The sequence below is a fragment of the Pelobates fuscus genome, chromosome 9 (genome assembly GCF_036172605.1).
Source record: "Pelobates fuscus isolate aPelFus1 chromosome 9, aPelFus1.pri, whole genome shotgun sequence".
In the NCBI taxonomy this organism is placed as follows: Eukaryota; Metazoa; Chordata; class Amphibia; order Anura; family Pelobatidae; genus Pelobates; species Pelobates fuscus.
The window spans coordinates 50,770,963-50,843,051 of record NC_086325.1 but is presented as its reverse complement, the minus strand read 5'-3'; positions in this window follow the sequence as shown (position 1 = coordinate 50,843,051).

Sequence of the window (72,089 nt, the reverse complement as noted above, 5' to 3'; positions counted from 1 at the left end):
TCTTCCTCAATGTGCCTTTATCTGCACAAACCTGTCTGTGCTCTGAATCAGCCACAAATCTCTTAATAGTGCGATGATCATGCTTATGTTTTCGTGAAATATCTAATGTTTTCATACCTCGTCCAAGGCATTGAACTATTTCACTCTTTTCGGCAGCAGAGAGATCCTTTTTCTTCCCCATATTGCATGAAAATGGTGCTCTGCTTAATAACGTGGAACATCCTCCTTTAGTAATTTTTCCTTAAATTGGGCTCACCTGGCAATCTAATTATCACAAGTGTCCGAGATTGTTTTCAGTGATCAAAAGAGCCCTGAGACACAATGCCATCCATGAGTTAAACTGAAAAACAAAATATTTAATCTTTGTGACACTTAAATAGAATTTGCATAATAATTTGGAACAGGGTGTAGAGGTATTGCTTTAAACCCAAGAGATAAGGTATTAGGATGTTCGGTCCTTTTCTGGTAATTTTTTGTTTTTATTATTCTTCAATTTACTCATTGTTCTCAGTCATTGTTTTCAGTTTCTGTGTCATTTCTCTGTGAACACTGTAAATATGCTTTCTCATTTGGTACCCAGTACTGTAACGCGTAATGATTTATTAATTATTTCATGTGAATTTTTGTGAATACCAAGTGTGTTTTGTATTGTCTGCATCCAACTATGTGTTTTTGTAGGGCTTTGTGTATGTAGGCACCTGCTTGTGAGTTGTAGGACTTTTAGAATGTATCTGTAGGGGTCATATATATTCAGCAAATTCCCATACATAATATATTGGCTTATATGTCTTTAATAGCTGTATAAGTTGGAATTCTGATGCATGACAATATTATTATTATTTATATAGCGCCAACTTATTCTGCAGCACTTTACAATATTTGAAAGTGAAAAATTAAGCAATAAATGAGACAATTAAAAAAACAATAAGAACAATGGGTTGATAAGGACCCTGTTCAAACGTCTTTACAGTCTAGAGGCTGTGGGTATAAAAACACAATAGGAATTAATGCGTTGGATCAGGACCTTCACTCCCTATATGGATTATTCTCCCACACCTGAGCTATAGGAATAGGTAGGTACACTTAGTATATATTGGGGTTCAGTGATCCATATGTAAAATATCTGGGGATTTCGGGTATTGCTTTATGTCAATAACAGTATAGACGTGGTTATCTTTTTAGCTTATGATTGAGTAGTATGTTTCAGAGGAATAATATGCCGCTCTAGTTACTGAGTCAGAGCCCTGTTGCTCCATTTGATTTTATGCTTTGATAGCAAACTTGAGATGTTATGTTAGCAATATTTTGTCTTTTTTTCATAGTTCAGATGTAACTGTTGTTTCTTTATGATGTGGCTTGATGTTTGCTTACATTGTTATACACTGTATTTATTTCAGTATGTTCAGCTTATGTACATTTTGAGATTTCCTACAGTGTTTTATGCATTTACTCATTATACCTTTATCAGATCTGTCGTTCTATGCATTTTTTTATTATTCCTGCTATTGATTTTTTTGCCTATTGAGATTTTCACCAGTGTTTTAGTTTCTTAATATACCTTTATGTGAGTTGTTGCTTTATGTTTAGCCTGAGCATCATGTATTGATAAGTTATGTCTATGATTGATTTTTCCTGCCTGGGTTGGGTCTATTACATTTAGGCTCAAAAGAAAAAAGAAACAGTGGATCAGCACTGAGCAACAAACAAAAGACTAAAGGCAGCACACCTAAGGATACGGGGTACCTTCTCCCTCAAAATTTATACAACAACAAGAAAACAAAAAAGAAAGTTGTGCCAAATAGATAATGTATCATACAACGATAGATATAAATACACAGGACAAGATAAAAATCTAAAAATAGTCCTTAACAAATTGGAGTGCTACTTGCAAAACCTGTTCAATTGTCCAATTGATACAGTCAACACCACAATTCTTCAAATCCAGCAGCTCAACTTCACAGCAAGGTGAGGCCCAGATAACCCAGAAGTAAAGAAGAGGAAAAAATAGTGCTCTGTTCAGACTGAAAAAATAATACTATGCAGAAAATTACTCACATTATATAGAGCAGACATACTGCTCTGTGATATAAACATAGGTAGTATTATCCCTACCAAGGATTCTAAACCCAGTCCATTTACAAGGGAAAAGCACACTGCAACAGCATCCAGTTGGACCAGTATTGCAGGCGACTTCATAGCAAGCTATGGACCAAGAGTCAAAGATGATAACAAAAGACAATAGTGTTCTCTGTATGATATGAATCAGAAAGATAATAAAATAATATTACTCACACTTTTCTTGAGCAGACAGACTGCTCAATGATTCAGGCATACCTGGAACAATCCCCACCAAGGATTCTTTAATTCGGTCCTTCTAGGGAAGATGAACAGGATGCAACGTATACAGAAACAAATACATAAAATAAAATAAAATTAAAAGGTATATGGCACACTCAAATATAATAAAGAAGCCAAAATTTATTTATTGAATCAACAAGTAAAATGATAAAGTAATCCACAATGCATTTCGCCACACAACGCTTTATCAAGTGAACAAAGAAGAAACTTTATTTCTTGGGTCTATTACATATGTATATACCTTTCACTTTGTCATTACTTCGTATGGTGAATATATGTAACGTTGACGTTCCATTGATGGGAAATGGGTTTGTACATGTCTTTTCACATCTTTGAAAGTTTTTTTCTTTTCTTCACTTGTCTACGCGGAGGCACGAGTGTGTGGGATTAGTATAGTGTCTGTAACACAGGTTTCTATAATTATGTATCGCCCGGGCTCCGACCTCACTTTCAGCTAGTCTCTCTCTTACTTAAGGGTGTGTCTTGAGCTATTTAAACCTTATATTTTCATTCCTTCAATTGTCCTGGTGAAAGTCCGTTCGAGGAGTGAAATATTGACAAAACTTATGGTAATTAAATGAAAATTGTTTTGATTGATTGAACACAAGTCCACTGAGTGTTACTCGTCTTGATAAAGACCCCAGCAGGGTCGAAACGTCGATTTTTTTGCACATGTATTGTATTCTGTTTTGATACAGTAAATACTATTTTTCACTGAATAGAAGACCTAGAGTGCTCCCTTTATTTATTATTTTATATATATATATATATATATATATATATATATATATAGCTTTTCCACACACATTAGTTGCAGTGGGATCAGTATAGCTCCTGTTTACCTGTTTATATACACTTCATTGGAAGATACAGAGTGCTTCCTAGAAGAGGTTTTCAGAAGAGGCACAGAAATACCGTATAAAGGGGTCTAAAGATTGTGAACATACATTATTCCCACGTTTCCAACATTTTCCACTTATTTTGGCAATATTGCACTATTGTTTTAATCACTCTTTCTATTATTATATATAAAAAAATCATTACCCCGAGTCTGTATATAGAGGTAAGCATTTTGTCTATCTGCATGTGATTTTATTCATTTTGTCTATCTGCATGTGATTTTATTCATTTTTTCTATCTGCATGTGATTTTATTTAGCGCTGCACTTTACACTTTTCTGTTTTTATAGGTGGGGGTTTATCACCTAAACATTGAAGTCTCTGCTTGTGTTTTTTACATTTGAATTGTGATAAAGTAGGGGTGTCCACAGTGTGCTTCAGCTTCTATTTTTGTATTGGTTTATTTTACATCCTACATGAAGCACCATCATATTCACACATACTTTTCAACTTTTTTTAAGCCCTTAAGGACACATGACGTGTGTGACATGTAATGATTGCCTTTTATTTTAGAAGTTTGGTCCTTAAGGGGTTAAACAGAACTCAGCTTTATAAAATAAATCACTGTTTAGTAAATACACCCTTAATTAAAACATGCATGCATTTAATTATTATTATTATTATTATTATTATTATTTCCATTGGCAATATATCTTAAAAACAGTTTGCCAAAACTTCAGTTCTCTTGTCTGAAGCCTTTGCAAGCCCTACCCTTATGACCTTTTTTGTTTTGTCCAAATCGTTTTCCCGAATCGATCACACAAAGTTCATCTATACTGACAGAGCATGTCGATAAATTTCAGCTCTTCCTAACCAAGATTGTTTGTTTATTTTTGGACAAATCAATTTTTTATTATTTGCCGTGTACAAGTCTACCGTATAATATCAAACGCGAGTCAGGATCATTGCCTCTTCCAAAATGTAGCACATACCAGGTGTTTCGGCCTGTGAATACTGCTATCTAATCTGAGAATATTGGAAAACATCCAGTCCCAGTGCTGTTATTGTTTTATTGAGCATTTTATGGAGTGCAGGTTTCCTTATTGCTGCAGACAATGTCCGATCAAGACAGGCTGTGTTTGCAGGGGAACACTCCAGGAAATTCTCTTTACGTATTACTATTTATGAAGCACCAACATATTGTGCAGCACTGTGCTATTTAGGGGGAAATAGAGTATAGACAAACTACAGTATACCAAACTACAGTATAGACAAACCAAAACATTAGGAACAGTGGATCATGTCCATAGGATGAAGTCTAGCTTTTAGTAAAGTACTTTAAACTATTCATTTGTGATCTACACAGCACAAGATGCTGACTTTCAGTGTGTGTAGTGATCTGTTCTCCTTCCCCAATTTGACCTCCTTTTTCATCCAGATTAGGCTTCTGAGGCTTCTTTATGTACAAATGGGTTACAGCTTAAAAGGAACAGTTATGATTTTGGCCACCTGGCCTGCCATCCCTGGTTTTCTTCTTCAGGAGTAACTGATAATAAACCACAAGAAGCACAACACGATTACATCATTAGACGCACTCCCTATTCACAAAACTAAGTCAAGATCATGTGAGATTGCTTCAGCAGTACTCTGATGATTACCCTGAGTACTTGCCAGTGGGCTCCCAAAGAGCTTAGTATATTTGCAAATCAGGGCGGCCCAACCCCTTTTCAGATAGCCCACTCCCGGTGACTACATTCCGTCCCTGTCCACATCTCCCTGAGCATATATTTTTTTCCTTCTTCCCCACATTGCCTTTGGAAGCGCATCTGATTGTTGACTTTGACCAAAATGCACCCGACCAAACCACCAGGGATCCATCTCACGCTCCACTACACCACCAGCGATCATACCCCTCTCTCTGCCAGAGCTGTTCATGTTTGGCGTTGGGTGCTTCGAGGAGGAGGAATGAATGTAACATAACATTATATATCTCTATATATCTCTCTCAGTTGTTGGTCTGCTCAGAGCAACCCAGGAATAAACGAAGATTGTACTCGCTCCCAGGACTCAGACTCCTATTCTACTCAGACATGCAATATTCAAATAAAAATGGCCGTCGTGGCTGGAAGTGCCTAGAGCAGGCAACATTTGTCCTGTAGTGGCCATTCACTCAGGGTACAGTGGCAAATGCTGCACTCCACTAGGGTGTGAGAACCCAATAGAAATGCATTCATTAATGAAAATGGAATATTGAGTGTTCTGCCTTGATTAAATAATTACACACCCCCAACCCCTAACATCAAAAAGTGCGGGGAATTGGATATTTAGCACAGTTAAAGAAACATAGAATGTGACGGCAGATAGGAACCATTCGGCCCATCTAGTCTGTCCAATTTCTTAAATATTTTCATTATCCCCTGGCCTTATCTTAAGTTTAGGATAGTCTTGTGCCTATCACATGCAGCTGGAAGGCTATTCCATGCATCCACTACCCTCTCAGTAAAGTAGTACTGATATTATTATTATTAAACCTCTGCCCCTCTAATTTAAGACTATGTCCTCTTGTTGTGGTAGTTCTCCTTCTTTTAAATATAGTCTCCTTTACTGTGTTGATTCTCTTTATGTATTTAAATGTTTCTATCATATCCCCCCTGTCTCGTCTTTCCTCCAAGCTATACATGTTAAGTTCCTTTAACCTTTCCTTGTAAGTTTTATCCTCTCTCAGGAATCCACCCTCCTGATAGACAAAATGCTATACACAAAAAATACTGAGATACAGCCAACCAATAAAGGAAAAAAAAAACCCACATAGTTTAACTCAGTTTACTACCCAAACAGTGTTATACTGTGCAGTTTGTTTCTCTATAGGTTGGCTGTATCTAAGTATTTTTTGTGTATAACATTTTGATTAAATAATTGACTTATCTTCTGCTATTTGGTATGAGTATGCTACATTTTACAGGGCAGAACCTTTTCATGCACCACCCGACAGAACATCAAAGTGTCCACAAATATTTAGAATTCAGCACCCTAACGTATCTTCTACAGGGGAAAGAGGCTTACCTTTAAAAAAAGAATATGTATATTATAAACTCACAGACACTAAATACAAAACTAATGGGATGTGTGTCTCCATAGTTCTATAAAAGATGAGAAATACCCATACTGTGTGTGCATATGTGTGTATATAACCTTGAAAAATGATTCTGCTACCTGCTAAGTGTCTAGAGACCCCAGAACCGTTTCTGGAGATGTTATGAGCAGTTATGCCCCATTAGTATCACCTGAACTCTATTCATCTTGCCTCTGGTGTTTTTGCATAAAGTTTATCCCACTGATTTAATCTAAGAATCTCTCGGGACCTACAGAACGTGGCCCTCTATAATGTTTTCACAATCACTGCTCTACACTGAGCCGCTCAGCCTCCACGAAAGCCAATAAAACGTTTCCACACGAATAACTTTTTAAGTGAAGATAAAGAGACAAGGGCACAGAAGTTATTTTAGGTAAATTAGTACTATCCAGAATTTCTCAGCGATCTGTAAATAATACTTACCTGAAGCAGATGTACATAATTTAACGAAAGCCTCTACACTTGTCCACCCATCTGTTCAAGTTTGAGAGATGCTGATAACGAGCTGAATAAAATAATCTCCAACGTGATGTCACTATCAGTAGCTGTAATATTTAACTCCCAGCAGCCAAAATCATCTACGGAATTTCAAGGCAATATTGGACTTATATTCCATCTGGGTTTAATCATCAACCAGAAATTGTGAAAACCTGACAAAGGATTTAGAAAATCTAGGCTGAAGTAGCTGGACTTTAAAAAAAAAAAAATGTTTTTTAACCACTGTATTGTTACGGTTATTTTATAATGTATTACACTCTGCTGCTCTGCAGCCTATAATCAAAGAGGATTATTGAACTGCGTTCACGTCTTCTATTCTATAAACGCATAGAGGGACTTATTCACTAAATGGCAAACTGTAGTGAATTGGAAATAGATTTGCAAAATGTAGTTGATTTTTTTAAAACGTACCTAAATTAACAATTCTGCTTTGCACTGTCCCTGCTCATCTTGAGCTGTAGACGCGGCAGGTCAATTGTGGGAACGATAGGAACTCAATTATAGGCTGAAAGCATCAGCTGGCCACTCTCGGGCCAATGAACAAGTTCCTATCGTGCACAAAATTGGGATTCGGCTTCTAAAGATCTAAAAATCCAGAAGCAGTGCAGCATTAGGCAGGACCCGGGTAAAACACTGATAAAACTGTATCACATGCTATGGTGGGACGGCAGCAGGGGGCTTCTGGTACCATAACCAGTCCAGTACTTAGGGCTTTGGAGTGATTCTTTAATTCCCTTGAAATTGGCGCTGTTATAAAACATGAAAGAGGGGACACTCTCTGTAAGCTCTGCAAGCTGACGTACTTTAAGAGTTTGGAATGTTCATTTACTACAAACATGAAAAAGTATTGAGTCTAAGTTTTTTTTTTTTTTTATCTTTCCCTAGATGAAAAGTTGGTATACCTATGGCAGATATTGTTTAATCCAAACATTAAATGTTTTACAATTTTTTTTTTTTTTTTTTTTAAACTTGAATGGGAAAACAACTTAAACAAAGATATATTCCGAAAAGAGTTCACGAACTTCAAGGCAAATAAAAAAATTAAAATAAAGGATTGATTTCCAGTGTTTTTTACAATGATATTCTCATTTTAATGGCCGCTTGTATGCATGACAAGAACTGCTTTGTGGTCTTCTAGTTTTATGCAAATTCTTCCAAAAACAGAGCACTACACAAATGTTCCGATCCTCTTACTGAGCTGTAATTAAAAAGAAGGCATATGAAATGGTCTGCAACTTGTTGAACTTCTTAAGACAGCGGTAAGCTTTGTGTTTGTTTGTTTGTTTGTTTGTTGCCATTAATTAGGAGCCAATAAAGTATTTTGCAGAGAAGAACAATAACTTCATAAACAAAAAGCAGCTTGTGTATATTTCAATGTGAATATTATGTGCTTAAAGGGGTACTCTGGAAATTACACCATTGAATAAAACATAAGACATCACTTATAACTTTTTTTTAAAGGGACACTATAGTCACCAGAACAACTACAGCTTATTGAATTTGTTTGGGCTTTTTGCTGTAAACACTGTCTTTTCAGAGAAAATGCAGTGTTTACATTACAGCCTAGTGATAACTTCACTGGCCACTCCTCAGATGGCTGTTAGAGATCCTTCCTGGGTCATGGCTGCCTAAAATGCATCCAAACATTCAGTGTCTCCTCCCTCTGCATGCAGACACTGAACTTTCCTCATAGATATTAATTGATTCAATTCATCTCTATAAGGAGATGTTGATTGGCCAGGGCTGTGCTTGAATCATGCTTGCTCTGCCCCTGATCTGCCTCTTTGTCAGTCTCAGCCAATCATATGGGGAAGCATTGTGATTGGATTAGGCTACTACTTCTGATGATGTCAGCAGACTGCTTGTTTTTCTGAGTCTAACAGCATGCAGAGTTACAGCTTCAGGCTTGAATACAGTAAGATTTTTACGATATTTATGGAGGCATGAAGGGCCCAGGAGGGCTAGATGGTGGTGTTAACACTATAGGGTCAGGAATACATGTTTGTGTTCCTGACCCTATAGGGATCCTTTAACCTTTTTTCCATGTTAGCTGAATACATACCTAAATGTTAAAAGTGGGTTGTGCTTCTTAAATGTTATTTAAAAATCTTACCTTTAAAAAAAAAAAATGTAATTAGCATCACATCATGCATGAGAAACTGCAATAAATACCGTGCAGGGTTAAGTCTGCCTCTAGTGGCTGTCAAGCAGGCATTTCCTGCTTGCTAGGCAACTTTTGGTCACCTAACTGACATGGACATCCTCATGCTCTGCAGCATCTGTCAATTCCCCATATGAAAGCATTGCAGCATTCCTATGGGAACAGCCTAATGTGGTTGTGGCATTCGCATTAGGCCGACCCCCCCAGTCAGGTGACTTCAGAGGGATCAGTGTGCCGACCCAGCACCAAGAGAAATAGGTGCTGGAATCAGGTAAGTAAAGTAAGGGTTTGTTATCCTTTCCATTTCAGGGCGGCTGCGAGGGAGGGGTAGGGCGCGAGGGAGCTATATTGCTAGGAATACAACTTTTTATTCCAAGCACTATGGTATCCCTTTAATGTGGTGATTACCACGCATGCGCAGTAAGGCACTCAGTGCTTCTCTTTGGAGGAGTAGTTGATTGGCTGAGATCATCTGTCCAGATCATCTCAGCAGAAGAAGCAGACACTGCTGGATGAAAGGTAAGTATAAAGTTTTTTTGTATAACTTTCTATAATGGTACTCTTGGTTTTGCCGTAATTGCAAACATTTTTAAAATAAAGTAAAATAAAATAAAAAAAATAATATTATTGATACATTGTACAGTGTAGAACATGGTAATATGAATGTATTATTCTATCTTGTAATGTGAAAGGCAAAAAAAAAGATTATAAATGACAACTGTATTTGACTGTAAATTGCTCAATTCTATGGTAAAAAAAAAAGGTATTGTCAGCAAACAAACAAAAGCATATTGTACTGCTTGTCAAAGCTGTGAAAGGGATCGATTTAGTCATATGTCTCATGTGGAAAAACAAGTCTCTCCGCTTTAAAAGATCATTTTGTGGCATTCTCAAATTGTGATGTAATTCCAGTAAAATACAAGTTTAGCAGGCTAAGATTGCCACAAGGCATATGTATGTATATGTGTTTGTAGTATCAGTTAGTTAATTACACGTAGCTAAGATACTGTTATCACTGTACTGACCAGGTGCAGGAATGTAAGAACTGGAATTACGCGTCCCTCTCCTTTGTATCAGATGAGCCACGTGGTTAGACCGGATGGATGAGTTTAGACTCTATTTATTAAATAGGTTAAGGGTATGTGTGGGTGTAGTTAATTGTGGGAGGAGCTACAGTGCTATATAAGGAATGTACTCTATGTATTCAGTACTCAGACTTTGCTGTATTTTGGTGACGCTAGTCCCTCTGAGTCCCGATCGGTGATCCAATAAAGAATCTCTTCCTTCCTGAAGAAACCTGTGTCCATCTCTCTGTGCTTGGCTTCCGTCAGTTTCTCCGGTATCATTTGGTGCATTGGCCGGGAAGCTCATCGTTCAACGGTAGCTGAGAGGCAGAGGCGTGAGACGGTCTATCTTTGCCCACGTTCTCTACGGCTGCACCCCTGAACTTCTGCGTGGACCTCCCTTCGTCTCGGCGCCACTGGTCTGTTGTCCAGGAGATCATCGGCCTCTACGTGAGAAGTGCTGGGGTGTCCCCGTCGATGAGTGTGAACTCAGGTTCAGGAACGAGGAGGTAAGACAACTGCTGTTTTAGACGGCAGGACCCACTAGGGGTATACCGATTGTGCGGTAGGCCCAAAGGGGTTTTGAATCTGTGTATCTGCCCCCTCTGTCGGAGGGAAGGAGCGAAGGCGCACCGCTCGATCGAACGCTCTTTAGTCAGACCGTTTGATTTGGTTAGTCAGGCGGGGTCCTGGTGTAAATAGCCCTAGCCGGACACCGGTGTCTTGTCTAGACTAGCGTTCTAGGGTGTATATTACGTTCGCTAGGTCGGAGGGACCGGGAGACTAAGCGGCGCCTGTGTAAATTCGGTTCGCTAGTTCTCATCCTATCTGGGCTAAGTGGGAAGGCGTGTAAATTTGGAACCCACTAGACTTTTGATAGTGCGACTAAGAGGCGCCTGTGTAAATTCGGTTCTCTAGCTCGCTATATATGTGGTGATTGGGCAGTGTGGCTAACCAAAACGGGTGTATATAGTTTTAGGTAGTCCATTCAAGGTACTGGCCAATAGTTTAGTTGGGAATTGTAAATGTGTTAACGATTGTTTTAGTAAAGTGTATATCTTGTTAGATAGCGCGAGCTCAGCCGTCTAGCGAGAGTGTTAATAGTGTGTTGCTGTATTATAGTGCACGGTACCATAACCCTGTATATTTACTGACATTATATAATAAGTACTAATCATTGTCGTCCATTGCATGTTTAACACCATAACCACTAATAATTGTATTGTGACCTTAACTTGTGCTTTGACCTATGCTAACCGTACTGTAACCGCTATTTGTAAAAGACGATGTTACTGGGGTGTGTTATAGACGGGTAATTCGTATATAGAGAATTATAGCGTGGGTGACTGTATAGTTACGCCAAAGGGCATAATATTGATTATATAGTGACTGGTGTAACAGCTGTGTGTGTACGGGAATTCCCTGAGTGTTTATTGTTATTGTGTACGTTTCACTTGGTAACCGTACCACGTGGTGCTGTTGCCAGAGGAAACGGGTGTGACTGTTGAATAGTACGCGTGTATAGTATTCGTTGTCGACGACGTTCCATTGTTAAGTATGGGTGCGTCGCAGTCAACGATTCCGGATCCCTTAGGATGTATGGTTAAGAATTTTAAAAAGGGATTCAAAGTTTGTGATTTTGGGGTAAAGATGTCTCCTGTACGTTTGGTCACTTTGTGTACTAGGGAGTGGCCTACTTTGGTTGCGGCATGGCCGCCAGGTGGCAGTTTGGATCCAACTCTGGTACAGCGCTTACACGTGGCTGTATCGGGTAGGCCTGAACTTTACGGCCAGTTTCCTTATATTGACTGTTGGAGACAGGCCGTAAATGACTCGCCAAAATGGCTCCAGACATGCCACGAGGAGCAGTGTCGCCTCATGGTAGCTAGGACTTGCTCGTCCACTAGGACTGGTGTTAGGCCCATTTTGGACACGCCCCCTGAGTCCGAGATCCCTTTGCCGCCCCCTTACTTTCCGTTAAGAAGAAGTGACGCAAACGCAGGAAGTCCTGCACCCCTCCCCTCATTACCCTCATCCACTTCCGCTTCCTCCTCCAGTACAGGATCCACCCCCCCTCGTACTAAATCTCCCCTTCCGGAACCAGAATCCACCCCCATTAGAAACGAATATCCTGATTTGGCGCCACTTCAGACTTCCGGTCAAGCTTCATCTAGCTCGGCTCGAAGTGTTTTATTTACGACCTTTTCCCAAAACCGACCTCCCACATCCCCATACCCTATCTCTCCCCGACCGGAACCCATGACTGACGCCTCTCTACGTAGCCCCATCCAAACCCGACAGTTGACTGGTGCCCAACAATTAAAGCACTATCAGATGCCTCTTCGTCTGAATCCCGGGTCAGCTTATATCGATGCCGCAGGTCAAATGGCACACGCTGACCCAGTCTTCGTATATGTCCCATTTACCACTACCGACCTTTTAAACTGGAAGACCCATAATTCCTCGTATACTGAGAAACCACAAGCTATGACTGATCTGTTCACCTCAATAGTACAGACGCATAATCCGACATGGGCTGATTGCCAGCAGTTACTAATGACTTTATTTAACAATGAGGAAAGGACAAGAATAAATCAAGCAGCCATTAAAGCATTAGAGGATAGAGCCCGTGCTTTGAACCAAGCCAATCCAGCAGCATGGGCCGCGACACACTATCCCAACACCGATCCCGATTGGAACGTAAATGGTGCTGATATGGTTCAACTCAGAGCCTATAGAGACGCTATAATTGCTGGCATGAAAGCCGGAGGAAAGAAAGCCATTAACATGTCGAAGACAGTTGAGGTGATCCAGAAAAGCGATGAAGCGCCCAGTGTCTTTTATGACCGATTATTGGAGGCATACCGCTTGTACACCCCCTTTAATCCGGAAGACGCAGACAATTCCCGAATGGTGAACTCCGCCTTTGTCAGCCAAGCTTACGGAGATATTAAGCGCAAGCTACAAAAGTTAGAAGGGTTTGCAGGTATGTCCATCACCCAACTAATGGAGGTAGCAAATAAGGTCTATATGAACAGGGATACAGAAAGTAAGAAAGAGGAAGAGCGCAAGATGCGTAGAAAGGCTGATATGCTAGCGGTAGCAATCGCAGGCGTAGATAAACGGGGCCCAGATAGAGGCGATAGTAGATGGAATAGGGAGCCTTTGAGTAGGAATCAGTGCGCGTATTGCAAGGAAGAAGGGCATTGGAGGAACGAATGTCCGCAAAGAGAGCAGTACGAGAGAGACCAACCCAGGGCAGGCTACGGAAACTTTAGAGGTAGAGCGAGAGGTAGAGGAGGCCCCGGAGGGAGTAATGGTTATAGAGGGAGTAATGGGAACAGAGGAAGTGTTAGGGAAGACAGGTATATTCCAGCAGCGCAAAGGTCCCGCGATAGAGAAGGTAGGGACTTTGTAGGATTGGCTGACACTGTCATGGAGGACTATTGATACCGACCGGGCTCCATCCCCCTTGGTCGAGCGGAGCCTATGGTCGATGTATCAATAGGGGGAAAAAGGAGTGCGTTCATGATCGACACTGGTGCTGAACATTCAGTGGTGACTAATCTAGTTGCTCCTCCATCTGGAAGGACTATTACTGTGATAGGAGCAACTGGAAGAAGTGCTGAAAAACCGGTTCTTAAAAGTCGACTCTGTACATTGGGAGGCCACGTAGTAAAACACCAATTCCTTTATATGCCTGAATGTCCAGTCCAATTGCTGGGACGTGATATGCTATCAAAATTACAAGCGCAGATTACGTTCCTACCAAATGGAACAACATCCTTAAAGTTTAATGGACCTTCAGGTATTATGACTTTATCCGTACCAAAGGAAGAAGAGTGGCGACTTTATACAGTGTTGACTAGCCAAAACCCTAGGAGTGATGAGACATTGTTTAACATACCAGGAGTTTGGGCAGAGAACAACCCACCAGGACTGGCCCGCAATATTCCACCAATAAAAATTGAACTGAAACATGGGGTTTATCCAGTGAGCCTAAGACAATATCACATTCCGCAGAAGGCTAAGAAGAACATCCAATCCTATCTGGATAAGTTCATACGGTATGGTATCCTAAAATTCTGTACTTCCCCCTGGAACACCCCATTGCTGCCTGTTCAAAAGCCCGGTACAGATGAGTATCGACCTGTACAGGACTTAAGAGCAGTCAATGATGCGGTTGTTAGCATACATCCAGTTGTACCCAATCCATATAACCTGCTTGCTTTAATTCCGGGCGGGGCTACTTACTTCACAGTCTTAGATCTCAAAGATGCCTTCTTTTGCCTCCGAATTGCCGCAGAAAGCCAATGTATTTTCGCTTTCCAATGGGAGAACGCTGTAACGGGCTCAAAACGCCAAATGACTTGGACAAGACTGCCCCAAGGGTTTAAAAATTCACCTACCCTATTTGGTTCAGCTCTAAGTCAAGATCTACTGGATTTCGAGTCTATCCCGGGAGAATGTGTATTGTTACAATATGTAGATGACTTGTTGAAAGCAGCAGTTACAAAAGAAAAATGTCAGCAAGCAACGCACGATCTACTACATATTCTCTGGAAGGCAGGATACAAGGTGTCCAGGAAGAAGGCTCAGTTGTGTTTGCCAACTGTCAAGTATCTGGGATTCCATATCTCTGAAGGTCAAAGGATTATGGGGCCAGAGAGAAAAGAAGCTGTCTGCCAAATACCAATACCCAAGAATAGAAGACAAGTGCGAGAATTCTTGGGGGCAGCAGGCTTCTGTAGGATATGGATTCCCAGCTATGCGATACTGGCAAAACCTCTGTACGCAGCCATCAAAGGTACAGAGCACGACCCCTTCTTATGGACCCAAGAACAGCAAACGGCATTTGAAGATGTGAAGAAGGCTTTGATGAGTGCCCCAGCATTAGGTCTACCTGATCACACACGACCATTCTACTTATATGTACACGAGCAAAGAAGAATGGCTGTGGGAGTATTGACACAGTACTTGGGATCATGGCAAAGACCTGTTGCCTACATGTCTAAGCAACTGGATGCAGTGGCCAGCGGACTTCCACCTTGTCTAAGAGCCGTAGCTGCAGCCGCCCTGCTAGTAGCTGAAGCCGATAAACTCACTCTGGGTCAAGAACTTTATGTACGAGTCCCACATGCAGTACAGACGTTGTTGGATTACAAAGGAAATCATTGGTTTAGTAACAGCCGTATGACCAAGTATCAAGCAATGTTGTGTGAAAACCCAAGAGTGCATTTAGAGACTGTAAACACCTTAAATCCAGCTACCCTTTTGCCGCAACCTACTGAAAGTCAACATGATTGTTTGGAAGTAATGGATGAAGTATTTTCAAGTAGACCAGATCTTCGTGATTTTCCCATCCAGAACCCCGATGTTCAATATTACACCGACGGCAGTAGTTATGTGAAAGAAGGGATCCGCTATGCAGGATATGCAGTGACAACAATAGACAAGGTGATAGAAGCTCGGCCACTGGCGAAAGGAACATCAGCACAAAAGGCAGAATTAATAGCACTAACACGAGCGTTACAATTGGCTGAAGGTTTAAGAGTAAATATCTATACGGACTCTAAGTATGCGTTTTTAACCACTCATGCCCACGGAGCTTTGTATAAAGAAAGAGGACTACTGAATTCAGAAGGCAAAGAAATCAAGTACGCAGCTGAAATCCTACAACTATTGGAAGCAGTGTGGGAGCCGAAAGAAGTCGGTATCATACATTGTCGAGCGCATCTGAGAGGAGATGGTGATGTAACCAAGGGAAATCGGATGGCAGATAGTGCAGCTAAGCGTGCTGCTGAATCAGGAAGACAGGAGTATGTGGGGCATATAGCTGCTCTTATACCAACTCCACTGTCCCAATGGACTCCAGTTTATACAGCTCAAGAAGAGGAGTGGTTAAAGACTGAACCGGGAAAGTATTTGGAGAACAAGTGGTATCAGCTAGAAGATGGAAGAATAGTCATACCAGCATCACTAGCGGTAGAAATTGTCCAAAATTATCACAACGGGACACATTCTGGGAGAGACAGTACTGAAGAATCTCTCAGGAAACATTTCTACATACCAAGATTGTCCAACTTGACTCAGGCCATTGTACGCAGATGTGTAACGTGTGCTAAAAATAATGCAAGACAAGGACCAGTAAAGCCACCAGGAGTCCAGTTTATGGGGGGACTCCCCATGTCCGATCTACAAATAGACTTTACAGTGATGCCTAAATCGGGTGGACATCGTTACCTGTTGGTAATTGTGTGCACCTATTCAGGTTGGGTAGAAGCATGTCCTACTCGTACAGAGAAAGCAGGAGAAGTTGTAAGATTCCTGCTACGAGAAATAATACCCCGATATGGACTACCCTGTTCTATAGGATCGGACAATGGTCCAGCTTTTGTTCATCAGTGCCTACAACAACTGACTCATATGCTTGGTATAAAGTGGAGGCTTCATACTGCATATAGACCCCAGAGTTCTGGTAAGGTAGAGAGAATGAATAGAACTATAAAGAACCAGTTGGCTAAAATGTGTCAGGAAACCCAACTTAAGTGGAACGTTCTCTTACCCATAGCTTTATTGCGAATCCGCAGTACCCCTACCAGAAGGATGGGCCTCTCTCCTTTTGAAATCATGTATGGGCGACCACCTCCCGTACTTGGTAACTTAAGGGGGGACTTGAGTCAGTTGGGAGAAGGAATTACCCGGCAGCAGGTTGTAGAGTTGGGTAAGACTATGGAGGAGGTACAGAAATGGGTACAAGATAGATTACCTGTGAATATTTATCCCCCTGTTCATAGTTATCATCCAGGAGACCAAGTGTGGATTAAAGAGTGGAATAATGTACCGTTAGGGCCCAAGTGGAGAGGTCCTTATGTTGTTCTTTTGTCTACCCCTACAGCGATAAAAGTAGCCGAAGTAACTCCGTGGATACATCACTCCAGGGTTAAACCAGCAGCAGTCGATTCTTGGCAAATTACAGCAGATCCAGAGAATCCCTGCAAGATCCGGTTGAAACGCACTACTCAGTCGGAGTAACGAGGAATTATTGTGGATTACAAATTTTATTGTTACAGGTGTGAGTGAGAAGGCCATAATAAAGCCTGTCCGCTTACCAACACATAGTGTATAAGCCAGGAAAGTCTCGAAGGGACACCTGTGAAGACGAGCAGAACTCCATTCCCTGCAGCCCTCACATCCTGGAAGCTGAGGTTCCATCGCACGGACGAAGACTGAGGATGACGGCGAAAGATGTGCTTTTGATTGTGTTTATTTATATGTGTTTTTATATTCAGGAAGGTAGAGGTACCGACACTCCTAGCTGTGAGGTATGCATTAAGACTACGAGAACAGGTAACCATATTTCCCAAACCCTAATTTGGCATTCACAATACGAATGTAAAGGAGAGGTATCAAGATGTAGATACCTAAATATAGACTATAGTGTGTGCCATTTAGGAGTAGGAGAACCTAAGTGCTTCAGTCCAGAGTATCAACCTCGTACAATTTGGTTGACTCTCAGGAATGGAGATCCTCAGGGGACCCTAATTAATAAGACGGTGTTAGAATCCGTACATTCTTCGGGTGTTCTGCTATTTGATGCATGTAAGGCGATATCAAGTGGTAGAAAACCGTGGAATGTATGTGGGGATCTTAGATGGGAGAGGACGTATGGGTCTAATGATAAATATATTTGTCCCAGTAGTAAAAATAAATATGTGAGTCCTAGATGCCCAAATAAAGACTATAACTTTTGTCCATATTGGTCTTGTGTGGGGTGGGCGACTTGGGGACAGACAGTAGATAAAGACATGATAGTGACTAAGTTGCCGACTAGCCCTTATTGTAAGTCTATGGAATGCAACCCAGTCCATATACTTATTAATAACCCCGACAAGTTCCTAGATAAGTATGGAAATTTATTTGGGTTTCAGATATACGGGACGGGTTTAGATCCTGGGACATTATTGTTTATAGGAATAGAGACTGATACGGTATCCTCCCAGACTCATCAAGTATACCATTCCTTTTATGAAGAGATGAGTATAGATAATAAGATCCCCCATAACGCTAAAAACCTGTTCATTGACCTAGCTGAAAGTATTGCCGGTAGTCTTAATGTTACCAACTGCTATGTGTGTGGAGGTACTAACATGGGAGACCAATGGCCTTGGGAAGCAAAGGAGGTAATGTCCGGTTCTGAGGCAGTTGACCAACTAATATCTACACAAGCCGATTATCATTTGAGTGTTAGAGGTAAATCTGAGTGGAGATTAAAGACCTCCATCATAGGTTATGTTTGCATAGCAAGGAAAGGAATAATGTATAATACTTCTGTAGGAGAATTAACTTGTCTAGGGCAAAAAGCTTATGATGATGATACTAAAAATACAACTTGGTGGTCGGCTTCAAATGTCTCAGAACCATCTAACCCGTTTGCTAGATATGCCAGTTTAAAGGATGTGTGGTTTGATTTATCCATCACATCTACCTGGAGAGCCCCAGCAAATTTGTACTGGATCTGTGGTAAGAAAGCCTATTCGGAGTTGCCACAGGACTGGGAAGGGGCATGTGTGTTGGGTATGCTCAAACCATCCTTCTTCTTGTTACCGATTGAAACAGGTGAGACTTTAGGTGTTAAAGTGTATGATGTGAATCATAGGAAGAAAAGGGGACCCTTAGAGATAGGCACCTGGGAAGATAATGAATGGCCTCCCCAGCGTATCATAGATTATTATGGGCCAGCCACGTGGGCAGAAGATGGTACCTTTGGTTATAGAACCCCAATTTATATGCTCAACCGTATTATAAGATTACAGGCGGTGGTTGAGATTATTACTAATGAGACCTCACAAGCACTCAATCTTCTAGCGAAGCATAATACCAGGATGAGGACAGCAGTGTACCAAAATAGATTAGCCTTGGATTACCTTTTGGCAGTAGAGGGAGGTGTATGTGGGAAGTTTAACCTGAGCAATTGCTGTCTTCAAATAGATGACGAAGGGCAAGCAATAGCTGAGCTTACTAGCCATATGGTTAAACTAGTGCATGTGCCTACTCAGGTATGGAAAGGGTACAATCCAAGTAGTTGGTTTGGTAACTGGTATGAGTGGTTTGGAGGGCTTAAGGCAGTGGTAGGTGGAGTCCTACTGATTTTACTGTTGTGTCTACTCCTACCGTGTCTTATACCCTTAGTAGTCAGGTCTGTGCAAAGCCTGATAGGAAGTATAGCAGAGAGGAAGGCTGCTGCACAGATAATGGCGATATATAAGTATAAGGCTCTAGATCAAGGAGAACCAATGCAGGAAGATGAGTGTTAAAAGATTCACATCATAAGATAAGTCTGGTCTGGTTCATGGTAACCTGAGGTATATGCAAACCAAGGTTAAGTGATGCCTCAAGTAATTGTGAAATATCAGAGGCATCAAAGGGGGGAATGTGATGTAATTCCAGTAAAATACAAGTTTAGCAGGCTAAGATTGCCACAAGGCATATGTATGTATATGTGTTTGTAGTATCAGTTAGTTAATTACACGTAGCTAAGATACTGTTATCACTGTACTGACCAGGTGCAGGAATGTAAGAACTGGAATTACGCGTCCCTCTCCTTTGTATCAGATGAGCCACGTGGTTAGACCGGATGGATGAGTTTAGACTCTATTTATTAAATAGGTTAAGGGTATGTGTGGGTGTAGTTAATTGTGGGAGGAGCTACAGTGCTATATAAGGAATGTACTCTATGTATTCAGTACTCAGACTTTGCTGTATTTTGGTGACGCTAGTCCCTCTGAGTCCCGATCGGTGATCCAATAAAGAATCTCTTCCTTCCTGAAGAAACCTGTGTCCATCTCTCTGTGCTTGGCTTCCGTCAGTTTCTCCGGTATCAAAATATTTAAATAAAAGCTTGCAAGCACTAACAGAATGTCTGATACTGCAAATTGCATGGTCTGTCACCAGGCAACCACGATGAACAGGAAAATGTCATATACTGCGTTATAGGACATTTGTGATACTTTATTATAATGTTCTTTTTTTTTTTTTTTTTTTTGGCCATCTCCTTTAGTTAATGCAAAATAGTTTCCTAAGGTACCCATCAATTTTATTTCTTTAAGGAGAGATGCATGACTAACAGAATTATTCACTAGACAGTGAATTGTGAATTTACCAGGAAATTGCAGACTGTAGTCTTGAACAGATGAGCAAGACACATGTGCCTAAACTTTCATTCTTTATATAAATATTACTGAAGAGTGAATCATTTTTAAAGGAACACTCAAGCACCGAAGTCAACTCAGCCCACTTCAGTGGTAATGGTGCCTGTAGAGCTGACGCATTCTGCAATCTTGACCCCCTCCCCTTCAGCCAATGAGTTGGCCCTGCACTGCAGGGTTTAGCTCAAAAGAGTAAATTAAAGCTCATAGCAGGAGCTTCTAGTTCTCAGTACCGGCAGAAGAGAGGCATGAGCCGGCACCTGAAACATCCCAGGTAAAAGGTCAAGCCGTTGGCAAATAGTTTAACTACTTCAATTGGGGAGGTGTCAAGGCACTCCTCCAACCATAGCCACTACAGAGCTATATAGTGGTTAATGTGCTTGGAGTATTCCTTTAAAAGAGGTCACAGAATACTGAAGGATTCAATAGAGTGGAAAGGACAGGCTTTCAGTAAAAACACTTTTCCAAATCAGCTATTTTGGCCTACATGTTGAAATCTGATTATCAGGTTTGTGTTTACTAAGTAAACTGTACAGAAAGAATATAAGAAAGCAAGCAAAAGGCAATTGAGATGAATAAAAAAAAAAAAAAAAAAAGGAAGGTAGATTCAAAGAGAGCTTGTCCTCCGCAATGCTCTGCATAAGTGCCAGTATTGGAAACCACGGAGTCAGGAGCGTGGAGGCAGGGCTGACATGAGGGGTTCAGTGGTGTCACTGCTTTTACCCCATGCATGTGAAAAGGTGGAACATATATGCCAAGATGAAAGGTAGCCACGGAGGACTGACCGGCAGGATTTGGTCCAGAAGAGTTCTAGTGTTGGGCTTTCAATAACCCACATGCCAAGATCTTTGAAAAACAACACTTTTCATTTGTCCCCTTTAACTGGAAAAACCAGTCTTCCTAACCATTCTAATTTAGTCAGGACAATCCCACCATCCTGAGTTTGTTCACTTGTTTTCCCCTTTTGGGGGCACCAGGAAACTGTTCACAAACATCATAGCATACCTGCTATTTCTTTGGGTGGACCCATCCCCTATCTGGGTAGGTCTGACCCCTTGAGGCATTGCCAGTGACTCAAATCACATCGCTGGCCCGGCTCCATTTTACACCAGCATCCCCCCTTTATATTTAGAAATTTGGATATTTTGGCCTTAAATTTGAAATTCACTTCTAATTTACTCAAAAATTCACGACAGTTGTCACTTTAGCGACTAACCCTCACAGTCTCTTCTCACTTGTAGCTCATTTAGTGGATTTGTCTTCAACTCGGAAAAAATAGATTTCTAATCTGGTTTATGTTGCAACTGTGGAACTTGTTCAATGTTCGGGGATCGGGGCTGCAGGTTCATTTCCTGGCAGAACTGATAAAAATGAGTGTGATTAAAATCAGGGGTCAAGTCCTGGGTAAAAAAGTGCAGGAACTCACCCAAGATCCACTCCCCGCCCCCTCCCCCCCCAAAAAATGATACGCTTGTATGCAGGGGCTGAGGAAGGGCACGGGGCTGAGGAAGAGGGACAGGGGCTGAGGAAGAGGGACAGGGGCTGAGGAAGAGGGACAGGGGCTGGTGCTTGTATGCAGGGGCTGAGTAAGAGCACTGGGCTGAGTAAGGTGGACAGGGGCTGAGGAGGGGGACAGGGGCTAAGTGTCACGATCCCGGGGAACCCAACACGCTAACACACACACAGACACACACACAGAAAGTGTGCTGTACCGGTCCTTAGAGTGGCCGGGCTAAGCACACAAAGAATAGTCAGGAGACAAGCCGAGTAAGGGGAACCAGAAAACAGAATAACGAGAAACAAGCCGAGGTCAAAGGGTAGGAGAAAGTCACAAAGTCAGTATAACAAGCCAGAGGGTACGTAACCAGAAAGCACACGTTCACAATCGATACTATAAAGCAAAGACCACAACAGGGCACAGATAGACAGGAAAGGTAAGTATTTAAATCCTAGCCTGAATCCTGATTGGCTAACCACCAATCAGTATTAACAAACACACGTGGAGGATATCTATACCCCCCACTGTGTTTGTTGCACTGTAGCTTTAACGCCGGGTCACGTGAGTGACCCCGGCGCTTAGATAATAGTGCCGGCTCCCAGCGTGCAGCGTTAGACATGCTGCCGCTGGGAGGAGGAGAGGAGGACGCGAGCGGCGTGTCAGGAGGAGAGGACGCCGCTCGCTTAACGGTAAGGGGAGAGTGGCCCGCGGGCGGCGACGGACCGAGGGTGAGTGCTGCGAGAGGATTGCAGCCTCCCCTCACCGCTGCCCGCGGAGCCCTGACATAACCCCCCCCTCGAAGACCGCCCAGGGGGCGGGAAGCCGAAGGCTTCAAAGGAAACCGCGCATGAAAGGAGCGGATCAAGGAGGGGGCGTCCAAGTCAGCTTAGTGATAGGGGAAATAATGGATGAGAAGTTTTTAACAAACTTTCTATAATAATTGGCAAACCCTATAAATCGCTGTATTGCCTTAAGTCCTTGGGGAAGGGGCCAGGACAGTATAGCTTCCAATTTTGAAGGATCCATGCTGAATCCTTGTTCAGAAATAACATAACCCAGGAATTGTACAGAGGTTTGGTCGAATAAGCATTTCTCTAATTTACAATAAAGACCATTCTGCAACAACCTTTTAAGCACCATCCTAACATGAGTATGATGTGTCTTCAAATCTGGAGAATATACAAGTATGTCATCTAGGTAGACTACAGCACAGACATGCAGTAGATCTCTAAGGACATCGTTTATGAGGTCCTGAAAAACGGCAGGAGCATTACACAATCCAAAAGGCATGACCAGATACTCGTAATGCCCACTACGCGTATTGAACGCCGTTTTCCATTCATCATTCTCCTTAATACGAACAAGGTTATAAGCCCCCCTGAGGTCTAGTTTAGTAAAATATCTAGAACCTTTGACACGATCAAACAATTCGGTAATGAGGGGAATCGGATAGGCATTTTTAATCGTTATATTGTTTAGGGCTCTGTAGTCTATACACGGTCTCAAATCGCCCTCCTTTTTTGCCACAAAAAAGAAACCAGCACCAGCAGGAGAGGAGGACCTTCTAATAAAACCTTTACTTAAGGCCTCTCGTATGTACTCCTCCATTACCTGGTTCTCTTTTTCAGAAAGAGGGTATACCTTACCCCTAGGCGGCATAGTACCAGGTAAGAGGTTTATGGCACAATCATATTCACGGTGCGGGGGTAGTTTATCTGCCTCCCTTTTTTCAAACACCTTAGCTAGGTCTGCATACACAGGAGGAACATAAACAGAAAGTGGCTTGGCTGTGGGTACATTAAGCAAGCCAACAGGACAAACACGAGTCATACATTCCCTTTGACAAGATTTCCCCCAGGAGAGAATCTCCAAACAACCCCAATCAATCATCGGATTGTGTTTAACCAACCAGGGAAAGCCCAAAACGACAGAGGCTGTAGGGGAGTTGATTATTTGAAAGGACAATCTTTCCTTGTGCAAGGCACCCACAGACATAACCAGTTCTTTGGTCTCATGGGTCACCAGAGGTTTCTCCAGTGGTCTACCGTCTATGGCCTCCACAGCCAAGGGAGTAACCTTTCGGATCAGAGTCAAAGATGCGGTTTTAGCAAAACTCTCATCCATAAGATTGTCAGCAGCCCCTGAATCTATCAAGGCTTTGGTAATCACGGTAGTATTACCAACAAAAAGGGTAACCGTAATAAACGGTCTAGTAATGGGGACGTGAGGGGTAAACGACATAACACCCGAGGTCGACCCCTCTTTAGGCCTTGGGTGCTGCAGTTTTCCCCGCAATTCAGGGCAGGTTCTTAGAAGATGTCCCCTTTTCCCACAGTAAAGGCATAAGCCTTCCCTTCTTCGGTATGATTTTTCTACCTCAGTTAACCCAGTAACACCCAATTGCAAGGTTTCAGGGGGAGGTTGGCTAGAAGGGGGCAATGCCAGTAACGCAGTACTGGGTAAAGCAGGTAACATCTGTGTATAATTACGCCTCTGACTACGTCTCTCTCTAATACGGTTATCAATACGGATGATATAATCTATAAGATCATCCAGAAGGACAGGCAATTCCCTGGACGCTATTTCGTCCAGGATGTAAGCAGCCAAACCCTCCTGAAAGGCTGTAACGAGGGCATCATTATTCCAAACCACCTCAGCTGCTAGAGTGCGGAATTCGATAGTGTAATCCGCTACAGATCTGTTAACCTGTCGGACCCTAAGCAGAGCTTTGCCAGAAGAAGCAACCCTACCGGGTTGATCAAATGTGCGTTTGAATGCGGTCAAAAAGTCTGCAAAGGACATTGGGGAAGCATTCTCCCACATGGGATTAGCCCATGCTAAAGCTCTCCCTGACAAGTGGTTTATCAAAAAGGCAATTTTAGTTCTGTCAGTGGGATAGGAACGTGGATTCAGTACCAAATGGATGTCAATTTGATTGAGGAAACCACGACACAAAGCTGGGTCACCACTATAGCGCTGTGGCGGTGTCATATGGACTATATGAGCAGGAACGGGTACTGGAGTGGCAATGGGTTCGGACACAGCAGCAACCGCCTCCTGGACGGCAGGCTGCAGGTGTGCAGTACGAGCCAGTATGGTCTGCAAAGCTGGAGCAAACTGATCCATACGGTGGTCCAAGCCATCCATTCTAGCCTCCTGATTAACTAGGAGCTGTGGTATGTCAGCAGGTTCCATTATGGCCCTGTTGTAATGTCACGATCCCGGGGAACCCAACACGCTAACACACACACAGACACACACACAGAAAGTGTGCTGTACCGGTCCTTAGAGTGGCCGGGCTAAGCACACAAAGAATAGTCAGGAGACAAGCCGAGTAAGGGGAACCTGAAAACAGAATAACGAGAAACAAGCCGAGGTCAAAGGGTAGGAGAAAGTCACAAAGTCAGTATAACAAGCCAGAGGGTACGTAACCAGAAAGCACACGTTCACAATCGATACTATAAAGCAAAGACCACAACAGGGCACAGATAGACAGGAAAGGTAAGTATTTAAATCCTAGCCTGAATCCTGATTGGCTAACCACCAATCAGTATTAACAAACACACGTGGAGGATATCTATACCCCCCACTGTGTTTGTTGCACTGTAGCTTTAACGCCGGGTCACGTGAGTGACCCCGGCGCTTAGATAATAGTGCCGGCTCCCAGCGTGCAGCGTTAGACATGCTGCCGCTGGGAGGAGGAGAGGAGGACGCGAGCGGCGTGTCAGGAGGAGAGGACGCCGCTCGCTTAACGGTAAGGGGAGAGGGGACCGCGGGCGGCGACGGACCGAGGGTGAGTGCTGCGAGAGGATTGCAGCCTCCCCTCACCGCTGCCCGCGGAGCCCTGACACTAAGTAAGTTGACAGTGCTGTGGAAAAGGGACAGGAGCTTAGGAGGAGGGGGGGCATGGGTTGAGGAAGGGGCCATGGGCTGAGTAAGGTGGCAGGGCTGAGGAAGAGGGACAGGAGCTTAGGAGGAGGGGGGGGCATGGGCTGAGGAAGGGGGCATGGGCTGAGGAAGGGGGCATGGGCTGAGGAAGAGGACAGGGGCTGATGAAGGGAGCAGGGGCTGATGAAGGGAGCAGGGGCTGAGGAAGGGAGCTGGGGCTGAGGAAGGGAGCAGGGGCTGAGGAAGGGAGCAGGGGCTGAGGAAGGGAGCAGGGGCTGATGAAGGGAGCAGGGGCTGATGAAGGGAGCAGGGCCTGAGTAAGAAGACAGGGCTTGAGGAGGGGGGCAGGGACTGAGGAGGGAGACAGGCACTGAGTAAGGGGACAGGACTTGAGGAGGGAGACAGCACTGAGTAAGGGGACAGGACTTGAGGAGGGGGGCAGGGACTGAGGAGGGGGGCAGGGACTGGGGAAAGGGACTAAGGAGGGGGACAGGAACTGAGGAGGGGGACAGGGCCTTAAATAGGGAGACAGGGACTGAGGAGGGAGACAGGGACTGAGGAGGGGGACAGGGCCTTAAATAGGGAGACAGGGACTGAGGAGGGGGACAGGGACTGGGGAGGGGGACAGGGACTGGGGAGGGGGACAGGGACTCAGGAAAGGGATTAAAAACAAACAAAAAAACCTAAAGTGCCTTCCTTCCTCCCTGAGGCTTACCTTGGGCCAGGAGGGGTGGGACAGGATCTGGAACCTGCAGCCTGCAGTCAGTGGAGTAAGCCGGCCTCTCCTGATGATGTCATGAGGAGGGGGCGTGACTTCCTCTGCTCCCCAGCGGTCCTGTGAGAAGAGCAGAGAAAGTCACGCCCCCTCCTACTGACATCATCAGGAGAGGCCGGACGACTCCACTGACTGCAGGGGGAGAGGTGAGTTTAAAAATCCGAGTCCCCAGTCAGAGGCAGGGGATTCGGATTTGTGCTCCCCTTGCTCTGGCAGCCACTTGTGCCAGCCCTGGGTCCTGCAGGACTAGTAATGGGAACGGCGTTCCTGCTGTGGAAAAAGTGCAGGAACGCCGTTCCCACGCGTTCCTGCAGGACTCGAGCCCTGATTAAAATGTTTAATAGCACATACTCAAGCATTTAACCAGACTGGCAGCTGATTAATATAGGTTGCTGAGTGCTTTGAATCTCTTGGGTAGAAAAAAATGATTGAAATTGTCGCTAATTTCTCCAAGATGGGTTCTCCTTCTTATACTTACTTCTTATAAACCTTGTCCTCAATATCTCAAGAGTCGAAACTACATAAGGATATCAAATTGAGCAAAGTGCAGGCATGTTGAAGTGATTTTAGCGATTCTCACCTGCATAACGCATCCTACACTATAAAATCATCAGATACCGACCTTGACCATTCTGGGGAGATTTGACTCTGCAAGAGACAAGAAGACTATTCCATGACTGTTATACAGCTAGTAGCCACTAAACAGACACCAGAAGATCAGATTTGATTTAGTTGCCTGACTGAGGAATTTACATTTTAATTAGCCTATTATTGGAGTCTGTGGGTAGTGCATTATCTGGCTCACTGAAAATCCACTTGTTATAATAATTATCCAGCTGAAATAAATGTGCTTTAGGTAAAACAACACAAATGGAATTGTCATTAGCTACAGTTTTTTTTCTCATCTGAAAAATTATCTTGTTCGATCAGAGCCGTAAGCGAAAGTACGCATCTTACAGCCAGCAATGACAGAAAGCAGGTATTACTGGGGGTTTGGTTAACGAACAGGCCAATAATAACTTTTTTTTTTTTCTTAGTAGCTTGAAAAGGCTGTAGATTTAATTGCTTTTTTTTCATGTTGTCCTTGCCGTATGCTTAATTTATATTATTGTAGATCAAGTTTTGATTGGTTTGAACAAACAAAATATGTTAGGCTATAGAGAAAGAAAGCAAGTTCAAGAGTGACAAAAATACAGTGACGCTTTACTTGCAAATTCAGTATGTGAAATATTAGAACGGCTATAAAACCGACAACTACCAAACGTCTAAGTTTAATACGAAAGCCAAAGACCCAGGTGAGATGCACAAGGACTAAATATGAAAGTACGTGCATTTCCTTTGTCTCATTTTTGTTCTGTCTTTCTCACTGTTTTCATTTTTTCTTCATCCTATTTAATTCCTTTTATTTTCCATTTTCTATTTTCTTTTTCTATCCCTCATTCCTTTCTGTGTTTCTTTAAATAATATTGTTTACATTCCATCTCCTCTCTCTCTCTCCCATCCTTTTCAAACCTTCCTTTTCCCTTGTTTTTTTTCCCTTCCGCACTCCTTTTTTCAAATTTCCTTTCATCCTTTTTCTTTCCTTCTCCGTTCCTCCTTTAGTTTCTCTTTTTTTCCTGTTTGTCTACTCCCTTCTCATCCTTTCCTACTTGACTTCCTTTCTTACTAATGTTTTTTTGGCAAAATTTGACATTTGTACATATGTTCAGAGTAATACCAAACAATCTCAAATGTATATGGTTACACTGCTACAATATGCAATCCATGATATACTCAGCAAGTGAACTATAATTACTTAAAATATTTTCCTCATTTTAAAACTTACATTTTCTCACCTGAGGGGGCTCTGTGTTCTGCAAATAAACATGTCATTCATTGCACATGACAATTTTATGCTCCCAACGATTTAATGTCAAATTTAATAGTTATACTTCAAGGGATTTACAAAGTCAAAGTGGCAGGAAGGCAATATTGCATCCTGTTTGACTTATAAATCATGCTCAGTCAATCTAGAGAAACGTTCAATATATAATCAAATATGGCATCATTTGTCTACCTTTTATAAATACTGCAATGGCACTATATTTAGTAAACATAAAACACATCATAAGTTTTTTTTGTTTTTTTTCAAGTAGTAATAGCTGATACTGTTTCAATCAAATTTACTTGAATGTAACAGATATTCCTGGTGTGTTTCCTGGTGTGCTGCCTGCTCCTGTCTGGGGCCACAGAGCTGGGTGAGCGTCTATTAAGCCGCCCCCAGCACTGGGCTGATCCTCAAGGTGCCTGAAGGTGGGGGCGCCGAGAGGAGCCCTATCACAGGGGGGCCAGGAGGTAGCCATGCTGGTGTGTGAGTGTGTATCAGTGAGTGTGTGAGTGTTTGACTGTCTGTGTGTGTGTCAGTGAGTGTCTGCCTGTGTGTGTGTCTGTCAGTGAGTGAGTGTATGTATGTATGTCAGTGAGTAGTTGTGTGTGTGATTGTATGTCAGTGAGTGAGTGTATGTCTGTCAGTGAGTGTCTGTGTGTATGTGTGTGTGTCTGTCTGTCTGTCTGTCAAAAATGGATCTTTGCCTAGGGTGGCAGAAATCCTTGCACCGGCCCTGATGCTCAAGTAAAGCAGGTGCCAATAATAGGTCAGAGTCAGCGTGTATTTTGGTTTCATGCTGCCCTAGGCATGACTAAACCTTGGCACTCCCTAATCTAAATTTGCCCCACCCCTTCCTGTCAAGGCTGCACCTCTTCCTGATTAAGAACCCATCTCTTCCTCTTTTCCTACTCCTTTTAAAGGGATACTATAGTGCCAGAAAAGTAAAGCTGTTTTCCTGCCACTATAGTTCCATATAGTGCCCCCCTACCTTGTGCAACCCTGCCACCCACTCGGCACTGAAGGGGTTAAAACCCCTTCAGTTCCTTACCTGAGTCCAGCGCTAGTGTCCCCCGGTGCTGGGTCAGGCTCCTCCTCCGTGCTTGCATTAGGCTTCTCATAGGAAAGCATTGTATCAATTTGTAACCGCAGCTGGTGCCCTATTTACCCCTATAACGTCTTAAAGCATAGAACTTAGCAGGGCTAACCTTAAAGTCTGATGACGTAGCATAGCCTTGAAGATGTTATGCATTACTTGTTTTTGTATTAAGCTAAGACAAAGTGCCATAAGTTATAACTATGCAGCATATTATGCACTAAAAGTAGGTAAGAGGTTATTGATTAAAGAAACATGTATGAAAAACAATATGTTTAATTTCTAACACCTTGTCAGTTTGCAATATCTTAAAGACAAAGTACAGAGTTTAAAAAATACAACTTTGCATTTTAAACCTTGTAATATTTGCATTTTCTTATGGGGATTTAGCAGGGGCAGGATGTCCTCAATTACAGTGTGAGGACGTCAAGCATCAGTTAGGCGGCGTTTGGTTGCCTAACCACCCGCAAGTCCCTCAGGACTTCTGAGAAACAATAATTTCACTTGTAAGGGTTAAGGGGACTGGGACACTGCACCCAGACCACCTCAATGAGCTGAAGTGTCCTGGGTGCCTATAGTGTCCCTTTAAGCACACACTATGAGTCATACACTATGAGTCAGACACACACACATTCACTGACAGACACACACTGGCTGATACACACTGACAGTCACACCTTCACACACACTCAATGACAAACACACAGACGTTACTGACAGACACAGACTTACTGATCTGACACACAATGGCAGATGCACACTGACAGTCACACATACACTAATGTCATTGACAGACACAAACTCACTGATTTGACACACACACATTCACTGGCATACACTTACTCATTAACAGACACACACATCAACAGACATTCATTAACAGACACACTGATAGTCACACACACTCAATGACCAACCGACTCTCACGGATTTGACAAAAAATCACATACACATACACCTACACCCACATACACTCATACATACACTCATACACACACACACACACACCCATAAACACATTCATACACACACATACACTATCAGAGGCGGAGAGGGAGATCTAATCGCTCTGCTCTGCTCCCTCGCGCGCGATTTGCTGATGCTGCCGCAGCCGTAATATAACGTCATTCCAGCTCCCGGCATCAGTAGACAGCCATCGTGGCACGAGGGAGCAGGGCAGGGAGATAACAGGTCCCTCGCTGCCTCTGATGCAGCACTGACACACCCTCTATAACTGTACCTGTACTTGTAACTCTATTATTATATCTCCCTGACAATCCAATTATACACGTAAGGCACATTATAGGTGCTGAAAACATGTGTCCCTCTACAGGACAAGCGGCTGCCTAATCTACCTAATGGGAAATCCGACCCTGTGCTAATGGAAAAGTACTAGCCCAATCAACAAGAAGTAGAGAAGTGTCGGTCTGCAGAAGCTCAAGGACCCTCATTTCTTTGAATCCATTCGAAAACAGTTTAACACTGAATACAGGGATTGCACCAGGGGATTGGCATTGGGATTGACTTCAGCTGCCAAATTCACTGAAGCCAACCTGTACAATGACAGAAAAGTGAATGGGTCTCATCACATATCACATCTACTGTGACAGGATAAGCTGGCAACTCAAACACGCTATTTTCAAAATGGATGACCTGATTGCTTACAGAAAAACTCCAAATACCATTGAACTTATGGAAGTGCTTTTAGAGTGAAAAGCATGCCCCCTCTATCTATTTTATAAAAGTGTCAATTTCAAGAGAAATCAGCATTTTTATGAATTCCCTAAAATCCCCTCTCCTGGCTGTCAATCAGACAGCTGGGTGAGTTTTCTTCACTCAAGAAGAGCGCTTCTTCAGAGTGGAAGTGTGGGCCTCTCTTAGAGAAGCATTGTATCCGATGCTCCTGTATGAGTGACATTCTATTGATGGAATGTGGTGATTGTCACTTATGCTCTACGAGAAGCATTGACTGGGCTTTGGATCACTAGTGATGATCTCCGAGGGGCTTAGTGGAGGAACATTAAGAAAGCAGTCTTGCTGCTGATTTAGAGGTAAGTGTAAGGATACATACCCTTTTTCTGTGCCTGTCACCTCACTAAGTCGGCACCAAGCCATCTTCTCCCTTTTGGCTCCTCTGCCAGCGTTTTCGACACCGAATGTTGCCCCCTTTTTATGATGCAAAGTCCGTGCATCAATGTTATGATTTCAATGATGCGGAATTGCGCCTTCAATCTCTACTTCCATTTTGGACGTGTGGCTATCAAGTAGACCTAAATCTGTAAATACTTGAGTTTTACATATGCTCAGTGCCCTGTTGTGGTTTCTTTGTGATCCCATTAGTGTGTTCGTACATATCTGTGTTTTCCTGGTTATCTATTTTGACTTGTTCGGATCTCTGTACTCCTTTACCTGGCTTGGCTTTTTGTTAGTATGTTTGTTTGTTTTTTGATTCCCTGAACTTGGACTTTTTCTCCTTGATTTTGATATTTTGCATTAAGCCAGGCCACTCTAAGGTATGGTCATATACCTTTACTTCACTCTTGATAGTGTAGGTTTAAGCTCTGCGTGCAGGGTTGACATACTTGATAGTAAGTGACTTGCTAGTTTTTAGAGGAATATATGTAGGTCAGCATTAGAAATTAATATATTAATGTCTAATGTTGGAGTGTTACTTTAACAAATGCAAGCCTGCAGTGTTCTGTAAAAGTTAAATAAGCAGGACATTCCATGCTCGCATAGCATCTTTATTGACCAGACTGTGATAAGGACTATCTACAACACTTGGACACAAAGCTGTGTATATATGTTACAAAGTTCACTGCCGTTTTTATCCATTTAAATTCTATGGAATTTTTAGTATCCATTGTGTTTTGCTGAATGAATCCGTGTATTTCATTGTTCCTACACTGCTAGACAGGTGTCTGAACAATTCCATTTGCTGTTATCGACTTTTACCCATAAAGTGCAGTTTAATGAAGCCACACTGTGAAATTTCTCACACTATCTGGCAATCTAGACCTACCTTTCATAAAGCACAATGAGATGATTCATGTTAAACTGGGCAGTAAATGAATTCCAATAAAAAAAAAAAAAGTGTCTAGAACAAAAATGTTACGAATTGTTAAATTTATACGGCACTTGTAAAAATTTTTTTACAAAATCACGCTTTACTAGAACATATCAGCTGGGGTTTAAAAATATAGATCGTGAGCATTAAAATGATTTCAGATTTGGCAGGTCTTATTACATACGAGTGTCATATTCCAAGATATTATTTAAGCATTCATTAGCACTTCTTGCATTAAATATGGTGTTTTCTTCCATTTATTTGCATCGCAAATAAATAGCTGAATAGTATCATAATGAGTCACTGTAGTGTGTTATGTGAGCTTTGATATTAGAATGTGTTCATTCATCTTTATCTGCCAAACAGCACTTATTGGTCTTCAGTATAGGGACCAGGACCAGATAATTATTAATGGAAAAAAAGCATAAATAATGTAATGATATTCTTAAGCAAACTTCTTACCTCTAATTGTAATTGCTCTTCCCAATGTGCCATTATCAGGGTTCTACAGACCTACTTATGGTGAAAATATAGGGCGTACCTTGCTGTCATATAAATCTGATTGTAATTATAAGTCAGGGGTCCTCAAACTCCGGTCCCCCAGATGTTGCTGAACTACATCTCCCATGATTCTCTGGTTATCTATGTGGTTCAAAGAATCATGGGAGTTGTAGTTCAGCAACATCTGGGGGGGGGGGCGGAGTTTGAGGACCCCTGTTATAAGTCATCACTGAAATTAAAGGATCACTCCACATCCTTAAAGCACTTCAGCTTGCTGAAGTTCTTTATGAGTGGGGAGTATCCAATTTTCAGAAACACTTTATAAATGTTTTCGGTTTCTAAGAGAAATAGGCACTTTTAATACTAAATAATGAATCACACCCCTGGCCAAGGAGGATTGCTTGCTGCTTCCGTTAGTTTCTTCTGCATACCTCTTCTCAGACCTCAGATCAGCCTAGCATTCTTTCTAAACACTGTGCACAGTGTGTGTATTCGAGCAAGCGTGAGTGTGTGTTCCCTGTGAAGAGACTGAAATACTCTTCCGGGGAAGAGGGGAGAGCTTGCAAAGTCTGCAGTTCGTAAGTATCTCAGCCTTGGCAAGCCCTTTTAAGGTATGCCATCAATGAATACAAGCATGAAAAATGCATACATGTATTAATTGGGGGTGTATCTACTAAATAGTGATTTACATTATTTTTTTATGATTTGAAGTGTAGAGTGGCCCTTTAAGGATGGTCTTTCTCTTCCATAATAATATTAATAAAATCCATTTTAACCACTAATATAAGCATGTTTACCTTAACTCAGGCAATGCTTCAACACTGTTGGAATAAGCATACCTGGTTTATTCTATAAAGTACAGCTTTTTCCCTTCCACCATGATTCCAGACCAGTTCTGTTCACGCTATTTAGGGTTATACACTGAATTAAGTGCATTCCAAGAGAATTTAAAGTGAGTTTCAAATTTAAGGTCAGAATAAATTATCTAAGTCAGTTAAACTTCCAGTCCAGTTACTCTGGCCTTAATATTGAAATTTACTTTGAATTCTCACTTTACTGAGAAAAAAAAAGAAAAACAGAGTTTTCTTCAGGCCAATGTTTTGTGAATTCTACTTTTTTTTAGTGGTGGTCCATTTGTTTGTGTTCCTTAATGAGATAAGCTGTCATGTGTGGTTCATGACTGCCTGTATAAACACACTCCAGTTCGGTTATAGTTCCAGGAAAACCTTGCATACTCAAGTCTTCTTCTACGTCTATTAGCATTAAGCTGACCTTCACAGATTCTAAGTTTTAAATGAGAGATTAGTAAATAACCATGTATATGGTTTCATAATGTGAGAATTGTCCTGAATTAAAAGGGAATTTTCTAATTTAAGCTCAGAGTAGCCAAACTGGATTGAATTTCCGGCTGAAATATAAATGTATTTTGTATTTATCATTAAACTTTCAACAACAACAACAACAAAAAAAAACTTTTTCAATTAAAGTCAAATATTCATTCTTTTTCTTTGTACATTTTGTCATAAAATATTTTATACTAAAAATATAAATTCTTCAATGTCTGAAAATTGTCATATATATTTAACCCCTTAAGGACCAAACTTCTGGAATAAAAGGGAATCATGACGTGTCAGGCACGTCATGTGTCCTTAAGGGGTTAAAATGTTATTCACTAAAGTGAAAATTCAAAGTGAATTTAAAGGGACACTGTAGTCACCATAACAACTTTACCATAACTTTTAAGTGTCTGAGTTAGTGTCCACCTATCAATATAATTAATTGGCTCAAAAACTAAGTGGTTAGCTAAGTGTCCACCCACCAATAGGTGGTATTGTTCTGGACACGGGTGGGGACAGAGGGCTCAAGCGCCATCTTCCCTAGCATGCGGTTTACTCGGTGGAAAGGGGGGCTTGAGCGTCATTTTACACAGTCAGTGATATCAGGTCTTGTGGTCAGGTGCAAGGTTCTCTTATGAATAGAACATTTCATTAGTACAGTGTTCTCATGGCCTTGGCTCTGGCCTTGGTTATACTTTGTTGCATGTTACAGGAGATTCAATAATTCCGGAGTCAGCTATGTCTTTATAGAGAATACAGTCTCTGTTCATTGTATTAAATGTGCTGGGAAATTCTGTCATGTAATGTAGTCTCAAAATGGAGAAGTCAGGTAATGAGGACAAAATGGATGTTCTGTCACAGTGTGAGGTTAAAATGGAGTTAGTACAATAATTCAATACAAGTTCAATAAAGATTTTTTAATAATTCTACATCAGTCCCCCCTAGGAAATGTTAGATTCTAAGAGATAAACTTTATTTGTTAATACCAGAAGACGTGTTAGCCCAAAGGCACAGAAACCCCGTGGCCGCTAGCTAGGTGTTAATGCAAAGTGCAATTCTGTCCCTAACTCTGACCCTAATAGGCTAACCCATCGTCAGTATGGCTCTCGAACACTTCACTCCCATAGGTGGCCCATGGTGGCTTGCCCACCACTTCTCCACACGGGGCCTTTACCATTCACTGACAGATGCTGTCCCTAAGCTGGTCCCTTCCTAGAACTCTCGCACTTTTTCAACAAAAGGGATAGTTTGCAGCGGTAAACAGGGTGAGTTGAGATCTTGGAAATCTTGGTCATCAACTTATAGATGCGTGAAAGTGGGTGCCGCTTGGTCAACAGTCTTCATGAGGGATTTTCTCAGACAAGGGAGGACACAACAAAAGAGAAGAGCAAAGATAAAAAGAAAAATTAGTATTGCTATACCAATATGCATTAAAGCCCTTTGCCATCCTGTCATCCAACCAAACCATCTGTCCCAGGGATCTGTTATCCCAGAATTTCTTTTTAACTCTTCAGAGAGCTCATTCAATTTTTCTATGGCTAAGGTAACTTTACCATTAGGGCCTGTGTTTTCTGGGATGTAGGTACAACATGTCATGGTGTCGGGCAAAATTTTACATACTCCTCCTTTTTCGGCTAGAATCATATCTAAGGCCATTCTATTCTGGAAGGCCATTTGGGATGTGGCCTGCAACTGTTCGGCTAATCCCTGGAGGGCATCTCTGGTATAATTAACAAAGCGCTGTTGGTTATAATAAATGTAATTTATCCAATTTAAATTCGTGTTTGCGGTAACTATGGTAAAAAGTGATTCAAATCCTGCGGCAACTTCATCTCTTGCTTTAAATTCATTGGGCACCCCCCTAGGCACCCCAATGGCATCAATATAAATGTGAGGATCAAAACTTCCTTTTACTGGGGCTTCGCGCTTAACCTTAGCTGGGGTGTGTCTGGACTCATGGGTGTTGAGGTGTGTGTCAGAGATAATGTGTATGGGCATGATGGCTTTAGCCAAAGTACACTCCCCCCACCATTCTTTGTCCATTCTGGATCTTAGCTGTAGATCCCCACACAACCAGTAAATATCCCCTAATGATCTAGTATGAAACTGCAACAAGTTCATGGAGACATTTCTGTAGGTAGCACAATACCCCTTAGAGAAGTTACCCAAGAATCTACCAATTCCATCATAATTAGCATAACAAGTGTAATTACCTTTATATACTGTAATACCATCTGGGGGTTTGACATCCTTGGTTAGAAGAGGATACTCTACTGTCCATGCTTTACATATGGACCTGTTGAAATCGTAGTGATAGGCAAAAAGACTCAAAACACATTCTTCTATATCTACTGGCAGGGTTAAAGGCACGGTGCCCAGATGAGGCCGGGCACCGCCACACACATAGCATGCGGTCTTGTTATGCTTATTGGCATTATATTTCATCCATTCTAACCATAAATTAACATCATTAAAACCTGTTTCAGCGGCCATGGTATCTTCAAAGGTGGGGTTAGCAATGGCCATCATGTCTTGAAAAGTCTGGATGTGTGGTTTTAATGGATTAGGGACCATATGGGTGGCCCCTTGCCACTCAGAAGAGTTGCACATATCTTTGAGGTAGAAATGCCCTAACTTGTTATAGGAACCCTTTTTCCAATACATTCCCATTACATATTGGTCTGCATCTGTTGGACTTGGATGCTCAATATTGAGGATTCATTTCATTGGTGTACCCCCCCCCCCCCCCCCCCCCAGGCTTTCTCAAAGTCATTCTCTGGAGAAGGAATCTACCATGATCATCTACTTTAGATAAGGCACTTTTTGGTTTGTAACCCCAGGCGGGCCCGGCATTCCATCCCGCCGCCCCCCAATGGTCACAATTGTGCCCCCATTGTTTGTCAACTACACAAACATATGGGTCTTTTGCATGAGGGATATCTCTATAGATATTCTGAATTTGTGATGTAGGGAATGGGCATTCTACGATATCACAATAATCAAAGGTATAGGTAGCCACATGGGTACATGATGAATTATACCAGAAAGTGTACCCACTAACATCTTTGGTGATGGCTACCTGCTGGGCCTTAATTAGACTAATTAAGGAGATGATGTACCAGAGGTACATGGTTGAGCGGTATCTGCTTCCTCTGGGGCAGGAGACTTCTTGCAGTGGGAAGCGTGGATCCAATGTGGCCTGCCGGCCAATTTGACGGAGGTTGCGGTGATCAGGAGAACTTGGAATGGACCGTCAAATCTTGGTTCCAGGGTATTTTTCCGCACAAATTTCTTGACCAGAACCCAATCTCCGGGAAGCAGGTTGTGGGTACCTGTATCCAAATCGGGATCTGGAATTGAAGAGAAAACTTGGGCATGTATTTTGTTTAAGGCACTTGCAAGTTCAGTTACATAGTCTACTAAAACATCTGATTGAAGCTGTAACTGTTGCGGATAATAACAACCTAGTCTGGGTGCTGTCCCAAATAGAATCTCATATGGGGATAATGAGTGCTTCCCTCTAGGTGTGTGCCTAACGCTGAATAAGGCTATTGACAGGCTTTCTGGCCAGGGCATCTTTGTTTCTTGTGACATTTTTAACATTCTGGCTTTTAAGGTGCCGTTCATGCGCTCTACTTTACCACTACTTTGTGGGTGGTAAGGGGTGTGAAAGGCTAGGGTCACCCCCAGAGCAGTCCAAATTTCTTTAGTCACTGTTGCTGTAAAAGCTGGGCCCTGATCACTTTCAATGACTTCTGGAAGTCCAAATCTACATACAATATCTGTAAGTAGACGTCTTGCGGTTGTTTTTGCAGTGATATTGGCCACTGGGTAGGCTTCTGGCCAGCCTGAGAACATGTCCACTATTACTAGTGCATATTCATGAGACCCACTCTTGGGCATTTGTATGTGATCAATTTGAATTCTCTGCAATGGGTACATGGGTTTTGCCAGTTGTTTTGAAGGCACCTTAATTGGTTTTCCTGGATTGCATTTTGCGCAAATGACACAGGCCCTACAGAAGCTGTTGATCAATGTTGTGATTCCAGGTGCTTCATAATACTTCTGTATAAGGGCGGCCATTAGGTCTTTTGACAAATGTGCAGGTCCATGTGCCCATTGGACAACTGCTGGATATAAATTTTTTGGAAGGCAGAATTTAAAGTTGTTGTAGTATATCCCGTCCTTTAGGATAGCTCCTTTCTTCTTCCATTTCTGGATTTCTTCAGGTGTAATTGCAGCTTGCTGTTCTCGCAAAATTCTTAGATCCGTAGGAAGGGTTTGCAAGGTAAAAATAGGAACTTCTTCTTCTTGTCTGGACACTTCTTCATCCACTTCCTGCAAATCTCTGGCTGCTTGCTTAGCAGCCTGATCAGCCAAATGGTTGCCCTTTGCTTCATCTGTATCCAACTTCCCATGTGCCTTGACTTTCAAAACGGCCACTTCTTCAGGGAGTAGGAGGGCATCCATTAGCTCCTTGATTGCAGAGCTGTGTTTGACTGGTGTACCGGCAGTGGTGAGAAATCCTCTTGTCTTCCAAATGAGGCCGAAGTCATGTGCCACACCCAGAGCATATCTTGAATCTGTATAGATGTTGGCACGTTTTCCTTCGGAAATTTTGCATGCTGAAGTCAGGGCTTGTAATTCAGCTTCCTGCGCAGACATCGCAGGTGGTAAGGGTGATGACTTGATAACTTCATCTGTTGTGGTTACGGCATATCCTGTATGGTACTTTCCTTCTTCATCGGCATACCTTGAACCGTCCACAAACAGGGTAAAATCAGGATTTGGTAATGGATTCTCATGCACAGTTGGTAAGTGTATTGTTTCCATTTTCATCTGTTCAAAACAGTCATGAGGTGTTTCTGGGTCATAATCATTCACTATGACCAGATCTTGAAATTCTTTTTCCAGGAAATGGCGCGGCCATGCTTCAAGAAGATCAGTTGTTGGGTATTTGGCAATACCATTTTCCTGTAGCTGTGATTCATCCATGGTGGCCCATAATTTTGCCATGGGCCCAAGATCATTCCATGACCTTGTTTTTAACTTGGTAACGGGGACATGTGGGATAGCAATATCCCAATGACGGTACAGGTAATTGAGTTCTGGAGGTAGTTGGATCAGGACCATGCTATTGCCTTCAGAGTCACAATAGAAATCTTGAGCAGTGAGCTTCACCTCTATCCAGTGATAAAGCTCATCTTCATAGCAAGGTTCAGGAGTAATGTTTGGCTTGTACCACATGGTACAGAAGGCGTAATCCGGGCCTTCACAAAGAGGTGTATTTTCTTCATGGAATGTTAAATCTGGATGCATTCTCTTGATGCACCCGCAGAGAAGGTAGATGTAGGTTTCATCCATGATAAACCCATAGTAGATACCCCCCTCAGGGAGTGGAAGAAGAGTGGATGGATTAAGAACTTGACATCTTTGTATGGAAATGTTGTCAGGCAGAAGAAGATGACATTGTAGACGCAGGTGTCTGGCAGGAGACACGTGCTTGAGCTGGACTTGGTTGATAATGGCAGAGATGTCATGAGGGGCCAAAACAACCAGAGGGTGGCCGAGGACCAGGTCTGCTGTTCTTTCAATAAGTTCTCTTGCAGCAAAAACAGCCCTAAGGCAGGAAGGAGTCCCTCTGGCCACAATATCCAGCTGGCAGGAAAAATATCCAATAGGCCTTTGGCGGCCTCTTAAATCATTAGTTTGGGTAAGAACTCCTGTAGCATGGCCTTGTCTTTCAGAGACAAACAATTTGAAGGGTTTAGTATAGTCTGGTAGGCCCAAAGCAGGAGCAGAAGCAATGGCACGTTTTAGAGAGTTGAAATTATCCAGGGCTTCATTGGTCAGGCAGAATGGGTCTGACTTGAGTGCATCATAGAGAGGTTGCATAAGCAGAGAGGCTTCTGGGATCCATGCTCTGCAGTAGGAAATGAGGCCTAAAAAGGCATGAAGAGATTTTGAAGTCCTTGGAGGTGGGATATCCAGTACTGCTCTTACTCGGTCCCGAGTGAGATGTCTGGTACCTTGAGATAGGCAATGACCAAGGAAAATTACTGAGGGTTGACAGAACTGCAGCTTGTGGAGTGAAGCTTTGCATCCTTGTTCTGCTAAATAGCAAAGGAGACTAATTGAACAGTCTTCAGTTGTGGGTATATCATCTCCACAGAGCAGTAAATCATCCACATACTGGAGCAAGACAACTTCTGGGTGTTCAGCTTGCCATGGGTCAAGGATGGAGCACATGGCTCTTGCAAATTGACTTGGAGAATTTTGTGCCCCTTGGGGCATGACAGTCCAGGTATACTGTTGCATCTCATGGGTGAAAGCAAACAGGTATTGACAGGTTGCATCCAGTGGAACACTGAAGAAGGCATTAGCCAGATCAATAACTGTGAAATACTTTGCAGATGGTGGGACTCCAGAGAGCAGAGTGTGAGGGTTTGGTACAAGAGGGGTGTCCAGGACAGTTGCTTCATTGACAGCACGGAGATCCTGAACCATCCTGTACTTTTCTGGCTCACCTTTTGGAGTTTTCTTCTTCACAGGAAATAATGGAGTATTACATTCTGATTTACATTTCACTAGAGCACCCTTCTCCAAGAGTGCTTTGATTTGAATTGAAATGGCTGCAGCCTGTGCTGGTTTTAAAGGATATTGTGGTTTTCTTGGTAACTTAGCTCCTGGAATAAGCTTTACCACCACAGGTGGGACATTTAGGTGACCTATATCCTCTGGGCCTGAGGACCATAATTTAGCAGGCACCTTTGCTTTTAACACATCTGGAAAGTTGGACCTCTGTTCTGCTGCTACCCCACGGGGTTCTTCTAAATGCAGCATCAGAGGTAGGGAGCACAAGGCTGAGGTGTCTGATTCAGATAGAGGTGTAGACATTTCTACTTGTCCATCTGGAGTGAAGGTGATAGATGCCTGCAGGCGTGAGAGGACATCAGCGCCTAACAGGTTAATTGGGCATGTGGAGGATACCACAAAACGAGCAAGCAGGCTAGTGCCAACTCGTAGTGGAGTTGTTAAAGGACTGTGTCTTGGTTGGCCATCCACTCCAACACAAGAGACATCAATGTTTGACAGAAAAGATGGGTCTGGCAGGTCTTGCTCTCGTAGAACACTTCGGGCTGCACCTGTGTCAACAAGAAATGTGGTAGGTTGACCCTCAATGGGTAAAGTCACTGTGGCAAGTGGCCCCCCCTTATCCCCTGTAGACACTGCCATGACAGGGGTCAATGACACAGGCTTGCCAATTTCCTAATCATCAGGTTCCTCAACTATTGGAACCGTTGTTGTGGCCTTGGGGCCTGGGGCAGGCTTGGACATCTTTTTGGGCTCCCTCTTAGGTTCTGGGCAATCATTTTTAAAATGTCCTTTAGCCTTGCAATTAAAGCAATATCCATCCTCTGGTTTGGTGCCTTTGGGAACAGGGGTAGTGCGGGACACCATGAGAGGAGCTGAACTGGGCCTTCTGGGGGTCTGGGCAGATTCCAGACCTCTAGCAACCAAGAGTAAAGTATCCAGAGGAACAACCTTATATTCAGGGCGTGCAGCAATGATTCCCTTGCGTATGGAGTCTTTAACACCTTGGACAAATGCACCAGACAGCATTTGTGAATGAATCTTATCAGTAAGATCAAATCCCAAATCTGTAAACATTTGATACAGTCTTGCATGAAACCTTTCCACTTATTCTCCTTTATCCTGTATAACATCAGTGAGGCCAGCAGCCTGATCTGCAAGTTTGTCCTTAGCCCAGTCTTTCAATTGGTTGCAAAAAGTTACTCCGGAGGGGTAATCAACATCACTTACAAGCAGATCTGTACTGAGGTGGCGGGCCATGCTGGGCCAGTATGCATCCCCGGCTTTAATAGCACAAATACTTAGTAAATCACGCCATGCTGCGGAATAAGTCTTTTGAATTTGAACTATCCCTCGGTAAAAAGGCATAGGCTGCTTTTCTGGGTCAGGGAGTGATTTCATTAAAGCACTAGCTTGGGTGGGATTAAAGGCAACATATTTAGGTGGGGCCCGTTCTCCCCGACCCTTATGTCCAAAAGGATCATCGATGGAGCGGTGGGCCGGGGCTCCCGCAGCCTCCGATGAGTCCTGGGATACCCTGTCATCCTCTTCCTCTTCTATTTCTACGATTTGGGCCCTTCTGTGTGAGGGGACCGCTTGAGGTGACAGAACCGGGGGATGGGAGGGAGTCCCAGCTGCGGGGGTGGCTAGTGGGTCATGGTCTTGGGATAAGTAGTCCCCGGGAAGCACCGGCATCAGGGGTGCTGAATGACTGGGGGCCGCCATATTGGAGGCGTGAAAGGAAGCTGCATTGGGGTTAAGGGAAGAAGTGGCGGCCATGTTGGATGTGGGCACATCCGGGGCAAACTGTGCCGGACTGGGCATGACCGGAACCTGGGGAGTAGCTTGGGGAAGGGGGTATGGGTAATTTGGATAGGGCAGGGACATGGGGTATGGGAAGGGGTATGGCCAAGCCATCTGGGTGGGGACCGGGGCGGAACCTGGGGAGGGCAGGAGAGTTGGGTAGGGATTTGGGAAGGGGGTGGGAACTTGGGCCGTGGTAGGGGCGGGTAAGGGAGAGGACGGAGAGGAATTAGTAGACGTGGGTGTAGAAGGAGGAGCCAGAGCAGGTGTAGTAGGATTGGCAGCAGCAAGGGAGGAGGGGTTAATTAGTTGGGCGGATGCAGATGGGAGGGTAGGAATGTTAACGGAGGGAGAGTGTAGAGAAGAAATGGCAGATAAAATATTGGGATTAGGTACAGAAGGTAGTGTGGGGATGGATGAGGATGATGGGAATGTTAGAGACGGGGAAGGGGAAAAGAAAGATGCATCAGAATTCAGGACCGGGCAGACAGGGGAGGTGACGGGATGGGCATCGGGAGGATTGGGAGTGGGGAACATAGTCAGCTGGCTATCACCTATTGCTGACTGAACCTTGGGGATAGACATACCCTGGGCGCCATTTTGGGGCGCTGGCTGAGGGAATACCCCAGCAACACAGTTATTATGATACACAAACAATTTCACACCCTTGTGATTTATTTCTTCCTCAACCCAACCTTCCTGCTGAATAGCCTTCGCTACTCTGTACCACGCTTCAGCAGTCTTTAATAAATCGTTATCTGTAAGCTTGCCTTTCTTCTCTGTCAGTAATCTACGCCAGCTTTCTGGCTGCAATCTACCACATGAAGGCACAGCAATTTTACACACTTTAGCAATTCTTTCAACACCTTTAACCATCTCCTCTCCCTCTCTGTCTTCAACTAAATCACATGCGAGCCAGCCCTTACTGGGCCTACTCAATTCCTGCCCCATATTCCCCTTTCCCTTATACAGGCGTCCCAGATACAGGGAAAGGAAAGAAAAAATGAAACAGAACGTCTACAATGCTCGACTGCCACTCAAGAAGGGTGGGTCCCCCTCAAGTGCGTCTTCCCAAAACGTAGACAAGTCACTGAATCCGCCTACCCGAGGTGGTAGACACGGATTGGAGCGGGTTGAGAAGTGTGTGACCAATCACTTCTCTGTTAAGAGAAATAGGAGTGGATAGAGTAATAACTCAGGAAGTGTAGGAAAGGTAAAAAGTAAGGAGAAATTTTAGAGACAGACACAGGAGTTTGAATGACTCCTAATTAGACAAACAAACAATAATACAATTGAAATACAGTGCATGCATCACAGTTCAAATGAAATCAACAGTAATTCCTTTCCTTTACTCGCGTGACCGTAGTCACCTCCCTCAATCTCGTAGTGTCTCCGCTCGGAGAACGACTTCCTCAAGTCTCACTACCAGCGGCCAAGGATAACAGCTAACACCGGTCCGAAATCCATATGCCTCCCTCGTTACAGCAGTCCACTAAGAGTGGCCACCTCTATCCTCACCCTCGTAGTGCCCCTATGAACCCACTCATAAGTCTCACTACCCCGTGGTGATGGAGACAGCAATGCCTGCCCGAATCCACGCACCACAAATAACAATTGGAATGACTCCAGCTCAGCGCTCAAAGCTGGAGGGTACCACCTCTCTGCAAGCAGAGCTATGTGCACAATGAGGCTAGCTAGGCTATCAAAGTGACACCAGAAGGATCCCCAGAAAACTATGAGTCTACACAATCTCCACAGATCCAACACCCCTCTTTTTCCATACAGCCACAGCCACGAGGCTCCTAAAAGAGGTAAACAGGCAAAGAAGACCCCCAGGAAAACTTCCACAGGTCCACCCCCCTTTTTCCCTACAGCCACAGCCACGTGTCTCCTAAAAGGAGTAAACAGGCAACAGAAGACCCAGGCAAATCCCCTCAGGTCCACCCCCCTTTATCCCAAAAGGGGTAAAAAGACAAACACTCAAACAGAAGACCCAGGCAAAACCCCTCAGGTCCACCCCCCTTTATCCCAAAAGGGGTAAAAGACAAACACTCAAACAGAGGACCCCAGGCAAAACCCCCGCAGGTCCACCCCCCTTTATCCCAAAAGGGGTAAACAGACAAACAGGCAAACAGAGGCACTTAAACTAAAATAGGCCAATACAAACACACAATACAAATACAAACACACCCAGGCAACAGATAGACTAAATGCAGGTTAAAGAGTGAGTAACGAGACCCCGGGCAAGATATTACCTGTCTTTGATGTCCTCCCGGGAAGCAGTCACAGACACGTGGACGGGTCAATCAAAGGAGCCGGAACATACCGGTGGCTCTGCAGAAGTCTCTACCGTGTACCTGGAGGTGATCAATCTCCTTTCCTTCCCCCCGGATTCCTCCGTCCAACAGCGTCTTCCTTAGGACGGCTCACCGGCCAGACATAGCCCGGGGCCCCACGTTGGGCGCCAAATTTGTTATAGTGTAATTTAGAAATAAACAAAGATGTTTAAATGTCTATCTGTTCCTGTCCAAATTAGAGAAAATTAAATTGCGTATATACGCTGAAGTAATTCAGACTGACACACGGAGTTCAGGTTAAAATAACTTCGAGGAAATTTATTGGCAAGTGGAGCAAGAGCGGGCTCGCAGGCCCTTTTAAGAGGCATTTTGCGTCTGTCAGGGACCAGGAACCAGACAGAGACAGAAGTAGATGCAAACACACCTTTATTAATAAATAACAAATAAATAACAAAAGCAAAGTCCAGGAATCAAGCAGGGGTCAGTCACCAGAGCGGGTAGTCAGACAAGCCAGGATCAGGAGCACGGAGAGCAGCGGAGTCAGGAACAAGGCCGGAGTCAGGAACCAGGAGCAAACAGGAAACACAGGAACAAGGAGACTTCTGGGGAACAGGAAACCACGCAAGGGCAAGGAGGTTCTGGGCTTAGCTGCTTAAATAGGCAGAACTGATTAGCAGCAGGGTTGATTACTACTCACAGGTGAGTAACCGTGGCAACAAGCAGAAGCAGCTCATAGTAATTGCAGCTGAAAACTAAATCACTGAAACAGAAAGGGTTGCTGTTTAAAACAGCAAAGAAACCCTGACAGCGTCATCATTGATGATCAAGATATCAGTAAATAAACATCATTAATTGGATTAATTGTTAAGTGTCTGAGTTAGTGTCCACCTATCAATATAATTAATTGGCTCAAAAACTAAGTGGTTAGCTAAGTGTCCACCCACCAATAGGTGGTATTGTTCTGGACACGGGTGGGGACAGAGGGCTCAAGCGCCATCTTCCCTAGCATGAGGTTTACTCGGTGGAAAGGGGGGCTTGAGCGTCATTTTACACAGTCAGTGATATCAGGTCTTGTGGTCAGGTGCAAGGTTCTCTTATGAATAGAACATTTCATTAGTACAGTGTTCTCATGGCCTTGGCTCTGGCCTTGGTTATACTTTGTTGCATGTTACAGGAGATTCAATAATTCCGGAGTCAGCTATGTCTTTATAGAGAATACAGTCTCTGTTCATTGTATTAAATGTGCTGGGAAATTCTGTCATGTAATGTAGTCTCAAAATGGAGAAGTCAGGTAATGAGGACAAAATGGAGGTTCTGTCACAGTGTGAGGTTAAAATGGAGTTAGTACAATAATTCAATACAAGTTCAATAAAGATTTTTTAATAATTCTACATCAGGGTCATGCAGGCTTTTTCAGTCACAGCCAGGGGAGGTGTGGCTAGGGCTGCCTCAGCAGAAGAAAAAGTGATTTAACTCCTAAATGGCAGAGAATTGGGCAGTGAGACGGCAGGGGGCATGATCTATACACCAAAACTGCTAAATTCAGCTAAAGTTGTGGTGCTTAAAGTCAAAGTTCCTCTTTAAAGGGACACTAAATGCAATGCTCCTTAACATGTTTTAATTGTTGATGATCTACAAGAAGGAAGGTGACTGTGGTGAGCCCAGCCCAACCTGGGATATGAGGTAAGTAAATCTTCATTTTTAAGCCTTGCAGGGCGCCAATAATCCAACTAGGGAGAAGAACGTTATAGCATTAGGAATACATATTTATCTTCCTAATGCTATAGTGTTCTTTAAAGGCCATAATAGTCGAAATGAAAGTATAGCTGACATATATTATTACAATCGTTACAGTTTGGCTATTTTGAGGTTACATTTAAAATTCATTTTGAATTCTCACTTTGGTAATATGTTTGTGATTTGCATGAGCCCACTCTATCTGTTTATTTAACAGAAGGATATTAGGAAGATATTGGGATTCTTGCAGGAAGAAAAAAAAAACAGATGGTTTTCTACACTATCCAAGTCTGTATTAGGAACGAATGAGTCACAGCCCAAGATTAGGATAGATGACTGCACCAAGAACAACCTCACAGGTGCCAGACTAAATTTAAATGAAAATAATTTCTTTACGCCCACCTAAGGCTATTAAGAAATGAGCATATGTAAAGGATGCATATTTCATTTTGCATGAAAGGAAAATGGTTTTCTTGTTAGAATGCATTGAACTTTCTACTAAGAGGTTAATGTTGCATAATTTGCATTGAATAAGCTTTTTAGGTAACGCCAGCATTTTATTCAGAAAACTGTGAGCAATTAGCTGCTGTAATTTTATCTTAATTGTTCATTTGTATGGGATATTATATAAAGCGGTGAAAAAAATAAATAAAAGTTAGCCAGGTGTAAAAGTAGAAAGTGAAGACAGGAGTGATTGTGAGTTATTCAATCACACAGGTTCCACTGATGTTGTGCGATGCTTAGTACTTTCCAATGGTGCAATGACACATGGTATTTTTTTTTTTCTTTTCAAACATTCCGTTGGTACACCTAATGAAAGGGTGTTAGCAGCCATCCTTCTCTCCACTTGTCCTGCTTGGTCTTACCTGTCTCTGAGTGTGAAGTGCAGGGATAGGCAACCTTAAGCACTCCAGATGTTGTGGACTACATCCCCCATAATGCTCTTACATCCATAATGCTGGCAAAGCATCGTGGGAGGTGTAGTCCAAAACATCTGGAGTGCCGAAGGTTGACTATGCCTGGGTAGTGCATACTTGATTGATTTATGTTAAAACATGGCTTGTGTTCCTGATTGTTCTGTTATACTCCTGACCCATCTCATTTTTGATCATCGTTAGCCTGCCCACTGAGGGCAGGACTTAAAGGGAGCACGGTTTTCAGTACTCTCTGCAGGGTCCTGGTGCTCTGAACATAGCGTGGGCATGTGTAATGATGCGCTCATGCAATGATTGCTGGGAACAGTTTCCTAGTGTCCCAGACGTGGGACATCAGGCAACTAAGTCGGGATGGTGGGACAGGATGCAAAAATCTGGACTGTCCTTTCAAATTAGGTACTGTTGGTAGGCATGATATTTTGTAATAGTTGTTATGGTTCCACGCCGTCCTCCCAGTGTATGTATTTAAGATTTTACAACTAACCTGGGATTCCATTAGCTCTTGCTATCCGCAAATGAATCAAACATTGTGGGGGACGTGTCTCCAGGCTCGGGGCGATCTGATCGCTTCTAGTGGCAAAGTGACTTACTCGTGAGCGGGGCGCAGTGCACAGCAAGCCGCGACCTGTCAGGCAGCAGAGCAGCCCAGCCGCATACTAACACAAGCGGGGCCATCATTGTTGAGACCCCAGCCAAGCTGTAATGCTGGAAGTGGGGACAACGGTGCTGATGGTGTCTGGTGCGGTGCTTGTGGTACTCGGTAAGCACTAGGAAGCAGCGATTGGCAGAGGCACCCAGTCGGTCTGTCACAGATGTAATCGCAAGGATTCCTTTTTTTACAGTGAAAGAAGATTTTCTGATGGCATTGAGATCTACTGAGTTTCCAAATTAATTCCGTCACATAAAAATTTGTCAAGATTTTTCCCCTTACACGATGCAAAAAAGGAGAGAATTTGGGCAACTCGCCTCTGAATTACTTCAGAGAAATATATGCTACCGATGGGGGTTCCCGGTTTTGTTTCGTTTGGATGGACGCAATTATACCATAGTTTCCCCAGAAGAAGGAATGGATAAAATTCAAACATTGCCACAAGATAAAACTACAGCTTTACAACGATCGCCTATGACGACACCTCACCGTCCGAACAAGTTCAGACATCTGGAGATGATACCTCAACATACTACTAATGATCCTGACTTCTGAATTCTGTCTGCGGTTTTTGGCTTCCAATAAGAAATTTCGTATGTTGCTTGTTTTGCTGCCGGCTCCTGGTTCCTGATTCCTGCATTTCGTTGTGGATGTGGGCTGTGGATGGTGTGACCCATGGAATGCCGATTCTTCATACGAGTTTTCATATGGCTCCTGGCTCCTGGTTCCTGTTAATGCTGAAAGTTTAAGTGACTGGCTTGCTTTTTATATGAACATTAAAACTCTTAAGCCTCATGTTTATTTTTCACTTTTTTATCTTTATCTTCTTTTTTTATAATTTTTTTTTAAATGTTTTTACTATTCATCTACAATTCATCTCTTTTTAAACAGGGTGAGATTCCATCTACTCTAGCAAAAAAACTATCCTCTTCAGTTTCATTCCACGTTCAGATCTAAATTTAGAGGCGTCTCCGTATTTTTTCACATGTGTGTGGCTTGCCGCACCGACGAGGTGGTTACTAGGTACATGATCTGGAAGGGTACGCTTAATGTGTTTTACACTTTGGCAAATGTTTACTTCCCTAACACCGGACAGCTTAAATTTTTGAGGAAAATAACTAAAAAAATTTCAGACAATGTCAGAGGTAGACTGATCATAGGAGGGGATATGAATTTTGTATTAGATTGTGATCAAGATATTGTCAGAGAAAGCAACCAAATAACTTTAGAGAAAAACTAGCTGACTCTTATTCAAAATTTCTTTCTTCACAGGGCTTATTCGATTGCTGGCGCATTCAACATGAAGGAGAGAAGGACTATACATATTACTCAACTAGGTATAATATGTATTAATGTTTTGACTAGTTCTTAATGGGTGAACAGGAAATTTCTTGTGTTTTAAGATCTGAAATAAAGGATGTGACATGGTCAGATCATGCCCCAGTGATTATACATATTGACGAGTCCCTCAAGTCGAATTCATAAAGGCTACGGAGACTGAGTGATTATTTAGTCACAAACTTGGAAAACAAATCATTAGCTAAGGAGGCATTGCAACAACTGTAAGGAATTTAAATGTGAGAATTTTAGTTGTATTGGTATTGACATAGTCACCCCCCATTGGAGAGGAGGCGACATTGAAAAGCGACTAGCCATGAAGGAGACCGAATGGATTTTTAAATTAAAGATTTCAATTCCAGAAATTCCAGACGGTCTCAATGCAGATTTGGATATTCTGGTTTTTATGGATTGATTCCATTGAAATATCTAGAGTCTTAGCTATTCTAATATTTTTATGATTTCATGGGATTTGTTTTTTATATACATCTTTTCATATATATCCTAAATACTTTCCAGCATATCAATTCGATATTCCTGTTATTCTGATTATTTTTGTCTGATGAATGAATTTGTTATTCTGAGATGAATTTGTCATTTTTTAATGGATTAGTTATGTGAAAATATTTTATTGATTGAGACTGTCATCTTAACTATTGAAAATCTGGTCTTTGTAAACCTTAATCATTAAAAACGTTATTTTTGTAATATATTTTGCTATTTTTTATGTTTAATCCACCAATCTATGTTTTACATGCATTAGGGCATTTTTATACAATTATATGAATATTCTTATAAGCATTTACTTAGAATTATTTGGTATACATAGTTACATAGCTGAAAAGAGACTTGCGTCCATCAAGTTCAGCCTTCCTCACATATGTTTTTTGCTGTTGATCCAAAAGAAGGCAAAAAAAAAACAGTTTGAAGCACTTCCAATTTTGCAACAAGCTAGGAAAAAAATCCTTCTTGACCCCAGAATGGCAGTCAGATTTATCCTTGGATCAAGCAGTTATTACCCTACATTGAAAGATTATACCCTTGAATATTCTGTTTTTGCAAGTATGCATCTAGTAGCTGTTTGAACATCTGTATGGACTCTGATAAAACCACTTCTTCAGGCAGAGAATTCCACATCCTGATTGTTCTTATAGTAAAAAAACCTTTCCTTTGCCTTAGACGAAATCTTCTTTCTTCTAGTCTAAACGCATGACCTCGTGTCCTATGTAAAGTCCGGTTTGTGAATAGATTTCCACACAATGGTTTGTATTGGCCTCGAATATATTTGTATAATGTTATCATATCCCCTCTCAGGCGACGTTTTTCTAAACTAAATAGGTTTAAATTTGTTAACATTTCTTCATAGCTGATATGTTCCATTCCTTTTATTAATTGTGTAGCCCGCCTCTGCACTTTTTCTAGTGCCATAATATCCTTCTTTAGAACAGGTGCCCAAAATTGCACAGCATATTCAATGTGTGGTCTTACCAGTGATTTATAAAGAGGCAAAATGATATTCTCGTCCCGAGAATGAATGCCCTTTTTCATGCATGACAATACCCTACTGGCCTTGGCCACTGCTGATTGACATTGCACATTGTTGCATAGTTTGTCTATAACAATTCCCAAGTCCTTTTCGTGTGTTGTTATCCCCAATTCGCTTCAATTAAGGGTATACGTTGCTTGTGTATTCTTTAGGCCGAAGTGCATAACTTTGCATTTTTCAACATTAAATTTCATCTGCCATTTGAGTGCCCAGTCCTCCAGTCTATCTAAATCCCTCTGCAGCAAAGTAATATCTTGCTCACATTGTATTATTTTACAAAGTTTTGTGTCATCTGCAAACACTGAAACATGACTTTCAATGCTGTCTTCAAGATCATTTATAAACATGTTAAATAGAAGGGGTCCCAGAACAGACCCCTGAGGGACACCACTTGCCACCTCTGTCCAGCTTGAAAATTTACCATTAACGACAACTCTTTGTACTCTTTGTACTCTTTGTACGTTTTTAAGCCAATGTTCTACCCAAGAACAAGCATTTTCATCTAGACCGATTTCCTTGAGTTTGAACACTAATCTTCTGTGTGGAACTGTATCAAATGCCTTGGCAAAGTCCAAATAGATCACATCCACTGCAACACCCTATCTATACTTCTACTTACTTCTTCGTAGAATGCAATCAAGTTAGTTTGACACGACCTGTGCTTCATAAAACCGTGCTGATTTTTGCTGATAACCATGTTCTTTTCAAGGAATTCTTGAATATAATCCCTTAATAACCTTTCAAATATTTCACCTGCCACAGAAGTTAAGCTCACAGGTCTATAATTTCCAGGCAAGGATTTTGAACCCTTTTTGAATATAGGAACCACATCTGCCTTCCTCCAATCCTCCGGAACACTTCCTGAAAGAAAAAAATCTTGAAAGATTAAAAACAGAGGTTCACTTATTTCTACACTTAGTTCCTTAAGTACAGTGGATGGATACCATCAGGCCCTGGAGCTTTGTTTATATTAACTTTCTTTAGTTGCTGCAGCACCTTGTCTTGAGTTAACCAATTACAATTATTATGCACGTTTTTAGTAGCAATCATTTGCACATCTATTGCCATGGGTTCTTCCTTAATATATACAGAGGAGAAATAGTTATTTAAAATTTCTGCCTTTTCCTGGTCTTCATTGACTAACACCCCGTTTCCGTTTTTAGTGTACCTACACTTTCATTTTTTTTAGAATTTATGTACTTAAAAAATGCTTTAGGGTTGGTTTTGCTCTCTTTAGCTATCATTTTTTCATTTTGAAGTTTAGCAAGTCTAATTGCCTTTTTGCACATATTATTTGCTTCCTTATATCTTTTATAAGATGCATCTGATTTGTCCGATTTAAATGCTTTAAATGCACTTTTCTTATTTTTAATCTCTTGTTTTACTTTTCTAGTAAGCCACATTGGTTTTAATTTGTTTCTTTTATATTTATTTCCTAATGGTACATACTGAGAAATGTACCTTTCTAATATTTGTTGGAAGATGATCCATTTATCCTCAGAGTTCTCTTCACTAAAGAGTTTATGCCAGTCAATATATTGTAAAGCTTCCCTTAACTTATTGAAATTAGCCTTTTTAAAATTATATGTTTTAGTATACCCCATGTGCTTTTGTTTTTATGAGTTTATATACACTAAATGGATTGGTGGATTTCATGTTTTAAGGCATGTGGCCACAGACCGGCTCTTAATGTATAAAACCCGAGTCCCGTCCAATGTGCCGATATAAATAAAGTTGGTTTGCGTTCCAGAGTGGAACGCATGTGTGCGGCAGACGTTGGCGCAGTGACGTAACGTTGCCGCGCATGCGCACATACCGGGAAAGAATGCGACCCGGCATATTTAATTCGCCGGTCTGTGAAGAACGAATATTCTCCTGAGGAAGTCTGTGACAAAAGACGAAACGCGTCGGCAGCAGTTAGAGATACCAGAATTACTTTGATCGATTGGCAGCCAGTGGAGAAATATCGCTGAAAATATCGCTGAAGCCTTGAACCACCTCCTTAAAGACTGCTGTATCCAGGGTAACAGCCTATTGTAGGCTAACACGCTTTTGCACATATTGATTTATTTATTCATCACTGTGTTTGTGAAAGTGGCGCCCTACACTGTATATGCACTTTGTTGTTGTACAGTTGTATGTTGCACTTAGCTAAGGAGGCGTTTGAGGATTATTTTAGAAATAATTTAACTTCAAATATTCATGGTACTTCAATATGGAATGCCCATGAAGCTGTCCTAAGAGGTCACTTTATACAGTGGTCATATCTGAAGAAAATTACATCCAAAAATTCAAAAGATCTTGAGAAAGAATTATACAATCTCAATCAGGTGAATAAGTTTGGCCCTTACCCCTCTCTTGTCACAATTAAATCGGAATCTAAAGATAAAATGCATGCAGTTCAGTTAAAACACACGGCCTTGAAGAAACTTTAAAGAAACTGAAGCAAATTTTATATTCAAAAGGTAACAAGGCTTCCTCTTTATTGACCTTGAAGCTTCGATATAAGCTTTCGCAGTCTAGGACTGAACATTTATTGGCAGAGGATGGTGTTAAAATGACACATTCGGGTAAAATAAGCAACACTTTCGCTGTCTACTATGAGAAACTTTACAATTGGGCATTAGATCCAACTATGAAGCAACCCACATTGGATAACATTAACTCTTTCCTAGATAAAATACCTATAAAACAAATATCAATTAATAAATTGAAAACTCTAAATTCTCCTATTTCCCACAATTAAATAATGGATGTTATTAACATGATTACGGCTGGCAAGGCATCGTGACCTGATGGTTTCACGATGGCATACTATAAGTCCTTTGCTGGTTTATTAGCTCCTCATCTACTTAATTTATTTAATCATTATTGATCTCATGGAGAAATGCCACAGGAGGCGTTATGCGCTCAAATGATAACATTACCTAAACCTGGCAAAGCACCTAATTTGTGTTCAAATTTTGTCCGATATCACTTATTAATAATTATACAAAATTATACTCCAAAATATTGGCAAATAGGTTAGCTCAATACTTCCATTTCTAATTGATCAAGACCAGGTGGACTTTGTTTTAAACCGTCATGCCCCGAATAGTTCTAGACGCTATATTAATTTGATTCACCACATTAAAATTAACCACACGCCTTGTCTGCTCTTATCTTTAGATGCGGAGAAGGCGTTCGATAGGATACATTGGGATTTTTTAAAAGCAGTTATGTTGAGGTTTCATAATCCAGATTCTTTCATTAGGGCTGTGTTCGCATTGTACTGTAATCCAACGGCCATGGTGTCCGCAACTGGCTTTGTGTCTGACAGTTTTGCTTTATCCAACGGGACCAGACAGGGCTGCCTGTTATCGTCGCTGTTATTCATGCTGGCAATGGAGCCTTTGGCTGAGTCTATAAGACAGTGCACAGACATCAAGGGTATTGTGGTGGGAGAGAGGCTACACAAAATAGGCTTATTTGCAGTTGACATAATGCTATCATTGAAAAAATCCTTGAAAAAATCCTTCTACCTCAGTCCCATCATTAATGTCTCTCTTGCAGGAATTTGGCGAAATTTCTTACTATAAACTAAACACAAATAAAACTCAGGCGCTACCCTATTTTGTCCCATGGCACATTTTGCACAACACTTTATAAAAGGACTTTGACTTCAACTGGAGGGATTCATACATCTCCTATGTAGGTATTAATCTCTGTAAGATCCTGTCAAGGATGCATGCATATAATTTAGCTAAGGTCTGGACCGCTTTTAGGGATGACACTGAGAGATGGTGTAGTCTGGAAATTCCTTGGTTGGGCAAAATAAATTCGGGCAAAATGACTCAACTTCCTAAAATGTTATACTTTCTTAGAGCTATCCCTCTAACTATACCTTCCTCTTTTTTAAGAAGGTTTACTCTGCCCTTCTGACATTTGTCTGGAATAAAAAAAAATGGGCATTATTCAATTGGCTATTCTACAAAAACTTAGGATTAGTGGAGGTATGGCTTTGCCGAATTTGAATCAGTATTATTTAGCAACAAATTTAATTTGGATCATGGTCGCCCGCTGATGTTGGAAATCGAGGTTACTAAGATCTCTCCCTGAAGTGCTATGGTCACCCTACTCTATTCGACCGTGGATGGCGAACCTGTTCCCTACTCTGTCGGTGTTGCGTTCCTCATTACCTGATCTGGACGTGGCATATTGGCTCTCTCATTCTGTTGAACATATCAATGATTTATTTTTGTCTAATACATTTTAATTTTTTGACCATTTACAGACCAGATTTGGTCTGGACGCCTCTGATGCCCTGATGCACAAAAAGATGGTAGAGAAAATTAGTGATCATTTTAAGGTGTCTGATAAGGATTTGGATGCTCGTGTAATACTTATATATCCATTAGAAAAAATGTACCATTCAAATCCTGGTCAGAGATGAACCATCTCGATGTGCTACGCTTATTTTGCCGGAACACTTGGTCCACAATTATACTACATGACAAAATGGGAGAGTGAGCTGAATGAAACTTTCACAGTTGAGGAGTGGCATAAGACCATGTTAGCTGTGAGGAGTCACACAATCCACTACCCTATTAGAGTCACATTATAAACTAGTATACAAGTGGTACTTAACTCCCTCCAGACTTTTAAATTTCAAACTATTAAATACGAACCAATGCTGGAGGGAATGTGGACAGGTAGGCACACTTCATCATATATTTTGGTCATGTCCAAAACTCACACAATACTGGAAAGATATACACACATTAATTGGGATCTTTACCACTTTAATTCTAACTTTATCACCCACAATGTGTCTTGTGGAGAAACTCCCAGATGGGTTACCCAAAGCTACAGAAGTTATAATACGTCATATCCTGATCTCAGGAGGTGATAAACCACATACTAGAGATCAAGAGGTGCGAATTGGCCTTTAGAGCAACCTCATACACTCTGGAAAGGTATGAATGGGGACTTTGGGAACGGGACGTCAGAAAAAGATATTCACTTTAACACTTACCTCCCATGACCAGACACTAACATAGAAAGCTATGCAATATTATAAAAATAAAAAAATAAAAAAAAGGACAGCAGGTCTGAGATATTGTAATTTTCTTCTATTTTTTTTCTTTTTGTATAATGCATAATTGGCATAATGTTTACAACACAAACAATTTCATTTCCATATGCAATTAATACTGGAAACATTTACTCATTGTATTCCCCAGTTATATTTTTTTATCTTATTTTTTTTGTTAAGTTAATTTGTAACCCATACAGTGTTATTGCCATTATTGTTCTTGAATATTTTTTTAATAATAATAAAAACATTTGAAAGAACTAATACTTCCCTCCCCTACCTTAAGGACTGGCCTACACTGATACCATATAGCGGGTGCAGATCTCACTACACGGTCATTAAATGATGTTTGTGTGAAGCACCACTTACAAAAAGATTTGGCATAAAGCACATGTTTAAAGTTCCCCATTACAAACCTGGACCAAACCTTGAATTGACAACTAAAAGAGGTGCCTTGTTTTGTGAATATGTTAACAGGGTATATCTATGCAAGCTCGAATGCCTTCAGGCTATAGTTCTGCTGTGTAAAGTGAAATAGTTATCTATTTTAGTCTGTTTCTTTCTGTTTTCCACAATGCACTAAAAGTAAAATGCACTCAGTGCAGAGTTAGTGGCATCTCTCCAACACTTGCATGAATTTAATAATATTACAAAAAAAACTTGGAATACAACCAGCTCCAATTAGAATGAAGAAGGAGGCCCAGAAGGTCATCCTCCTGTGGGTGCCCCTAAGGAAGAGTTAGATGCCACTAAGTTAATGGCAAGTGTATATAAAAGTGTCACAATTAATTACTTTCACTGTTAGCTGGTAAATGTGTCACAGCCAGACTAATGATCATACAGAGTCTCATCCTGTGGATATTGCCTTAGCTATCAGACAATGTAATTCTTTATTAACAAGAAATAAAAACTGGCACAGATACTGCAGATCATGATCATTCCGATGTAAAAATATGTTGCCGTCATTTCGTTTTAAGAACAGCTATGTTTAACCGTTGGAAAATATAAATAATCCTTTAATTGCATGAATTAGTGGGAATGTTTGCAAGGATAAAAATGGTTTTATATTCTGTGTGAGTACAGATGGGGAGTCTGTTGGATTTTTAATTAATCGCATAGATCCCAAAAGCATTATACAGGTCATATTAATGAAGTCAATTCTTTAAAATCAATGCTATTATGCATGGCCATTAAGGCACCGAAGAAGAGAATTTGACACGTCTACAGCATCATTTTCTTCAACTTCAAGATGAATTGTCATCGTTAAATTGTAAAATGATATGAAAATTAAGCTGTTTGAAATGGATGAGTACTGCATACCACTACATAGCGCTGGTTACATCTATATTAAAATGTGTTTGTGGTTTTTAAGTTAGGTAATTTTGTATGAAACTGACACTAAATTTTAGATTATTGGGACAACCTTAGGTCTTCTGTTTGTATGTCTGTGGCTTTTATGGACCAGGCTTTAAAAATCATTCTTTTTATAAATTAAGCTACAAAGATGGGTCGGTTCCATGATGAAAAGGTGCATGGTAGTCAACACACTTGGTATTCGAATACCACGTATTTGTTCAATTTACAATAAAAAAATACCAGGGTTTACAAATAGCTCCGTACATCTCTGTACTTTGAATCATTTAAAAAGGCCTAGACTGTTACCCAGGTGGATGATAGTGTTTAATACATTATGACATTTAAAGTGGCTTTAAACACAGCTTTTTTTTTTTTTTAAACCAAATCATGGCCTGTGACCCAAAAGAACTAAGGACCACAATTTAGAATTTCGATCAGTCAGTAAGGAGCTTTATTATGACATGTTGCTTTCAGCACATCTTTCTTCATTACTTATCTATATTCTACCAGAAAGACTTACGTTTCTGGACCAGAATCTGATGAGACCCAGGAGGATAAAACTATGCAGTTCGGTTTAGGGTCTTGATCTTTATGGATCCAATCCCACGTTTTGTATTGTTTTGCTTTTTTTTAGAAAAAGCTGTAGCCAGTAGAAATATGTGATGAAGTCTAAATTATAAGCTCAGTCTATTTTTTAAAAGAAAACGGTCACTTCCAGGAGTTTGGATATTAGGATTGCTCATTTCTATATTTGATGGATATATTTTTAAGATGTGGAACATAACATTAACTGCAGGAATCTTCATCTGGATATATCCTGCAACTGGTCGCCTCTATTTTAGCTCCTTGTTGATCATTGTGATCAGTCATGTCATTTGCATAGGTGAACCATATAGAACATTTTCAATGTTTCCCTTGGTTCTTGTCTTGTCTGAATTGGCTTATGAAGCAATTTGCAAAATGTTTAATATAAAGGAAAATGAAGCATCACTTGAAAAATGTTTAACAAAAGTTATCAGTTATTGCCTGTGGTGTGCAGTTACCCTTTCAATAAAGAGATTCAAGAAACGTTAGCTTGATGGGACACTAGAGGCACCAAGACCACTTTATCTCACTGGAGCAGTCTGGGTTAAGTGCCCCTGTCCCCCTAATCCTGCAATATAAAACATGTTTACATTGCAGGGTTAAGACAGCCACTGGAAGCACTTCCTGGATTCTACCGGAGTTTAACTCCGTGAAATGAGGTTGGGTATCCTCATGCTTTGCATTAGGATGCCCAACGTTTTAAAAATTCCTATAGGAAAGTATTGATTACTTTCCTACGGGGAAGCTCTATTGCGCGTGCGGCACTCAACGGGCATTCGCATTAGGTTCCCCCACCAGTGTGACATTGCTGGAGGAGGAAACCAATCCAGAAAGAGGTAAGTATAAAACAGGTTTTTGAGAGGTGTGGCTGTGGACCTATAGTTCTAGACAGAGAGCCGTTATTGCGTCAGGAATGCAGTTTAATGTTCCTTTCAGGGACGTTTTAGCCGCGAGGCAAACAAGGCATTTGCCTTGGGCGGCATTTTCCAGGGGGCGGCAAAAAAAGCCGCCCCCAAATCCCCAAGGCAAATGTCTTGTTAGCCTTGCGGCTAACCGACATGCCGGCGGGCTGCTGGGCAGTCGGGTGGCGCTGGCGGGCGGCTGGCGAGGGAGCACTTCCTCTGAGCTGTCTGCTCAGCTCCCTCACGCGCCACAGAGTGAGGCTGGGAGCCGGAATATGACGTCATAGTCCGGCTCCGCCTCCCAGACTCACTCTGCGGCACGCGAGGGAGCTGAGCAGACAGCTCAGAGGAAGTGCTCCCTCGCCAGCCGCCCACCCGCCCAGCAGCCACTGGACCACCAGGGATGGTGAAAGATGACCCCCCCCCCAGCATTCTCAAAGGTAAGGAGGCTGGGGGGGTTAAAGTAAAAAAAAAAAAGTGTTAATGTGAGTGAGTGTGAGTGTGTGTCTGTTAGTGAGTGTGAGTGTGTGAGTGTGTGTCTGTTAGTGAGTGTGAGTGTGTGTGTGTGTGTGTGTGTGTCTGTTAGTGAGTGTGAGTGTGTGTGTGTGTCTGTTAGTGAGTGTGTGTGTGTCTGTTAGTGTGTGTGTGTGTGTGTGTGTGTGTCTGTGTGTGTCTGTTAATGTGTGTATGTGTGTGTGTCTGTTAGTGTGTGTGTGTGTCAATGTGTGTGTGTTAGTGTGTGTGTGTGTGTCTCTGTTAGTGTATGCGTATCTGTCAGTGAATGTGTGTGTGTATTTAGAAGGTGGGGCGGGGGGAAGGGGTGGCGTGGGGGGCACCTGAGTTTTGTCCTGCCTAGGGCAGCACAAAACCAGGATACACCACTGGTTTCTTTAAAGCAGAACCTAGAAGTACTTTACTTATTACCTCAGTACATTGTCAGAATTTCCTATTAACAACTCTCTGCACTTTATTTAAGCCAATTTTCAATATATGCACAAGCATTTTTCTTAAAACCCTTTCAGTTTGAACAATTGTACATTTTAACGACCTGACCTATTCTTTTGCTAGTTTCTTAATAGGATTTAATAAAAACTTCCTTCTAAATTCTTGATTTGCCTTCGTGTTGTTGACAATTGTATACCTCTTTTCTCTGATCTCTCCTCCTGCCTATTTACGATCACTAAATATTATTAATTGGATCATTGCTCAATTAAACTCACCACATACAGAAATACTTTTATTTCCAATCTCAAAAATTAATCCTTCTATGTCAATCTCACTTTACACAGTGGTTGCCCGGCAGAACTCAGGTAAGTTATCAAATAATTTGTAAATAATTTGACTACTTACTCTGGGAGTGTGCCAGTTCTCTCCTGACACCCTAATCATCCCAGCGGACCATAGTGTTTATGGTTCTTGGTGCATTCCTTGGCCAATCCATCGCTTTAGAAACGCATATCAGGTACTGTATCAATTCTTCAACCTATATTGACCATATTCTTTAACCTTTATTGACCCATCCCTTTCCTTATATTTAACCCCTTAAGGACCAAACTTGTGGAATAAAAGGGAATCTTGACATGTCACACATGTCATGTGTCCTTAAGGGGTTAAAAAAAATAATTGAAGATTAAAAATAACAGCATGTTTAAAGTAATTTTAAGTTCCATATCACCCATTTTTAGATCCAGTCCAGAAATTAATCGTGAAATCCTTCAGATTTATTTATTTAGTTTTTTTGTTTCAACTGACAATATAATTGTAACTCGTCCATTATTAGAATTTTGATGGGTATAATTTTATTTCTAAATATTCCTCAATTCATATTCATTAATAATTAAACATGAACACAACATGATTCATCCATTAACATTCATGGAAAGATTTTTTTTTATTTTTTTTTTAATTACCACCATTATTTCCAACATTCTAAGAAAATTATATTTTTATTCTCTAGCATCTGTCAGAGGGAAACGAGCAGGTGCTACTTATCACAGTAAGACTTTGATTGTCTATTTATTTTCTCAAACAGTATTGTTTAGCAACTCATGGACAGCTAGAGGGTTGGGAATATTAAGTTTGGATAAAAAGTCCACATCTTTTTAAGCTGTAATGAAATCTACTTGAATATTGATTGAGCTGTTAAACCATTGCGAAGTTCAAAGCAAGCACTTTCAGGCAAAACTCTTTAATTAAACGAAGACCTTCTTCCGGGCTAAAACGTGGTACCATCGTGGCAGTAAGGATCTTTGAGTTAAAAGGTCTTGATGTACTGTTATGCTAATCTTCATTATGATTAACAAATGCAGCTTTTAGCACTTCTCAGTTTAAGATCTTCACTTGTCTTTCTGCTCAGCCGCAGGTTATAACCGATAACAACCATCACATAACCAGCATTAAGTGGAAATATCTTTGGCAAGGACATTATTCATATGTGCGAGAAATGTAGTTAAAAAAGAATGCGATGTTACAGTGAAGTGTGTATTATGAGAAAATACTGCCGTCAAAGGCCTCTGGAGACATCATAATCTTGAATGGCAAATGTCAACTGGTTTACGGATGTCTCCAGAACTTACAGTTGGCATAATCTTCCCCTAACAGTCATCTTGTATATTTACATTGTAGCATTGTATTTTTCTATAAATATTTGTTATCACCATGGCATACCTACCAACCAAGCAGTCCAGGAATCAGGATGACGGTGAGAGATAGGTAAAGGGGCGGGCCAGTGATCGTCCCATCCAGAATGTTACTGGCAGGTAAGCCAGGTGTGAGTACACACTGATCTGGCTGCCAATTTTGGTAGAACAGCCCATTTAGGGAAAATCCTTCAGGGAGCACTGTATTAGTTTCTTTGAACATAGCGTCCAATTTTGCGCTCCCGCTATATTATTTACCAAAATATTAAAGCCCTTCCATTAGCTGCTGAACTAACCTCTACAGCTAGTGAAGATACATCATTTTTTTGCCCACAACATACTTCCTTGTTAGTGCTGCAAACCATCCAGTCACACAAAAGCACTCACAAACCCAAAGCTTTTTAACCCCTTAAGGACCAAACTTCTGGAATAAAAGGGAATCATGACATGTCACACATGTCATGTGTCCTTAAGGGGTTAAAGAGATGGAGGGTACTACTGATTAAGGTTTCGTAGATAAAAAAAAAAAAATCTTCAATTAGGGCCTCATAAGTTCAAATGCCATATTTAAATATTATTATTTATGTGTCCTCGATATCAGTGCTAAAAAAACAAAAAAAAAACACCTTAGCCACACCTGGGTAATCCTTAAATCCTGGATTGTTCGATGTGCCTTGAGGAAAGGGTTGAGAAGCACTGCTCTAAATTGTGACTTGCTATATTAATATTATTATTGGCTATATAAAGCTATTATAAAATACAATTCTTATGAGTCTCAACCAACCACTGGATAATTAAAGTTATATTTCATATACACTGCTTAGCAGTGGTTAACACTATCCACTGTATTCCAAGTATATTTTAATTCCCACCAGCTTCATCTAGAATATAAGCACGATAAGTGTTGTAGTTCAACAGAGGCATGCACATTCTTGCACTCAACTTGAGGAAGGGCAGAAACCAAACGAGTAAAAAGAGTATACGCCATTCATTATGACCACTCTTATACACCATTCATTATTATCACTCTTATGGGAAAAAAAGGGATATGGTAACTTCTATGTAATAATTACAAAAATGGGACATTGGTCATTAATGATTCCTAGGTTGCAAACTTGCGTGCAGCTCTGTGTGATGTGAGCCTTTAATCTGAAAGCCATGACTGCAGAATAAGGTTACAAAATCCACATTTCATACTTGGCTGTTTTTACTCTATGTGCCACTTAGCAAGATGAATATTAGTACATAAACCCAACTTTGCATTGTTTGAATGTCATAATACTACTGAGAATTAATACTCCTACAAATCAATCAATGTGTCAACAAATACATGTTTTTATAGTTTTTATTGTAGTTTTTGTTACAGCAAGAAACATTTTGTTATATGTGTTTATTTTAGAAAGTGCTTAATAGTGAGGAGGTTATATAATATATGATTGGCTGAAAGTTACATGTTTCTTTATATGTCTAACATAGAACAAGCATGCACTCACATAATCAAATCATCTTTTGGAGTTGGACTTTTTAACATTGTTTGACATGCCCTTGGGGTACGGATTTGTTTTATTCTCGTGTCCAGAATCAGATTGAAAATTCATCAATGAAGACTTCAGAGCATTGGCTATCCGTGAGGAAACAACAACACAAAAATAATATTGATAAATGTTTTATTGGCTCGCGGATCTCAAGGTACATAAAAGGTCTTGACGCCAACAAGGATTTATCCACCTGCTGTTCTCCTATGACTATCCTGATTTATAGCGAATGTTTAGTTACCCAGGCTTCAAGCTTGTGAACATGAAGAACTCAGCGTTGTTCCCATGAATTTACTATTTAGAATAGGTTCTTGACTTACAATAAAGATAAAATAACAAAGATGTTATCTATTGAAAAGCAAGATGATTGTGGGATGGATACAATGAGCAACAATATCTGCAGCGCTGTGAGCCCTGAACTGAAAGGTTAGTTGGGTCGTCTATTTATAAGCTATAACAGCATCTCCCCTCAGTGTGAATAGAAGACTAATGGACCCACACAACGGAGGCAAATTACAGCCTTCCACCCACATATATAGGAATAAGCAGTACACTGTATGCTGAAAAGAAAAAACAGCATTTACTGTATATTAATAATAATCATAATCCTAAAGTATTTTATCAGGATGGATGTATTTATCCTTTTTTTGATAAAAAGGGAAAAAAAAGGTTTTTATTATTTTAAATCATGTTACTGATACTTTGAAGTAGAGATAGATAAAAACAGAAATTATTGTTTTATTTATACTTTGAAGCTTAGTCTTCGTCACTACACAATATCAACCTCTTCAAAGAACAGGATTTACCAGTTGACACAGAAAATAATGCCCAGCAGTCAAGTGTTTAATAATATACAGCAGAGTTTGGACCGTCCTAAATTTGCATTAATTGACTATTTAAACTGCTTAAATTGGAAATTGGAAATTGGAAATTGAGGAGAATGAATTTGGGATTATCTAGATCTCACTTTCACCTGCGGAAGAAGGACACAGTAATGGGTGTAGTAGGAACCAGGGGAGATATGGGTGTACCTTCTGTAGCTTTTAGGATGAGATAATTAGCCATTTAAGAAAGATATGAAAAACAATGTGTCAAGAGATTCGGTTATCTCATTTTACTGATAGACTCAAAAGTAGGTTTTTGCATTTGGTTTCCTACGAATTGCAATCAGTTTGGATTTTGGATGATCGGTGGATCATCCGAATTCCATAACTCAGAAGCTCCATGTGGACCTATCATGAAGCAAGTATAGTAAATGGGGGAACCGTTTAGTTTGATTCTGCCTGTGGTACCAAAAAAAAAAAAGATTGATGGGGATAAAAAAATGAATAAAGAAGATTGATGGTTAGGAGACAGTCACTAAATGTTGGTTTTATTTACAGATCAAGTGAATATTATACTTACTCGATCTGTATTATTTAATAAATATTTAAATACATAAATATAGGTTTGTTTATTTTTTATTCTGCTCCGTCTTTTCTCCTCTATTGGTTACGCTTTCTTACTTGTGCCAAAAGGGAGAACTGTCCACTCACTTTAAAGAGGATTACTTTCACCATGGTGCTCCGGACGGGGAGGGCAACTCCCCTAAAGTATCCACAGAAAGTATATGCTAATGTCCAGGCACACTCAATGGTTTCTTCAGAACGCAGTCTTTGTTTGTAACAAAAATGTGAAAACAACGTTTCATCTCCTACATTCCAAACTGGATTTGGAATTATTATGAAAGGCCGTCCCCGCATATTTTATTATTGAATACTATCTTATATCCAACCAATAAATAATAATATTAAATGTCACAAAAAGAAATGTAGTAGTTAAGGACTAAGAGATAAACCACAACGCAGCTCCATACACCTTGCCACGCAAACTTCGATTTACCCTCTGTCTCACATAATCTTTCGCAGGACACACACTCACACTCTTAAATGTTTTTTTTTTTTATTTCATTAAAGTGATATTGAATAGAATTTACAGAAATCTTCAGTAATCACGTACAATATTTCAAGAACAGATGGTGCTGATAGCAATCAGGTACATCTTAAAAGTGTCCTTTGTTCAGCAATATATATACATTTTGTAGTTGAGGTTAATGGTCTGACTAGACACAGAAGTTGCATAGAGTTTTACTTCTAAGTGGACTACGCAATCCAGTTTGTATTATGATTGGTGTAGACTCTGCCATCTTTAGCTCTTGTTTTACTTTAGAGCTGAGGTTGAGGGCTTTGTTTAGTGAACAACCAAGGTAATCCAACCTCCTTAAGGAACACTCCTAACACCTATAGAACTTTAGCTTGCTACTGTGTCCACCTTTTCATTGTAGAAAAATTACAGATTTCAAACGAAAATTGCATATTTATAAATTTACACTGTTACGTCCCCTGGCTGTCAATCCTGTTATTTCGTGGTAGCGTAGCTCAGTGGAGATACATTCAATATACAGCAATTGCCAAAAGCATCTGCCTTGCAAAGACTTCTCATTGAGCTGCACTGGTAGGTCTGTGATTGGACAGCCACAGAAAGTCTGGGCGGGGTTAGGAGGGCATGGCGTGCAAAGGCTGCAGATAAGAGTTCTGCAGCTTTTGCAAGCTGTTTTAGATATATATTCCTAATGAAAACATGCATAATTAAATGTATGCATGTCTTAAAGGGTTTTATTGGGAGGGGCAGTGGAGTGTCTTGTTAATAAATTGCTGAAAACACATGATATGAATGGAAATGTATCAAGACAGATCTAGTTACTGACCTGTTGCTGACGGATCTGGTTACTGACTTGTTTTTAGGATACAGAAAGCAGTTTTTTGTTTTTTTTGTTTTTTATTGCAAAATGGATTTGTTTGATTTTGATGTACAGGATTTGCAAACATCACTATAGCTATAGGCCCATAGATTCATCCACATAAATAACACCGATAATCTATGCTTTTCCCATCTGTACAATAGGCAGCAAATTATAGTGGTTTTGTTTATAGTTCAGGGTCATTGTATGGGTTATGGTAGCTAGGATAAGAAATAAGGTTTAGGATAGTGATTATAGACATGCAGGGTTGGACAATTGCCTGTGAAATTGACTGAATTCCAACCACAATTCTCATATTTGCTAATGCCAAAATTGGTCTGGCCAAACAAATCTGCAGTAAACGGCTTGATGCATTCGGTGTCCGGTTTAAAATCGGTGATTTCACATCCAAACGGAAATAGGTTTCCATAGTGTAGCATAAATAATGATCTAGGAACTGCACACTTAACATGCGGTGCGGTTTTATTAATGTCTTTTTTATAAATTAAGATATTTGAACAGTTTATGCACACAGCATACATATAAGAGAGATCCCACAGTCACTTAGGATAATATAGGTATAAGTGTTGATCTCATATACAGATTTACTATTGCAATGAAAATAAATAAAGACTGCACACTAAAAAAGAGGACAAATTGTGGTGGGGGGTTTGCAGTTTCATTATAGAAATTACCATTAATAAAAAAATAAATTATAAAAAAAAGGTTTTGTTGCATTAAGAACATGTAGATGCCTGGAATGTCCCTTAAAGAGTCACTGTATTAAATGTAAGCATATACACGTATACACCATGTCTCTCAAAGGCAAAATTTTCAATTCTGTATGGGATTTGCTCCACAGAATAGAAATGTTCTGTTATTATCACATCAATAATGTCAACACTACCGCAATGTCTTTATTAATTGTAGTGTTTGGGACATCCCTGCGTTTTATCAGATTTGCAGTATTCTAACTTTTTGCATCTGAGTTTTAGTAAATGCACGATAATTCGGTTAAGCAGAATAAATAGTTTCCTGTTCAAGTGGCCGTTCATTTATATATTGTTTTAAGGTTAAATGAAAATATTGCATAAAAATAGCATCAATAATTTAGACGAAGCAGTTAGACAGTCTGGTAGAGTTGAGCTATGTTGTATTTTAAGCTGAACCCAGGAGAATATTGTTCAATACCTGTCATGTTGAGAATCACAACCATTGTAATTAGCTTCAAGTCACTACTTCAGGCAAGGCTGGGAGAGATTGGGTGGCTTTCTCATGGGGAATGCAAAGTCAGGACTCAAAAGCAGAGTGACCTTGCACTGTTTGGAAACCGGAAACTTCAGAATATCTGCATTATTCAGTGTTGCTTTATAAACCACCAGGCAGCCCCAGGAAATCACAGCAATGATCTTATATAAAGAACATAAAAATAGCTAAAAATCTAAAATCGGAACAAACAAGATCTGGCGGATTATTACAGAGCACAACACTTGAATGTGCAACATCTACAGAGCGTAGTTTCAAAAATGCTTCCAATTTAATGTTTAACTGCTTCAGTTTGAAAGTGGAGACATGATTTTATAAACGGCATTAATATCACAAAATATCATCAAAGAAAATAATTAATAACTAGAAAAATGGTCAGGCTGCTAAAGTCTATTTATGAGTATTAAAATTATGTATCTCATCTCTTATGGTACCCCTATATACACTACCATAGAGTACTGCTTTTATCCTCCCCATTTAAAGGGGAACTGTGACTTCCCAGATTGTTAATATCCACAAAATCCATCATTTATCACCCTGCAACTGGGAGCCTCTATCTTAAATCCCTGTCAATCAATGTTACAAGCTCTGTCCTTTGCATCTAGCAATCTGCATAGGGAAAACGCAGAGAGAAGAAGAGAAATTAAACATTGCTTTTATTTTTCCAATGGTTGCCCTGGCTTTACCTTCTCCGAACTGGATTTTGTGCTACAAATGAGGCAAAATTATTACTTTTCTGTTAATCTTTTCACAATGAAATATTTTAAAATAGTTCAGCTCGCATACAATTCCTACCTGTGTTTTTTCCTTTTTTTACATGAGCTAATCAAACCTTTTGAGGGTAAATCTTCACTGCTCTTCTAAAATCTGCTGAAACAAAGTTATTAAAAGAGATATCCCTACAGAAATGTATATCCGAATCCCCGTAGAGACAGATAAACCTCTGTAAGAAAGCTCTTGCCAAGTTCTACAGTAAATGGAGATCTTGCTGGATTTGCTTTAGTGTAGGAGTCTCATTATTAGCTTCAAAACGAGCAGTAACTAAGATTATAAAACAAATCAAAAGTGCTTTTTTTTTTTTTTTAAATAGCCCTTCATGTTACTCTGTGTAACAGAACACTACAGAATAGAAATCTCAGGGGTGTGGAAATTATTTTTTCCAAATCTACTTGTCCAAGGGACTAAAGTAGTAGTCCAGTCTGTTTGTCCGTCATGACAATCTACTTTTCCCAGATACAAAATAAAATCATAATCAATAGAGAAAACTACAGATGGAGATAGAAAGTGTTTCTTTACAGTGCCCAAAATGTAAAAGCTGCTCAACACTAAAAGTGGAATACCCCTTACACACAATAAAAAACAAATATACAGAAATAAGGTATACAAATTATACCAAACAAGTGGAGCGCTCTAAACAGTAGAGGGGTTTACTCACCCCTTTGGTACAGTGACAGTCTTGAAAAACTTGAATGTACATATAAAAGGAAACAAAAAAATATAGTGCAGATGTTCCAAAAATGGATAATTGGTAGTAAGTAATGACTGAAGCCACTCACATGGACAGGAGCCTATATGGTATTGGCTCCGTAAAAGGATCCTTTATGCTCTTAGGGCAGCAATACACCCCTTTATCCCAGGTAGTATCCTCCAGGAGTATACAACGAGAAGAAAAGCAGAAAAACAACTGTGTAGAATTGCACATACTATAATGGTATTATGAGATATAAATAGTTGTGCTCACCTTCTGCAGAGCCCTGAAATCCCGGCTCTGAGGATGATAAACAATGTGCTACTTTAGAGGGGGAATAGCACTCTCCCCAATGGAGTTCCTGATGGCTAGAAAGGACTTTGGACTAAAGTATAAAATAGTAAATATACATTTATTAACAATGCATTAAAAACAAAATAAATGGGTACTTTGGCGGGGAAGATCTAATGCGCAGGCGCGGCAATAGCCGCTGTCGTATTAGGAAGTCCCCATAGGAAAGCATTACTTGCTGGGGGGGTAGTGTATTAAAGGGAGGGAGGTGGGGCAGTATATTAATGGGAGGGAAGGGAGTGGGCACTGTATTAATTTGAGGGAGAGAGGGGGCCAGTGTATTAAATTGGGGAGGGGGGCAGTGTCTTTGAAGGAAAGAGGGAGCAGTGTATTTATTTGAGGAAGGGAGGGGGCCAGTGTATTTATTTATTTGAGAGAGGAAGGAGGCCAGTGTATTACAGTGGTGGGGGGGGCAGTATGTTAAATTAGGGGTAGGGAGGGCAGTGTATTAAAGTGGAGTAGGGGCAGTCTATTCAATTAGAGGGGAGGGAGGAGAGGCAGTGCATTAGAGTAAAGGGCAATGTATTAGATTGGGTGAAGAGGGCCGTGTATAACAGTGAAGTGAGGGGGGGGGGCAATGTATTGTATTTGTGGGCAGTGTATTAGAATGGGAGGAGGGGCAGTGTGTTAGATTGGGTCTGCATGGAGGCGCTGAACGCTCCCCATGGAGATGCTGTTTGGCCACATAGCTTTTTGCCACACATGCACAATAGCCTCCCAATGCTTTCCTATTGGTAGGTCCCTTCACGATCTGCCCATCCGAGAATTGGATGCTATCGGTTGTATATGTGCTGTTAAACCTCTTCTAATAGCATTCCGTAGGTGAATCAAGTTACAAAATCCCTTTTCTGCAAATAATATTTACATTATAAGAGGGAGCTAGTACCAATATGCATGTGCCCTTTCAATATGGCAGTCTGGCCCCACATCCCATGAACTTTTTAAAACATAATTCTGTCAACATTCTAACCTTTTAACTAGACGTAATTACAAATGGGGTTAATGAGCTGATAAGGAGAGATAAATAATGCATTATTTATATTTGTGGATGTAGTGCTACAACACTGACAGATTCCTCTCCCATTTCATTGTATCTCACACATCATTCCCATAGTCACATCACCCTCCAGTCTAGTAATTACCACTAGCGTTATTAAAACTACTTGTTCATATACTTAACTCAATTTAAAGATTTTTAGTTGGAAGTGAAACAGCGTGACATTAACACCTGGGTCTCATTAATATTCATGACAACCTGTTTGAAAAATAAACAACAGCATTCATGTAAACCATTTAATATAAAAGCCATCACACATACACACAAGCTATGCAATTCCTGCTGAGCTTTTAATTTAAATTTAGACCATAATTCGGCGGTGTAAATTGAGTATACAAAATGAACCATGCTGTTTGCTCAAAATTGTTTTCTCTATATAGAAATGATAACACTGTCTAACTGCACTATAAAAATCCAAGTCTAATTTATTATGACACAATTTGTGGGTAATTAATTTGTGGTTTCGTTTGGGACAGTTTGGTTTGACTATGCAATCTAAAGGGGAAAAAATCTGTGTAACAATGTAAATCAAAGATGGGTTGTTGCACATTAGCCAATGGCATCTCTCCAATGTGAGTTCTCTGTGATTCTTTGCCTTATTTGCTTTCTGATTGGATCAGCTGTTTGATTTGGGTACAGTCAATGTATCACCTGCTAGACTAGACTCATCAGTTCTGCAGTCAACTTGCATTGATGTTAAGATAAATTGGAATCACTGTACCGTAGAGTAGTGATAAATTGTTCTGAAAATGTAAAAACCAATAGCCATAAGTACATTAAACACAAGAAGAAAATGTCATTAAATGTTTAGCAAAAACAAGTCTGTTGTCTGCTTATTTCTTGTGGCTACGGACATTCATAATATGAGTAAACGGTGCAATTGTAATTGCAAGAAAAGTTGCTAAACACAGTCACAACTAAAAGAACAGCTTGTTTTTAATTCAAGAATTTTCCCATCACCGAAGAAAACATTAAATAGGTGATATTAAGTGAGGACAAAATACAAATAGACTGTAAGGAGGCTATTTCTAAAATTGGATTAGTCTAAATTAAACGCTTGTATGAGAAGGTATCATTACTGTGTTAAAATACATTTCGTAGGTCAATGCAAGTATATTAAGGGCAATTTTAATCACATGGACAATAAGTCAAGAAGATTGGTCAGTGAAGATGTGGAATTAAGTGCAATTAAGTGCAAAATATATCTTTGGCGGAGAGGGTTCTTACTTTGTCGACTGTTGGTTAACCTACCCTAAAATAGGGATAGGGCTTCTATAACTAAAAGGGAATCCAACCATAAAAGGGAAGTAATGGCTATAAGCAGACACCAAAGATATAGCTCTGAATATTATCAATAACAGAGAAAAGAAGGTCCTTTGATGCTACTTAATACTGATTCCTGGACTAAACTGCCCCATTGATTTCTTTTGATTTATCTAGATCCAAGTTAATTCTGGTCCACCTGCCTTCAAAGGGTTTGTGCTAAATGGTCTGATTCCGTATTAAACAGTGCCTTCCTCTCTTCAATATTTTGTTAGTTTAGCAGAGAATTAAGGGAATTTAAGTTTGACCTTGTATTTGAAATTCACCTTCAATTCACTTTGAATTCTCACTTTAGTTTAAACCATTAACAGGGCTTATTTGAAGATACTTTAGTTTCATAATACACCTTTTACTATTATGTATCTTCTCTCCCTCAGCATGTTCTGACGCTGTACAATGCAAGTCTCACGAAAGCAGTGGAAAATGTATTTCCCCAAGCATGGCAAATATTATTGGGAGTTACATTCTCGGGAGAACGCACACTATTAATTCAGCTTGTCTCTCATGCAGTTATAGAGGGAGGGGAGAGAGAATTGCACTCTGTATCTCCCCAGGTCATCTCAGCGTC